Genomic DNA, 60,606 nt, shown 5'->3' on the forward strand with positions numbered 1-60,606 from the left:
AAACTTTGTGAAATGGACAAGGATGTATTAACTAGATTAATAAAAAACCTGGAAACTTCTCTGAAAGAAAGTCCACCTTAATGTTTTGGATTGATATTTATTTGTTCATTGCAATAATGAGACTAAATCAGTTTTTAATAAGATATATTTAAACATTGTTCAATAATAAATAATAATCTGATTCACAGGATAACATTCTCAGTTCATAGTTCTTTATCTGCCAACATTATGAATTTTGTATGAAAGTTCATTGAACAGCATACTTACCTCAATAAACAAAACTCAATATTCTGTTGGTCTCAGTATTTTTTTGTCTCAAAAGGATGATGGGCAAAAATGTNCTTAATATCCCAACCCAACTAATATTATAAATGCGAAAGTAACTCTGTCTGTCTGTCTGTCTGTTACGCTTTCCCGCTTAAACCTCGCAACCGATTTTGATGAAATTTGGCATAGAGATAGTTTGAGTCCCGGGAAAGAACATAGGATAGTTTTTATCCCGATTTGAAACAGGGACGCGCGCGATAAAGTTTTTCTGTGACAGACAAAATTCCACGCGGGCGAAGCCGCGGGCGGAAAGCTAGTATACTATAATAATAAATAATATTTGTATTTTTCACCATTTTTCTCTATCTGTTCAAGTCATGTGTATAATGTAAGTACTTATTAGGGGCCATCCATAAAGTACGTCACACGAATTTCATGATTTTTTGACCCCTCCCCCGTCCTTGTCACAGGTGGTCACATTTCTGAGACCCCCCCCCCTCCCTAGTGTGACGTCACATGTTTTGCAATTTCACATCGAAAAATTATTAAATTAACAAAAAATAGCAACAAATAGAAACAATAAAATCACGCGCGAGATACGGTTCATTTGGCGGCATTATAGGCCAGTAGAATTAGATTTTAAATCCCAACTAATATTATAAATGCGAAAGTAACTCTGTCTGTCTGTCTGTCTGTTACGCTTTCCCGCTTAAACCTCGCAACCGATTTTGATGAAATTTGGCATAGAGATAGTTTGAGTCCCGGGAAAGAACATAGGATAGTTTCTATCCCGGTTTTTGAAACAGGGACGCGCGCGATAAAGTTTTTCTGTGACAGACAAAATTCCACGCGGGCGAAGCCGCGGGCGGAAAGCTAGTNCGTTGTATGGAAGGAAGTTTCTTCACCCTGACAGGGATTTTGTTGTTTGACAGGCGAACTGTGTGTGTACAAGTACAACAAACTTATCAAGACGTGTTTTTTGTGTTATTTATTTATTCTTAGGGGCTGTTCTCCTCGGATAAAGTAGGATAGAGGACGAGATTTCTGCGTATTTTCTAAAAAAAAAATTATATCGCTATGGATTCAATCTTGAAATTGGACGATAATGATACTTTTGATTTGGTAAGACTACGCTGTTATTATTTTGCTAAACTCTTTATAATACTTAAATTTCATGATACTACTTACCTAAATTAACTGACCATTTCAGGTTCTAGAGGAGTTGTTGCGAAAAAACCATGCATCAAGACACTCAGTAAGTCCTGAGATAGCAAATGTAATAGAAGCTGCCAAAGAAGATTTACGAACATCCTTGATTAAAGCCAATTTTAATATTGATGAAGTATCTGACCGTATACTCGATGGTAATTACTGTCAAGATAGAGCTTCAAAGTTTGTTACGCTATTAAAAGAAACAAAGTCAGAGTTATTTCGTTCCATCATTACACATTACAATAGTTCCTACGGTGATGTTTGTATGGACTTTGATTGGTTTGTGAAGCTTGTACTAGGCACAAGTGAATCTAAGGTCATAAGATATCCTATAATACAATTGGTATTGTCAACTGTTAACTGTAATAGTCAGCGAAAGCAGAATCTTTGTGAAATGGACAAGGATGTGTTAACTAGATTAATAAAAAACCTGGAAACTTCTCTGAAAGAAAGTCCACCTTAATGTTTTGGATTGATATTTATATGTTCATTGCAATAATGAGACTAAATCAGTTTTTAATAAGATATATTTAAACATTGTTCAATAATAAATAATAATCTGATTAACATTCTCAGTCTCAGCTGCCAACATTATGAATTGTGTATGAAAGTTCATTGAACAGCATACCTCAATAAACAAAACTTAATATTCTGTTGGTTTCAGTATTTTTTTGTCTCAAAATTTTGAAAGTTTTCAGGTATTTTGAAAAAATGTATAATGTTAAGTCATAAGTAGGTACATATTTTTAATTTTGAGATTTAAGTTAATTAAAGTATTTAACCCTTATTCAAACGCGAGCTGGTATGCATTTTTTTTACAAAGTTGAAGTGGATTTTGGGTAATTGTGGGTCGCTTATTTCATATTTTTGATCAAAATTTATAAAAAAATAGGGGAAGGGGTAGTTTTTTGGGTGGTAAATAATTTACCATTATCCATTGATGACTACAAATTGTTAGATGTTGGTGGTAAAATAGTTACCATTGTCCGTTTTGGTTTATTTTTGGTTCTTGACTAGTGAATTCCTCTTGGTTCTGCCTATATTTTATTAAATATTTTGGGAATGAAATAAATTTATTGTTTTTATAAAAAAAAATTGATTAATATTAGTTAATATGCTTACAATTAGGATGCTTACCTTAAGTCTGAAACAAACAATTCACTAATTACGTAACGTCAAAACGTTACGTGAATAGTTATCAAAATAACTTAAAATTTCTCCAAATATTTATTTAGTTTTATTTGTGCACATACAAAAAACAACAGTTTTTTTTATATATCATCAGACTTTTGTCAAGACGATCGCGACCACAGATAGTGTTCCTCCACAGACTGCGGTCATAAGCTGTGTGGACCGCACGATGCAAACTCCCGCCCACCGTCTTCCTCACCGCGTCCGATCATCTCGTCGGTGCCCTGCCCCGAGCGCGTCCCCCTTCATACTGTATGATACTTAGGTTACACAAAAAGTATCTTTATCTTCGAACGCAACCAGATCTGAGGCTGGTGGCCATAGTAAATGTTGTTCGTCTTGGTAAGACCTTTCAAATGACACTACAAACATAACTATTGGAGCCGGGTACCATTCTGCAAAAAAGTATGTATATCTTCGTACACAACCAGATCTGAGGCTGGTGGTCATAGTAAAAGTTGTTCATCTTGGTAAGACCTTTCAAACGATACTAGACACATATCTATTGGAGCCGGGTACCATTTTGCCCATTGGCCTTTGAAGTTTTCAAGAATTTTGAAAAAATGTATAATGTTAAGTTACATAAGTGTACATAATATTAAATTTTTAGATTTAAGTTAATTAAAGTATTTATTAACAAAACTAATGTAAGTTTTTTTATAGTTGTCTAATTAGTCCAAGCAATAAAATTTCTTAGAAATTCCATAAAGAACAACTAAAACCAACTCAAATCCCTTAATCATTGGCATATCTAGGGTATTCTAGGGTGTTTTTTTAAGGGGGAGCCTGGCCCGAGCCCGAGATTGGTATGTTGTACCAGCTTATGAATGAGTACTATCATCTTCGGTACCCACTACCCATTCGGGGATCCTAGTGGACGACATGCAAAATGGGGGCACAAAAAAAAACGACCGAGCGAAGGGATTTAAATACTGTAATGGCGCAGTTACATTATTCGCGAAATTCAACGAATCAGTGGTAAACACGCAGTTCATTTCGGTTTCACCTTGCGTTGCCCATGGGTACTTCCGAAATCCGATCGCGTGTTCGCGGTTGATCGAAAGTTAGTGCGAATCACAAGATATCTATAAAGTGAGGCAGAGCATTCATTTTTCAGTTTTACTGCACAGTAGTTGGTAAGCTTTTGAGTACAAAAACAAATAAAATTCATACAAGTACTTTATTACGAAATTTACTCTGTTATTATATTTTTTAGGTATTCATAAATGATAAAATACTTAATCCTTAAGACCATGTCACGTGGTAAGAAATAAAAAAACATTAATATATAAGACTACATCCATAAAACTAAGTAAATGTGCAAGTCAAAATGTGAACAGAACAAAATTAACTACAATTGAACACTTCAAAATGCAGGCAAGACAATATCATTCATTAAGTATATTATTTATTTTACATGCGTGAAGTATTGATGTAGGAGGACGGCGCACGGTGGGCTGATATTAGAGCTTCATAGACTTAGCGTCGCTCAAAAATCAAGTGCCGAATTTTGAAAAAATAAATATGCCAATGTGTTCCTTTACCAAAAAGGAATATTTTATGTTATGTAACGTTTCTTGATAAAGTTATTATTTAATAAGTTATTGACAATTTACTTTTTTTTTGTATGGAGCTCAACATTTATTTTTATTTTATTCGTTATTCTTAAGTTTTCTTTGGGGGAGCGCTCCAGGCAATTTTTAGAACATTTCATAGGTGGTAGTACCTAAATAATATTTATTTAATTTCCTTCTTATTTTTAATATTTTTTTTACAATGTAAATTATAAAAAAACTAAATATACATTATAAAAAAAATTCTTAAAAATAGTTAATCCGCTGGTAGCGGAGCAGGGCCCAAGCTACCGGTGGTCAGGGTCACAGGCTGAGGAACCTCCGGACAATGCGTGCCGTGCTGAGGATCACCGCCTTTTGAATTTATTTTATTATTAAAATTGAATATTTTGATATTGATAAAATTGAATATATCTTTCGATTCAAATACCGAATATTTTTCAATCGATAATAATTATCGAGAATTGTTAATAATATTCAATTAAAAGTTGTTCAATCCCTAGTCATGCATAGACTAAGACGGTAACCATGGAGATAGTTAGTTTGGTAAGTCACGTGTTAAATGTCAAGAGTGGAAAGTAAACATAGGATTCATGTTATTTATTTACGTGCAAAATGTAAGTAAGTAAATCATAAAAGTGGAACGCCGAGCTATTTCCAAAACCCGTCCAATATTATAATACAATTTTTCTGCGACAACTACAATACAGAACATCTCCCAAATCGATGTGCATAAAATAATATAATACAATACTAGTAAGTAAGAGGTTATGATAACAATATTGCTATCAATAAGTTTATAGAATTGGTCCGCCAGGAATAATTGTTCTTACATAAAGATTTGTGTCATTTAGAACCTAGAAAGTATTATTTCGGCACTGTTGATCTAACGGCGAACAATGTATGGAGAACGAACATTGTCCTTTAATTTTTTTCACCAATGGACCAATCACGCTTACACCCAATGGACGTATGTACATTGTACATATCGATACCTCTGGGCTCAAAGGTCGTAAAGGACAAAATACCGAAAATGAGTTATTTATACAGTTTTACTCAGAATTTAATTCTCTATCGATCTGTATATTTAGTTTGTCGAAATTCTCAAAAAAAGTGCCTTTACGACCCATCATATTTGATAGGCTAAACAGAATTCATCCCGAAAATTGGGATGTAAATACCATTTGATTTTTTAGTACAGTTACCATGGTAGTAAAGAACAAGTAAACACAAATTTTTGGGCGTATAATGTACATGTAGTATATCTATTGTCCTATACAACCTTACATTTTCATACCCAAGTCTAAATAATTTGTCCTTTACGCCCTTAGATTATCTAAACAAATATTTTAAAAATCTACACAGTGAGGATATTAAAATAACTGTAAAGGTAAATTTTATAGACGTTTCTTATAGTATTTAAGTATGTGCATTTGGAACAAATTAAAGAACCTAAAAAATCATCCAAAAAAATATATAATAAAACTATTTAAGAATGTAACATTTATGTGATTTGTACATATAAAATGATGACATCTACCCACATCGGGTAAAGTAATGTTGCTTTTTATTATTTCTCATATTTGAAGAAACTAGGTATTTGTCAGGTTGCATTACATAATACAAAAGTCAATTTCTTAAGAAAGCTTAAGAATAACGAATAAAATAAAAATAAATGTTGAGCTCCATACAAAAAAAAAGGAAATTGTCAATAACTTATTAAATAATGACTTTATCAAGAAACGTTACATAAAATAAAATATTCCTTTTTGGTAAAGGAACACATTGGCATATTTATTTTTTCAAAATTCGGCACTTGATTTTTGAGCGACGCTAAGTCTATGAAGCTCTAATATCAGCCCACCGTGCGGCGGCACTATTCATTGTATAAAATAAAATTATTGCAGGCAGGTTGGCTTATTAAGATATGGTAAAGAAGTTCAATTAATAACTACACTTATATAGGCTTCAACATCGTATTAGCTACTTACAATTTAAAAAAAACAATTATCGGTCACTGAACAATCAACAACTATTTACTATAATAATTAACGAATTTTCAGTACCTATTAGCACGCCGCGCCAGAAGAAAATCCTGACGGGTTAACCTTCAGTACCTACTAGACTATGTATAATGCCTTGTAGTTTAGCGCTGATCTGTTTAAAGCTATATTCCTATTAGCACTGTACGAGATGACGTCTGAATATGTAGCCAGTGTCCATGGTAGCCAGTGCGGCAAAGTCAATAATATACCTTTATGCTTATCTTATTCTGGTCAAGTACAGTAAGCATAGCCTGGTTAAGATACATAAATGCTACATTCATTTTCTTTGCTGTTTCCTACGAGTTCAGTTTTCAATTTTAATGCGACTTGACTGTGGTGTTTAGTTAACTTGTCTTAAAAATCCATAATTAAACTACTAAGTACACATTATCATATTGTTATCTTAGTTCAATAGGCACAAAGAGTGATTTATAAGTACACAATTAAACAACTATATTCGAATTTTACTAATATTACTCACACTACAATTATTATGTACATACTCGTAATGTATTTACATTGAATGAGAAATGAAGAATAACCTTTTGAACAATGACAACAATAATAGGTTCTCTAACTATTCTGATATTCATTTGTTCAATTAAGTAATAACAAAAACGTAGTATACCGATGGGCCTACTGAACCATTGATAAAACATGGAAAATAAACGTGTTATTTCAATAAGTATTATTTCTATGACATTGAATAATAGCACCCAAGTGTGATTACAGTTTTAAATACAGTCAGCAAAAGAGCAGAATGACTTACCCAATGGATTTGAACTTATTTAGAGTCAATTGAATTTCGTTACATTGTGGTTGGATCATAAGCTGGCGACTGTATTGTCTATCTAGAAATCTTGTTAGCACGTACAGACGCCGGCACATCAAGCAAAACACTGTGCACCTTATTATATTATAGTAATAGGTGCCATATTGCATTAAAAATGTTTAGTCTGATGTGCTGTATTTTTTTATTTTAATGCAAATCTAATTCTTTTAAGTATCTTATCAAATTGTATTAAGTACCTTCCTACTTACCATTGATACTTTTGTGTTTGAAAAGAGCCAGATGAATAAATATTTAATTAGAATAGTTTATCACCAAAATGTTTTATTCAATAAACATATTGATAAAATATGAATCTAACAGTGACGTAACATCTATAAATTCAATAAATTGCAATTATTACTAATATAAAGTGTAAGTACATTTCATAATCTCAAATAAATCTGTTTATTACTTTATAAAGAAGTTTTAACAATAATCATAACGAATCGATATTCGGTAATGTAGGTTTTTGAATTGAATATTTAACTATTACTTCTAATGGAAAAATAATATTTAGGCACGCAATATTCATGCGGTAACTATGTACCTACGTATATGTACGCTGTTTAATAAATGCAGTGATAATTATACTTTAACAATCTTCCAGCTAATAAATTAGCATAATTCAGGGTTAAACGTAAATACGAGTAAATTTCGTAAAGAGCATGGCATTGAGTTAGCACAGTGGAAAGAATAAATATGCTTGAGGGTACGCGTTTTGTGAATGTTTTTCTCGAGATTTTGTACTAAAAGACCTTGAATAAGCACACCAAACCAAATTATTCAAATGTGGTAAATTATTTACCTTAACAACAGGAATGATGTCTGATCTGATAGGATTAACCCATGTACTTGCATTGCTATTTGCGTTTTATATAGACACGTCGATATAACGCATTCTGGCACTTATTATTCTTTCCACTATGTGGTTGGTAACTTGATTTCTAACATGGTAGTCGGTATACCGTGTAATAACAAAACACTATTCATTCAGATCTACCTACAACTTAAGTACGTTTCGAGTTATTTTTATGTGTGTATTATTTGTTTCTCAATTACCTAAAAAGTCCACAATATTAATATCACAAGTACATAGTTTAAAGTTATATAAGTATCTTTATTTTCGATAATTGAGATATAAATAACACATATTTCAATTGGCAGCTACAATAAGGTTGGTTTAGTTCGAAATACCGAAATAAATAATAGTAAATCAGTAAAATATTCAAAGATAAAACCTTCCGGTTTTTCAACTAACATTATCACTATCACTGGACTGGTCTCCACACCACAAGCAACAAAATGAGTACTACTACTTTGGAGTAGTAAATATACAAAATATTAGTGCAAAAACACCCGTGAGAAAAGTCACTATCACGCACACCACTCTTATATTTTACAAAACCGAAATAACATGTAAAATCGTTATTCCTTCCATTATTTTCAACAATATAAAACGATCCGATCATTTATAATAGTTAAATATTCCAAATTAATATTTGAGGTAGGTTTATTTATTACATTCGCCCATTGCAGGATCGAAGTTTGAAAATTTAAAATATTTGTGAGAATTGGAAAGTAAGTAATTCACTCTCATATTTTGAAAGAGTGGAAGCATCATTATGTCAATTTATTCAAACTATTTGGGCAATCAATTGACGACGTTGGCGGCACGGGCCGAACCATAAGGGACGCTGTTCTTGTCCTGTAGCGGGCGGCACCAATGCTGGCCCTGGAAATAAATAATAATTCAATAAATAAATATGGGTCCCTATTACGTAGCCAGCGCATAGACCCCTCCCATTCTTCCCAAGGCTCGTTTAGTCGTAATTGGTCCAATATGAAATTGATCCAACATAACTGTCGGAAAAATCCCTTAACGAAAATGCTATCGGATCAATCGCAAATTTTAATTTTTTTCACCAATGGACCAATCACGCTTACACCCAATGGACGTATGTACATTGTACATATATTCTATCACATCTGCACCACAGTAGATAAATCAAACAGTACGGAAGCTTCATACAAACGCTCGAAATCAGACTCACGCACACAGACGCACGCTTTACACGAGCTCTAAGCGAACCTCGCAGTCCATCCGTCGCGAGTGTCGCGCGCGTTGTGTTTTTAATAATAATTTTATTGCATGCACTGTAATTACGCTTTTAAACAATTTATATGTTCTATTTGATAAAGTAATTTGCTCCGCACGCTTTTGAACTAAGTGATGAACTGTATTTAAAATGAGGCAATAGGTATGTGAAAGTAACTTGTATCCGGTATTTTATTGATGAGAATAGATCATGGTGCTAATACCTCCATGGAAAAGATCTTCTACCGGCCTCTAATAGTACTTAATCAATTTATTCGATTATGTATTCGATCATTATAGAACCTAATTAACGTTTTATTTTTTTGTTAACTACTTAGTCAATTAATTTATTCCATTAGGTATTTGATAATTAAAAAACCTAAATAAACGTTTTAATAAATAAGTAAGTAAGAACCTTATTAATTTTATAAAGGTTAAGAGTGCCAACCCTAACACTCAGTTGAAGTGTAGGTATTTAAATCGCCGAAAGGGCTAAGTTTTCGTACTGCTTTAGCTCATATATATACTGTGTCTGCACAAACAAAAATGAATCGCCGAAACACATTTCCACCAGGACAGGTAAATATGGCGACATGAAGTTAGCCAAGTCGGCTAGTTTATAATATTATGTCTTGCAACGAAAGTTGAGGTAAATACATACTGGCACCGACAAAATATTTGAATACCGATGCAAATCTTTGCTAGTGTTGATCGCTTCAACTCTTGCTGCGCGACCTATAGTAGGATATTTCGTGCTCACCTATGATGATCCGCTCGCGCGCGGTCAGTTTGACGAGGCCGGCGGCCTCGGCTATGCCGTAGAACAGCGGTTCCCAAACTTATTTAGTCTACTGCCCACTTTGAGAATAAATTATTTTTTAGCGCCCCCCATTTTTGTATTCAAGAGTCGAGCTCAGTCGGTGTCTAAGAGTCCTCCTAGTAGATGATGCCTCCCAAGCCTCTACACAACGTCCCGATTTTTTTCTGGGTCTCTTACCGCCCCCCTTTAAGCCTGCAGCGCCCACAAGGGGGCGTTATCGCCCACTTTGGGAAAGACTGCCGTAGAAGATGCTGTTCTTGTCGTAGTGTAGCAATATAATTACGCGCGAGCGATAAGGATGGGTAACTTGGAGTCATTGGACGAAATTCTGTGCTCGGCGACCGGACTTTAGAAAAACTAGTAATAGGAATTTTGCGATTTCCTACCTGTAATTAATCGCTCAGCGGTCAGTTGACGAGGCCGGCGTCCTTGGCCATGCCGTAGAAGATGCTGTTCTTGTCTTGTAACAGCTGCTGCGGCGGCGCGTACTCCACGAGCTGGCCGCGGTCCAGCACCATGACCTTGGTGGAGTCCATGATGGTGTTCAGCCGGTGCGCGATGGTGAGCACCGTGCATGACGCGAACTCGGAGCGGATCGTTTTCTGAGGATAAAGAGCGGTTGTTAACTCTATTATAACAAACATATGCATAATATTTACTCGACCGAATTTTCATTGCAATAAATTGACATTGACGTATCTTTTGAGGGATTTTTTTCAAGGGGAGCACGGCCCCTGATATGCCATGTCATGGGGTCCGGTAATAATCATAGCTCATGAGTTAGTACTATCAACTATCATCAAATCAGTAGCCCAACAGCACCAGACTATTATGGCCGTGCCACTCCGCCCCCCCTGCTATATACGTGGATACGGGACTATTCCCACCTCTCTTTCTCACCACTGCAACTCCTGTGTAGCCAGGATCTACAGCTTGACCGCCAATGAAAACCAATCAGTGAAGGTCAAGTTTGTCCCGGGGGAAAGTTAAACTGTCATTGGACCCGCAACGAAATTAATCAGAACATAGGAGGAGTTCGAAGTTAAGGTTCGACTTCCCTTCGTTGCAAAGCGGATGACAGGTGACAAACAAAGGTTTAGTAACATTTATGAAAAAGATAGGCACGTGGTGCATAATTGTCCGTGGACAATAAACATTAATTAAGGGGGCCTATCTTATGAGCTATTAGCTACCTGCCAATAATATTTTTCACAAAATCGCTTAATTATACAGGGTGGAATTTTGTAATGCCACCTGGAGGGAAAGTACTCTTAATACTGCAGATAGAAAATTTTACTGAAAGAAAACATTCCTTTATTTTTGAAAAGAAAGAGAACTGCACTCATAGATTTTCGATTTTTTATCGAAAATTCACTACCATACTAGCTATACAATTTTCTGTCCATGATTAAAATAATTTAAGATTTTATGGATTTCCTTTCATTTGATTTATCAAGTTTGTTAAAGAGATTTCATCCTTATAATTGATCCTAACGATCGATGCAATAAAAATACAGGGTGTAATTTTTAACAGATTTTAGTTGGTTCAATTCCCGGGTGTGGCAAGCAAATTTTTGGAAATCTTTGAATGCAGCTCTATTTCTTATCAAAAATAAAGGAATGTTTTCTTTGAGAAAATTTTTCTATCTACAATATTAAGAGTACTTTCCTTCCAGGTGGCATTACAAAATTCCACCCTGTATACGTGGATGCAAAGTGTAACAATCCGAGTGCGCACCTGTATGAGCTCGTCGGTCTCGAGGTCGACGGCGGCGGTGGCCTCGTCGAGCACGAGCAGCGGCGTCTTGCGCAGCAGCGCGCGCGCCAGGCACACCAGCTGCCGCTGCCCGACGGACAGATTCTCGCCGCCCTCCGCGATCTCGTGCCGGAGACCCGCCGTCAGACCTGGCCGAAACAACACCGGTTTATTATTCGACAAACAATAATAGGTCACTTACTTAGGCTGGATTGCAGCATCTTACTGACAAAAGTCTGTCAAACTCCATACAAAAACACCGGCTATGGTTATAGCTACTGTTAAAGTAAGATGATGCAAGTCAGCATTTGGTTCTCTAGCAAGCTGATCTTAGCTGAGAAACTAAACAGAGCTGGTGGTGCTATAGTAAACAGTCAACAGATATACCCTACTGGCTATGTATACCAGTAATTTGGTATGCCTGGGAGTTTTTTTTCAGAACAGTAATATGACTGCCACTGTACTGTGTCGAACTGAATTTCACGCAGGTAAGGCTACGTCTAGATGAACTGTGTCAATGCCTGAGATATGGGAGCGGCACAGGAGAGCGATTTTTAAACATCAAACATCAGCGAGGTTTCAGATTTGTATGCTCTATCGTCACGTCATATATGTCACTTTCCTCCCACTCCCATATCTCAGGTACTGACTGATTTATGAGCTAGATCTAGTGTAACTATTATATTTTACAATTAAGATTACTAATCCCATGTATACTCGTAAAGTTGATATCAAAAAGGGGGAATAATTTTCTAGACTGCCTGCAACGCGTTACCTTTAACGAAGTTCTTCAAGTGAGCATGCTCAAGCGAGCGCCAGATATCGTCGTCGGAGTAGGCCTCGAAGGGGTCGAGGTTCATGCGCAGCGTGCCCGAGAACAGCACGGGGTCCTGCGGGATGATGGTGATGCGCGAGCGCAGCTGGTGCAGCCCGATGGACGCGATGTCGATGCCGTCTATCTCGATCTTGCCCTTCATCGCTTCCACTATCCTGTTGGTGAAATAGATTTATTGTAGGTTATGATTGGTAGAATTGTCGGTCGCAGGATTGGACAGTCATCTTGTAGTCAGTTTAACGATCTTCTTCTTCTTAGAAGAAGAAGTTTAACGATTATCGTGTGAGATTTGGAGCTAGATAAACTATTTACTAAGGGTTGTCCGGCGACGGGAGGTACCTGGATGCAAGCGGCGCAGGACCGGTCTTTGTGGAAATCCTTGGGGGAGGCCTTTGTCTTTCGGCTGAAACGAACAAACGAACGAAAGGGTTGTCGTGAGAGGCCACGGCGCATGTGATGTCTCGTAGAGCCGATTCGCCCACGCAGTAGTCCAGCGCAGTCGTTTCCGCAGAGCTACTCCTAAACACTGTTTTTGTAGTTTCGGGTCTTCGCTTATGCTGATATCTCGTTTTACATGAGAGAGATGGCAACATTCCAAACTTTGGATAACGATTATCGGAGTAGCCTCGCCGGCCACGAAACGGAAGTTTTCATTGTCTCTCACTAGAAGTAAGCATGTTGGGGGAAATGGAAATTCTCACTATCTTGCAAAAAGTGCTTTCTTCTTTTGGACTGACGTTGTTGATAGCCGCTCGCTTTCTCGGCTTTAATGGGCAACCCATTTTCCTCCAACAGGTAATAATGGAAATGCTCTTGATCTGGCAAAAAGGTGATTTTTTCCTTCACTAACCTGAACAGTCCGAGCGTGAGCGTGGACTTGCCGGCGCCGGTGCGGCCGACGATGCCACGGTAATACTATCTATACAGTATTCCAACTCGGCCATATTTTTGAAATAAATGTCAACAGTCGCGCGGTACGTCACAGTATGACAACATGCGATAGGGCTGCCCACCTACAGTACCCAGTTTAATTACATCTGCCCACTTAGAATTTCTATCTAGTTTTGTGATTGTATTTTTTTATTTAGTTAGACAAAGAAAATCGTTTGTGAATGGAATAGGTTAAAAATGTGTGTTGTTTTGTGATTTAGTAGATTTAATTTATTTAAAACTACTTAAATAATTTTGAAACTTTAATAATCATAATAATCTGTTACGTTAATTTCGGGCGAGCGAAGTCGTGGGCAAAAGCTGGTTTAATACAATATAATTTACATTTCAAATCAAACTGACTGAAAATGACAATTTGACTAGTTTTTGACCAATTTGACCGTAAATGACGGTCAGTCAAATTCAATCAGTTTTGTCATTTTTAACACTTGGCCACCGACGTCTATTCGGCACATTCGCGACACCCCCGACTTTTGCATACCGAGCGCATACCGAGATTTGAATTTCGAAAGAAAGTTCTTGTTTCGTCTGTTTATATGAAGTTAATACTGTATGATATTATTACCGTGACGATGCCGAGCTTGTCGCGCGATGTCGCGCAGCGCCGGCTCGCCTGCGCGGTAGCCGAGTGTCAGCTGCTGTAGCGTCAGCGCGCCCGTCTCAAGCCACGAAAGTTCCTATATTGCCCTTTTTTTCTTTGGGACTGACGTTGCTTATAGCTGTGATCAGCTTTCTCCGCTTCAATGGGCACACCATTTTCCCACCATTAGGGGGTAACCAATGTAATAATGTCCGGGGCGATGGAATTGCTCCCGATCTTGCAAAAAAAAAAAAGGTTTTTTCTTCGCGAACATTCGCCCAAACTCACCTGAACAGCCCGAGCGTGAGCGTGGACTTGCCGGCGCCGGTGCGGCCGACGATGCCGAGCTTGTCGCGCGGCGCCACGGCGCACGTGATGTCACGCAGCGCCGGCTCGCCCGCGCGGTAGCCGACTGTCAGCTGCTGCAGCGTCAGCGCGCCCGTCTCGGGCCACGTAGAACCCGGCCCGTTGGGGAGATTCCACGCCGCTTCCTTATGACACAGGTATTAAATGGCAATGCCAGATTTTGTATGGAAGGTGGCGTCTTTTTTTTTTCGCGCGGCCATCGACCAATCTTTGTTTTTTGATTACAAAATAGTGTAATAAACCAAACTTACTATGACATGTATACCTCTAAATTCAGTCTGAACTGAGTTACGAGCGTTAGAAGTTTGATGATTTACATACTAGATTTGCTTTTTGCGCGCAAGTTTTGTAAGAAATTGCAACAAAATATTGCGCTATTTTTTTACTGCGCTGATTCTACTCCACACTGATGTCTGGAGCCTTTAATGGATGGTATTGTTTGTTTATACGTACAATGTTACTATTTAGTTGCAATTTCTTACAAAACTTGCGCGCAAAAAGCAAATCTAGTATGTAAATCATCAAACTTCTAATGCTTGTAACTCAGTTCAGACTGAGTTTAGAGGTATAACATGCCATAGTAAGTTTGGTTTATTACACTATTTTGTAATCAAAAAATAAAGTTTGGTCGATGGCCGCGCGAAAAAACAAAGACGCCAATTTCCGGCATTGTCTTTTGCTTTTTGTACTAAAATTTTGGCACGTCACAAAAAAGTTCGTGATGGAGTTTTGGACCCCATTCTAATTTGTATGAAGAATCGACCGATAACAAATCGGTGTAATGTGCGCACTTGTAACAGCCCGACCCAACTATCGGTCAACTAAAAGTCGGTGGTCCACGCCAAGGCTTAAGATGAGTGTCATTTTTACAACACATCCAAAAGAAGAATATTTATATGGCAGTTAATTTTATCAAAACGTTAAGTTACAATCTTAGAGACTAGGCGCAGACCACCGATTTTTAGTTGGCCGATACTTAGTTGGGCCCGATTTTAATTTGTATGAAGAATCGGCCAAATTAGATCGGTGTAATGTACGCACTTCCAAACATGCCCATACTGATCAACTGCCCGACTGCGCCTAGACTTAATTCCAAATTCTTGACTTACTTGTTCAGTTTCAGCATACTCCTTTATTCTTTCAACGGCGACAATATTGGTCTCTACTTCAGACGTCATTCTCACCAGCCAGTTCAATGTTTGTGTTATCTACAACAAAAGCAAATAAATATGTTAACGTAACTATTCTACATATAAGAAACAAGTTTTAACAAAACTAGTTTTTTTGGAAAAAAATTTAACAAAACTTTTTTTAGCCTCGATAACGAAGTCAATTTATATTTCAAATCTGTGAATTACCTGCAGAGCGTAGCTGACTGAAAGGCCCACCATTCCAGGGTTGGTGTCGTCTCGGTTTAGAACGGCGAATATGGCAGAGAAGAAGATGATGAGGTTTCCTATCATCTCCAGCCGTACGGCCAGCCACCGGTTGGCTATGCAGCTTGGGTAGTAGCACGCCTGGTTGTGGTCAACTCCCCGCTCCGATTCTTCAATAAATCTGTCCAATGCCATAGAGAGAGTAAGTCTATTTTTTTTACTTCGAACTTAAGTCTTCTTTTGCGCTCCACGTTAACTACTTATAATCCGTGGATAACGGTATGAGTACACAATAAGTTGTACCACTTGTACTTTAGGCTATCACTTTCTTGAGCCGATTTTTTTATTGAAGTTCACATAGAATTACATGGTGGTTACTGTTAGTATAAACGTTTTGTCTGTTACTTGTTTTAATTTTAAAAGTTATTGTCTTATTAGGTAACGTAAGCAATAATAGCATTTTTAAAACTGTGCATATTTCTCTTGTTAAGAGAATAACCATGAATTAAAACATTACACCCTGCACACCGCTTACCTGTTCGTAACTCCATAAGCGCGGATGGTAGAAGCGCCGGTGATGCTTTCTCCGAAGTGCGAATAGATGGGTGACCGCGAGACCGACTCCAAGCGCTTGAGCTGCCGCGAGGTGGCCACGTAGAACCGCTGGATGATATAGTACACCACCCCGATCGGCAGGATCACCGCCAGGAAAATGGGCGTCGAGAAACTGATCACGAACAACGTCCCGAGGACCTATACGCAGTAAGTTCAAATCAGATGGCGTCTTGCTGTCACTTCAGGTTTAGTAAGTGTTTGGCTGAATTTATTTTGTTAAGATTATTTTTATATTATTAAGTGTACGGCATTCTTGTGTAACTAAAAATCTGTAATTCATCATCATTTTAAGATGCGATACGCTTTAGTAAATAGATTTTTTTAGAAAAAATATACACGTATCAACAAGAGCAATACCATATTAATTCAAATACATTTAAATGAGATTTTATAATAAAAGCATAGATACATATTTGTTATGCATACTCTAGCTTTGATATTTTGTATCAAATGTGTTAAAAAACCACTTACGCATTTATTATGCCGTTTTATGTAAAAAACATGGGCTGGAGACCTATGTTTGTATATTAGTCACACCAGTGCAGCAGTGGTGCAAAAACGACACATTTGATGAGTGTTAGCAACTGCTCATAGGTATTGCGTTTAATTTCACTTTTGTTATCCGATAAACCGTCCTGGGATCAGTTTACAATGTTATTTACACATGAGTAATATAGTAAATAGAAAATAAATAAATATTTAAATAGTTTTGTCACATATTTTAACATGTAGGCTCATTAATATAAATAAATTAACAGTAAAAGCATAAAATATTAAGACATAAAAACACAATCTTCAAATTACTAAAGAAGCCAAGAAAAAAACACACAATGAAAAGAAAGAACAGAGATCAAGCATTAACATGTAAAACCCCCAGTGAATTTGGAACACGTTTTCATAAAAAAATAAGACGAAATGTAACAAAAATTCCCATCAAAACATAACCCGTGAAATAAAATATTAATTAAATTTATTTTACGGGGAGATTACCTCGAACGCGCAAAATATCACGTCGGCAAAGTTAGAGGGAAGTGACGTATCCAAAACGTCCATGTCTTTAGAAAATCTAGAAAGTATCCTGCCCACGGGAGTCACTTCGAAGAATTGCAACGGCGCCTTTAATACATTGTTCAACAGGACCGCATGGATTATCTTCGCCGCACGCCACCCCGCCAAATATGGCATTAAATCAGCAAAAAACGACGCTATGGCTGTAACAACGTCCACGAAAACTAGTTTATTAATTGATTAGTAGGCATTAGTGGGAGTCCTACAGGGACTTAATAATGAATACATTATTTACGAGCCTAAACGGAACCCGGGATGAGTGAAAGCGGTGTCTATTTATCTACCGGAACTACATTGGTGCTGGGAGTTAAAGTGCAGGGACTGAGGGCAACTACATATTGAAATCACTATAGAAGACAGAAATCATGCATAGTCCTTACATAGTTTCTAAGCGCCGGGTATAAATTGGCTTCTAAGCACTATAAGTAAGCATTAGAATTAGATAGAACTAATTGCACTACATTTATGTATTTTTGGGATTATTGAACATAAACTGATCCCACGTCAGTAAATTCGTGTACCTGAACGAAATCGCACGTATTTGAAATCCTAATATTTTGTTAGTATGCAGTAAAACTTTGTCGATGCGGTTTTTTTTTATTATGCATTAGATACTTGCATACTTTACAATATGAAATACATAGTTTCAATTTCAAATGAAATTTAGATTGAATAATGTAGAATGGTACATGTGTATAGTCTGAAGTCTGAACTGAATAGGTACTTATTTTTTGTAATTAGTAGTAAGCCGTTTCACTGGCTGTAAAATATGCACAATGCACATGTTTCAAAACAAAGGTGTAAAATGGAGAAAATTGAAGGACACTGCTCATTGCGCTATACCAAGCCATGACAGTATAAATAATACAAAAGCGTTACGCCTTAGGCGTTGCTATCGTTATATTTTCGGTTCTAGAACGAGTACGCAGGCACAATCGAAAATATGGTAGGCGTTTTGAAGAGTACGTTGTCTGATGCAATCTAGTACGGTATGGTAGTGAGCATAGTACTTCAATCGAACCATTAAGCCACGTATTCACTAGTAGACGAACGACGGAGACGCGAAACATTCATCGGCCAATGAATACGAGGCTCTTTACACCCGTATTGGCGCAGTTACACTATGCGGGAAAATCGGACAGCGCGAGCACGCAACCGAAGTATGGGAGATCCATGACAAAATTAACTGAAGTGCGTGTTAACACTATTCCCCTTAATAAAAAAAAAATGACTAGTTGAACTCTAGTTTAAATTGACATTTCAGTTTGGAAATGTCGTTTTAAACCAGTGTTCGTCCCGGGTTTAACTTTTTGTAATTAGACCCTGTCTCAATCAATTTCCCGCACAGTGCAACCGCGCCACATCGAAACATCGGGCGGCGCGTTCGCATACCGCGAAGAAGCACGAGGTCCACCCCCTGAGCGTCATCGGGAGCACATTGTCGAGCACGTCGACATCCTTGCTGAAGCGGTTGAGCACGCGGCCGACGGGCGTGCAGTCGAAGAAGCCGATGGAGGGCGCGCGCAGCACGCCGCCCAGCAGCGCCGCGTGCAGCGCGCGCGCCGCTTCCAGCGTGCCCAGGTACAGCGCCAGCGACGACACCGACACCGACACCACTGCGCCCCAGCGGCCACGGTATAGTACACAGCCATGCCTTTAGCTAGGTGACGCAAGCTTTTGGAGGACGCGCGCGGTAGCTTGAGGAGCGTTCCAGTTTCACCGGGCAGAGTATCGCTGCTCTGCCTATAGAAGGTACTGTAGCCGTTAGCGATCGCCGGTATGCGTACCGGTTATAAAGTTAATATACCTAGCGGAATAGAGCAACAAACAACTGAGCGAGCGAGATGTCACTAGCAGCAACACTGTGTGATAAAAAGAGATGCGTGATGCTGTCGCCGTCACGTCAAACAGAACCTTTTTTTTTTTGCAACTATTTGACAGTTCAGAGGCACTTAGTGGCACGCTGATAATTTGAGATATTTTTAGTATTTGTTTATGAGAAATATTGCTTCAGAAACGTGGTGACTAGTTGAGTGACTGATATATTGTACAAAATTTAAATAATCCTGACACTGACACACAAATGATATCCAGTGTCATCCAAAATCGGTTTCGTTTGACAGCTCGTGGTTGTTGCTCTATTCCGAAGGAATATTAACTGTATGGTACCGGCTCGTCTGCGACCGCGATCAGGCCGTACGCGAGCTACTCAACGGAGACAACCACGCTTTTGACAGCGCGCCGCTTTAGAGTTCTGTTTCCAAGGCGTAAGACGACGTTGATTTGACAAGTAAAATAGGTTAGATGGTTAATGACTAGGTAACGGATACAAAAAAATACATCTCGAACCAAAAAAGTGACATCTAATGCTCGAGATATTTTCCTTTAAGGAATATCACTTCACAACAATCTCACAGAGTTCAATATGATACAATTTAACAATACAGGGGTACATTTTAAACGTTTTTTTAACAATCGTTCGTATTAAAACGAGGTAAAACAAAATATCGTCCGTGACAATTTAAACTTAAGATTAAATAAAATGAGGAAAAGGGAATACAAAAAAATATGCTTGCTTCATCTATTAAATGCATGTCTGTGGTGTAATAACAACATCGCTCACTCTGTGCCCTTGTCTAACTGTATTTATTAAATAAGAAGTTTAGCAATAATGCACACGAGGGTCGATGAAACGCACAATAACAATTACATAAAAACGAACCAATTGAATATGTATACAAAAAAACCCGTTTGCTATATTCACAACATGCATTAGTTATATTACATTATGATTTCTCTATACGGGAAATAATTAAAATCATAAGCGTAAGTAATGTATAAATGTCGTGAAATACCCATACCACCCAATTTTGTGACTTCGCGTATGATTTTGGTTTGCATTATTTCAAACCATATTCTTTTCTTAAGGCTCAAGTGAACTCCTCTCCCACATTAAGGACTACGGGTGGATCTGTAGATTTCAAGCTAAGACTCCACTCGGAGAAACAATTCAATTTGTATGCGTATGCGCCTCGGAATAAGTATTCGATGATTTTATTATTACCATACCAATTTAATTCTACTCGAATGAATTTTACGTAAGTTATAATCGATATTGTATCCCTCTGTGTGTTAGTGTAATTTAATTTATATCGATATTAAAATTCTGGCGGTTTATTTCACGACATTTATTTGTGTTATGAATAGGGCACAGTCATGAGGCAAAAGTATAGTTAAAAACAAGATAATATTATACATGCAGATTTAAAGAAATGTTAGAAGAAATTAATTCAAAGAAAACCATGCATATTAATCGCAACAAGAAAAATAATCGTAATACCTCAATACCATATTAATCATAATAATCAATCGATTGCAATTCAAAATGAATAAACAAGAAAATATAAATAATGTATTCATTATTTGATAATAAAAATATAATAAGCATTTTGAAAGGGTATATTATTATTGTAAAATAGTCTACAATAATAATACAAATCAAGAACTCAGGGGATAGATTCTAATTGTCTTGTAAGTTGCAATATATTATTATTATGTACTTTGTACAATTAGAATTATGCATAAAAAGTTTAACAGTCTTATAACACCCTTTTATCTGTTTTCACAACAGCGAAATCAATGTTTAACAAAAAGTAACACAGCATTCAATGGTAAACAAGGAACTACAGCACTGTTAAATTTTTTATGAGTAATTCAATGATGACCAAAAATATTGTAATCGAAACTTATTAGATTTCCTGTTTTTTTTAACTAATAAGTTTTTGTAATGAGTGTATCTAGTTTCTTTATTAATTAAATTAATGTTTTGTACATAATTACGAATACGTAGTCCCACTTATTTTAGAAATTTTAAAAATATATAAATACACGCAACATTCTTATATTTTACAGTTGTTATTGTTCTGCGGAAAATATTTACATATTTATCAACAATAATAACTTCATTAATGTCTGTTTAAATTCTATAGTTTCATTGACAGACTTTAGCGAAGTTAATATGATAAACCATTATCATGCGATCTCATCCCAAATTATACAAAGTAGTCAGTTGAACAACACCCACTTTTTCCCGAATACCACCCATTCTAAGATAAAGGCACGAATCCGTGTATGTATAACTTATGGATGATTACAAAATATGTACTGAACCATACGCATTTCTTCAATAAACTTTATAGAAAAGTATAGAACCAGCACAGTAAGAGGCAAAATTAGTGACTGGTTTTCCCGTAACACAAAGTTCATGCTAGATTGGTTGCAAGTGGCTTGTCTGCATTAAAATGCACGTTGTTTTAGTATATTATGTAAAAGACTTACCTTGTCCTATGCCGAGCCCTCCGTATACTCCGAGATAGAGATCTCGTTTCGATTTATCTACCACACCGTCGACCATCTGAGGAACAACGATTTAGAATTATATTAATAAGCATTTGTATACGTCATAATTATGACATCAAATTAAAACATGGCGCATGGTTGGAAAAGTGGTTATGAGTGACGAAAAGATTATCGCGCCTAATTGCAGGAAGTTTCATAAAATCCTTTACTTCTGGTCAAAGTTTTAAATCCCAACTTAATATTATAAATGCGAAAGTAACTCTGTCTGTCTGTCTGTTACGCTTTCCCGCTTAAACCTCGCAACCGATTTTGATGAAATTTGGCATAGAGATAGTTTGAGTCCCGGGAAAGAACATAGGATAGTTTTTATCCCGGTTTTTGAAACAGGGACGCGCGCGATAAAGTTTTTCTGTGACAGACAAAATTCCACGCGGGCGAAGCCGCGGGCGGAAAGCTAGTTGTAAATAACTTGAAAAATCGAACTGGCTAAGGCTTGATCGATACCACGAAATTTTAAGTTTGTATCACGACACACGTGGCATTGTCTGGTATTTTTATTCAGCCCACTAATCGTAAAGATAGAAAGGAAGTTTGTCTGTCTAAAAAAAACAAAAGTAGTTCGTGATACCAAAATGGACAATAAATGAAAACAACACAACGTTATTCTAAGTAACAAAGACTTTTCGGCAACTTTGGGTGTATCGAACTATATGACGCTGACCGTACACCATTAAAACTTTGTACAGGTGTGCTTACCATATCCTGGTCGTTGGACCACTCCGCGAGCCAGTAGTTGGAGCCGACCTGGAAGACCTGCAGGATGAGGTTCATCAGCACCGTAACGATCGACGCCACCATGCCCACGCTCGTCAGGTAATGTTTGTACACGCTCCATTTTACCTACAACAATGTAAGCATTTAGGACATAGTCCAGTCAATAAAGCATTATTGGCTCTGTGCACGATTACAGCGCCAACTAGCGTCCACAACTTTGTGGGCTCTGTCACATTGACATTTAGGTCGTATATTTGTGAAAAAATAACAAATATTTTCAACTAAAAAATTTTTGTGATACCACAATTTGAGTGGAAAAAAGGTTTTGAAATCATTTTGGTCATTCAAATCAAATGAGGTAAGTCCAAAAAGTGTGTTTAATTTTGATTGTGTCAGGGTTTGTTTACTTCATTTATAGTTGTAGTTTTACAGTAAAACAAAAAGAAAAAGCTACTTTAACGGTTTCATTATATAACAGTAAATATATTTAAATGTTCCTGTATCGCTAGTAATAAATTAAATAACGTTTTCAGATCGAAATAAGTATTGTTTTGAAGACCAGGTTTGTGAGTGTTACAGTATCAAATTCCAACCACAAACCGTATTTAAAGGAAAGTTGTTGGTATTGGCTGGACAAGTCTGAGATGTAGAAGAATTAAGAACAAAACAAGGGCAGAGTTCAATAATTCACGCTCTCATCATAATGCAAACATCTGTGCACAACAACTACTGTGACTAATTTTTGTACTACCACGTTGTATAGTCTAGTTATTTCCAAATTGTAAACGGCTATTAAAACAGCCCTATCGAAATACAGTCCACTCTTTTATTTAAGTTCCCAGTAGGACCCTTTTCATGCGATTAATTAATGATATTAAAATGTATTATGTAGAATCGCTTTGCCATTGACAGATACATCTGATGACAGAGCTTACATTATTTCTTCTTTTGACCACCATGAGCGCTGCGATAGATTATGTTACCCCCACCTAGTACTTCGCACCCAGCGAATAGACGGAAATCCGTGGAACACAATTTTTGACTTTGGGACTTTATTTAGACTAGTTAGGAGGTGAACATAGCAAAAGTCCCTGCCCTTAGCCTTTGAGCTGCCGGAGAGAGGGGGGTTTAAAGGTACCACTTTTCGGTTTTTCGCTTAATCCTCGGAAACTATGCGTCCTTTAGGGCACTAAAATTTATCTATCACCTGTGAAATATTAAAATTTACTGATTTTTTATTTGTTCCTTTGTATTACACAACTACCTATCTGGATGCCAAATTTGAACCTTCAAGGTCATCTGGAAGTGGTTAGAATTTGGTCTTATAGGTCAGCCATGTAGATTTTTGGACGTCAATACCTAAATAACCGTTTGAGGTATGTTTATGAAATTTGAAGCTGATGTTTATCTTGCAAGTCTCAACAAATGAGCCAAATTTGAAGTGTTAATGCACAGTACTTTTTGGGTGATGAGGAGTCAAAAGTGGCTCCAAGTGGTTCGTCTAAATATACGCACGGTGCAGTCCCCTCCCTGGAACTAGGCTTAACATGCTCCCGCATGTCTAGAATATTAGCTCAATGTTGATTTAGTCGATTTTCTAATGATGGGAACATGTAAGACAAAAATAAAATTTCCCATATTACAGATCTTCTAGANGAAAGCTTATGTGTTGGGGTCCATTACTTCACTTTTACCTAATCAAAGGATAACAGCGGAGGAATGGAAGGAGCTTGAGGACATTGTCCTCGCGGATTCGAGCTATTATACTTCTGACAGTGTAGATTTATTGTTGGGTTCAGAAGTATATAGCCGGATTATTCAAAACGGTGTCATGAAGGGACCGCTTGGTTCACCACTCGCTCAGTGTTCGTCATTGGGGTGGATTTTGTCTGGTATTGTTCACACGCCCATGAAGCCCTCTGAAACAATAAATGTGATGCATTGTGGCGTGGAGGATAATCAGCTTCTAAGAAAGTTTAAGGAGTTAGAAGATGACATTCCGTTGCCAAAGGAGAGAAAGTGTACAGAAAATAAAGAGACACGTGAAGGATACTTTACCAGAACTAGTCGTAGAGATGATACTGGTCGATACAATGAGCGTCTCCCGGTGAAGAATGAAGTTCCCGATGTGAAGAATTCCTGGCAAACACCTGAAAAAAGAATGTATTCATTAAAACGAAGACTGAAAAATGGCGATCTGAAACAGAAATACACAGAGGTTACTAATGAATATGTTGACATGAATTTGGATCATGATGAAGTTTCTCCAACGGCGGCTGAAAAGATATTGTCAGATTTTAATGTGGACGATCTCATGATGGGTTGTGAAATTGTCGATCAGGGGAGTCAACTTTACAGAGAAATGAATATGATGTTAGGTAAAGAAGGATGTGTGTTGCAAAGGTTGACTACTAACAATGAAGATTTGGTAAAGACACTGAAAGAAGATGGTAAAGTAAGTCAACGGAAAGGAAACGAAGAAGGGCTGAAAAGGAAAGCTGATAAAATAATAAAAAGTGGTGGTATTACCTGGAACCGAAGTCAAGATGTATACCGCTACAAGGTCGACGTGCAGACCTACGAAGAAACTGAAACAAAAAGAAAAGTTAAATATAAAAGGATACGCTTGAGAAACGCGACGGGTATTCAACAACAGTAGAGATACAGAAGGCTATGGGTTGTATTGCATGCCAATCTGAGTACTTTAGTGCTGATGTTGAAAGGTAAAACGAAAATTGATACTTACCCATCGTAGTTTTCTCCGGTTCTTGAAGCCTTTTCTTGCTAGGAACATTAAGTTGAGAGTTGGTTGGAGACTTGAAAACATACAGCTTCATGAACGTCGTAAGGTGAATAACATAAAGATGGACTTTGCAAATTTGTCAACCTAAAAGTTGGTGATTTAGTTGTCATAACGGTGGGCAACTAGCTACGGGTTTGGCTCAGTGGCAGGGTGATTGTGGTCCATCCCGGTAACGATGATGTTCTAGTTGTTAGTTTCAAGGGTAACAGAATGATTTGTCTCCTTCCTAAAGCTGAATAATTTTAGCTTATTTAGTTTTAAGCTTTTGAGTACCTTTGACAACCATTGTGAACCATTGACAACCTGTGTCAACCAATAAATTGTCACCTAAATATTGACGTCTTATTTATACCTAGATAAGAGTCCCTTAAGTGCGCCGAGAGTATCCGTGGTTTATTCATGGTCCTTCGAGCCGGATATCATCAGGAAGCTGATGTCCATTGGGCACTGGTAACGGTGCAGGTACCGGGATCACACTTTGTGCATTTTTGGAGGGGGGTGACGTCCTGGACAGTGGATCGCTGTCGCAAACAGGACAGGTGAAGAAGCTGGGTCAGCTAGGAGCTGCTGACACCAGTTTGACAGTACCAGCTGTGGTGCTGTCAGGGCAACCAACTGGTTGAGGAAGATCAGGAGATGATGATGGTGGTGCTGCGCTGAGGTGGCGCCATCTGGTGGAGACACGGTCGGAGCCCTAGGGAGTCGTGTTGGAGCCCTAAGGAGGACGTGTTGGAGCCCTAAGCGGTTCGTGTCGGAGCCCGAAAGGAGTTCGGGTTCGGAACCCGAAGAAGTTCGTGTTGGATGAAGAGTTCGCCGTCTGTTGTGATAGTGTGTGAGTGAAACGGATATAACTGTGAGTACTCTTTTGGCAGTTTATTGAGAAGAAAGTTGAAGGATTTTGGACAGACGACTCGACCTTCATTAGTCAATCATGAAATGAAAACTTAACCCCAACCACATGTCGTCTCCATTAATGATTGGAAATTAATTAATGGCACCTGAATTTATTATTTGTAGAAAAAAAATCCTTCAACGATTTATTATTGAACAAGAGAAAAATCTTAATCGATTTTTTGCCTTCAATGTCACTTCCCTACTCCTGCGCCGCGATGATCTTCCAACTCTTTCTTGCAAGTGAAAGCCGCCGTGCGATACGTCTTGCGTCTCACTCTCGCTACCGTGCCGTCCCATTGTTCGAGAACAATAGGACCTTTCGTTGTCCTTCAAAGATTAAACAGTGCGTTGGACACGTTTCTTTAATGCCTAAGGTTTTTTTTCAATAATCGTGATTTACGATGATAAAATTTAGATGATTACCTACAATGTCTCATTTTCCTTAATCAGTTATCAAGTTTAATGATTATTCAATTAATTTTAATAAGTAAGTTACAGGCAATGAAGTAAAATTAATTCTTGACCACTTTGTTTACTTTTACTTATCCAAATCGAATCAAATAAGGTAAGGGAGTATTTGACTTATGCTAAATCTTTTTAGATGGACTGATTTTCCTGAGGAACTGCTTAAGGTTTTTGCCTCTCAGAGAAAAATTTTTAGGCAGAAAATAATAATGAATTCTGTTATTTGTTTTATCTACGCAAGTTTGTCGTACTATTAATTTTCAGGGGTATCACGACTCAATCTGGCGACAATAACTGAATCAGCTGATTACTCAATAATGGTACCTTTCCCAGACTTTCTGACACCACTATAGTATTTATATGAGTATGTTAACATGGGCTGGTCTCGGCTCATATACCCATTTACCTAACACCCTGTAGATCGTTTCATCCACGAAGACCTACCAATTTTTGGTCGAGGGAAGCGCGGGGTGCGGGGATCTTGATCCGAGCGATCCGAGTGTCATTATTGTAGTGTGCGTGTGCTGTGCACTCGTGGATAATTTAGCGTGTACTGCTAATAGTCAAACTTTAGCAGAAGAATGGTGGGGCGCGTCTTCGTGGATGAAACGATCTATAATAATGGTACATAACAAACATAATTTAAAAATCTACTACTTCAGGTAGTGCACTTGAATCGATTTGGGGAGATTGGACTTTCGAAATACTCACACTGCCGGTCTCAGTTTTTTCTGTTTCAATAAGTTTCGACTTCTCTTTGAGTTCGTTAGGTGTAATACTTTCTGTTCGCCGCTTCTGGCTGCCGGAACGGTCGCCTAAAAAGGAATCACATTATTTATTTACAGTCTCAAAATACATAATATACCCAGTAGATTGAGCTTTAGTCAGCCTTCAAAAAGAGTCAGGTCAAAAACTTATGACTACAGATCTTGTTGGGATATCGCCAGACAGAGTATTTTACAATAATAAAGTATAAGTATATTGTGACCTACCTGCTGCGGTTTGGTCCGATTCTGAATTGCTTTCTGATAACGATCTCGCCCTTTGTAGTTTACTCTGGAACTCAGAGCCGAGTTTTGTTTCTAGATGTTGTTTTATTTCGTCCAATTCTGAAATGAAAAGTATAATAATTGGTAAAGTAGAATATTAAAAGAATGGATGGATGAAAATTTTTGGTACAGTTGACGGAACTTCAGACTAGACGTTGTTGTAAAATCCGAATAGTACCTATAAGAGCTACATAAGATTCTAGTGTTAATCACGTAACATAAACGGATCAGCATCGACTCAGCTACGGTTAGGCGACGCCGACCGCTGGTTTGATCAGTTTCCGAGTTTCTCTCGGCGTCGCTTAGGTGATGCAGCAGTAACTCGGTGAAGGCGCCTTTGACGGCGCATGTGACTAGGCATTTTTGTTGTAAAAGAGTACCTATTACAGCTGCATAAGATGCCACAGCCTTCAGCTTAACACGGAGGTTAGTACTTGGTACTTGCCTTCGGGCGAGGTCCTCTCGGCGTCACTTAGATGATGCAGGAGGAACTCAGCGAAGGCGCCTTTCTTCTCCAGCAGCTGTTGGTACGTGCCGGCTTCTGACACCTCGCCATCTCGTAGCACCAGTACCATGTCCGTCTGAGCCAGGTAGGACACGTTGTGCGTCACCCACACGCGGGTTTTGTTCTTGAGCAGTCCGTTGGGGCCGATCACCTGGATGATAAATGCGAGAGGAATAATTTCGTGGGGTACGATATTTTGAGTACATTTCTTGGCGTCAGGGTTGGAACGGCAAGAAATACACAGGCGGCACGGTAATAATATCATACAGTATTGTGACTTCATATAAACCGACGAAACGCGAGTTTTCCTTCGAATTTCAAANTAGCATAACACACTGAGTTCTGTCAGTCAGATAGTCCTTGAGTAGTTCCAGAAAGGCTCCTCTTATTCCCTTCTTTTCCAGTTTTCTTACAAGAATAGGGACAGAGACAGTATCGAAAGCTTTTTTTAGGTCTAGAAAAATGCATATAGGTTTCTTTTTACTGTCAAGATAATTAACTATATCACTAGTAAGTTCCGAGATGGCGTCCTCCGTGCACCTCGCTTTTCGGAAACCATACTGTGAGTTTGATAAAATATCATATCTATTTAGAAAGTCTGTGAGTCTGTTGTTGATGAGTTTCTCCAAAACCTTCGATAAAACAGGTAGAACAGAAATTGGTCTATAGTTGCTTACGTTGTCTCTGTCCCCACTCTTATATATAGGATGAATTACAGAACGTTTTAGAGCACGAGGAAATATGCCCTGGCTAAAGCAAAGTTTGCTTAGGTGTCCTATGACTGGTACTAACTCTTTCCGAGCCATTTTCAAGAAAGTTGTGGGAATCCGGTCCCAGCCTGGGGCCGATGAAGATTTCAATTGCATTATGATTGACTCTATTTCGTGTAAGTCAGGCTCAACTACAGCAATGCTATTAACCACAGTAGGAAGCGAGCCCAAATACTCAGTCAAAGACATGTCGCTCCTCCCGGGTGCGATATTTTCAGCCAAGGATTTGCCAACATTCAGAAAGTGTCTGTTCACAATATTAGCAGACTCCAATGGAGAATTTGCGATGCTTAGTAATTCGGTATTTTTTGTTTTTTCTTTATTTAGATTAGTCAGATTCCTTATAGTTTCCCATAATAATTTATTATTGTTTTTTGCTTTATTTAGTAGTTCNTCAGCCTGAAATTAAAGTAACAGGTCATTAAGTACTCATTATGATTAGTAGATTCAAAATTATTTTAGCATATTTTTTTTAATTAAATCTACTAATCACAAAACAACACGCATTTTTATCCTATTCCATTCACAAAGTATTTTGTTTGTCTAATAAAAAAAAATTACAATCACAAAACTAGATAGAAATTCTAAGTAGACAGATGTAATTTGAATGGGTACTATAGGTGAGCAGCCCTATCGCATGTTGTCATACCGTGACGTACCGCGGGGCTGTTGACATTTATTTAAAAAATATGGCTGAGTTGGAATACTGTATAGATAGTATTACCGTGCAGGCGGTGTTCAAACAGTTTAAGGCCGGTTTCCATCAAGGCGGAGAAGTGTTTTGAATAACGAATCAGATTTCAAATATGGAAAAATTTGAAAAAAAAGCCGCTGCGGTCAAATATGGAAAAAATTTACGGCCCGACACTTCACCGCTCTGTTCCGCTCCGCCTTGGTGGAAACTGAGCCGAAAGGTCGACATAGAGATGCTGCTGACGATCGCCGTATGTTCATCGTAAAACCTTTATAGAGCTGTAACAAATATCATACGATCGGATTGACCCCTATAAACCACAACAAATCATAACAAAATCCCAACCAATAGTTCATAGCCCTCATCAAATCAATAGTCCATCAACTCAAGGGGATCAACAAAACATAGCTTGTAAGCTACGTATTGTTGGATCTCTCTCTCTTTTCACGTTTGGTAGCAGACTGTATCCATTAGCAGACTGCAACTAAACGCCCTTGGAGCTCAGAACTTTCGAAGTTGAATAAAAACTGTGAGCACATTATTAGGTACTTTAACCAAAATCGCAAGCGCCGAAGACAAAAAAAAAACGATCGAAAACCATTGAAAATGTTCAACATTTGTCTTATAGAGAGTTACTATTATCAAGTTGGCATATTATGAGTACCTTATCGAATATGTGCTTGCCGACGTGCGAGTCGACGGCGCTGAGCGGGTCGTCCAGGAAGTAATTGTCCGCGTCGAAGTACACGGCCCGCGCCAGCGACACGCGCTGTTTCTGCCCGCCCGACAAATTGATACNTCAACGCAATAGAATTGATAATTTGTAAATAATAGGAGAGAACATGATCATTTAAATTATGAAAGAAGGAGTACGGAATACCATCTACACCTGGAGACGAATCAGTTACATTTTGGATGATTCCCTTGAGTTCAAACAGTGTAAATGGCTGTTCAATAACAGACACAGCGACTGGCGATGGAGTTATAATTAGTTTTTCAGGGACCCATGGAGGAGCCAGTTTATCAACAAATGGACAAGCAATTTCTAACGGGATAAATGGGTGGGAAGAATCTNTGCGCTGAGCGGGTCGTCCAGGAAGTAATTGTCCGCGTCGAAGTACACGGCCCGCGCCAGCGACACGCGCTGTTTCTGGCCGCCCGACAAATTGATACCTACAGACAAACATCACAGATTATACACTCAACGTCAAATAAATCGCACCTTGAGCGATGCGAACTTTAGAGATTTTCTTCTGACATAATCATGGTACCCATATTGGTGTTATTTGAAAGCCCAATAAATAAACTTAAAGAAAAACTCATTAAATTTTTTTATAAACAATTAACAGGTACCATAAATGTGACTTGAAAAAAGGCCTTACTCGGGGCTCACCTCTGGGACCAAGTAGACCAATATTTGTGGTTATAAAACCAAATAATGATCTTACTTGTCCTATTTAACAGATGGATAGCAATTAATCCCAATTTAATAGTTTTATAGCCATAAAAGTTGGCTCAAGCGTAACTACCTATTTTTTGAAGAAGTGACTGTGTCCTTCTAAAGACACATTTTTTTAATGAAATGAAGTTTAGAACTAGGCTTTCAAATGGTACCAATGTTGGTGGAAAGTGGGGATGCATACGTTTAATAAGTGCTTGTCGCGGGAGGTGCGATTTATTTGATGCCGAGTGTAGATCTTAGAACACTGTACAACTTAGAAAACTGAACCTTGGGAACGGAAGGAGTGCCAAATCGACAGTGCGTAAGTCAAAAATGTGCATTTTACAGGAGATTGGTCGGAAAAAAGCACGCGGTCTTTTTTCATCCAATGGCATCAAAATGTTAAAACCGTCAAAAATTACTTACGCATTGTTGGAACTTCACTGACGAAATAGCATCAAGCCTTTTATACCCTGTTCAATGTGCAAATAACTTTTAAATATAAAAAAAAAACTTGCACGGGCGCACGAAGCATGCAATAGGCATAGGCATGTTAATGCACATTGCACACCTTTGGCGTGCGCTGCTCATATTAATTTTTGATACTGAACAGTGTGCGCCAGCGCGTATTTTAGCGGAAGCCCTTAGGCCTCAGCCTCGAACTTAGCGGGCAGCGGCGCGTAAGCGAAAGTCATAATTTCACCGAAACAAAAATGGTTTTGGATAGCATTTTGAATGCTGATCAACATTTGTCATTATGCATTTTTCGATAAAACGACCCTTTCATGCTTAAAAAAAATATGACAAGAAAATTTGTATGGAGAAAAATATTTTTTATTTTTTTTCTGGCTACTGTTGCAAACTGTAGCGGTCAAACCTTATGTAGTCGTAAGTACCTATGGTCCCTAACATTACTACATAAATACTTTTTGCGGGCACGCGCGGCCAAGCGAGTAATGGACATGCAAAATTTTAAATATTTTTATTTATTCATTATTGATTTTAATGCACTTAAAGTAATTATTAATAGATAAATATACTTAGTCTAACTTACTACAGCCCCCTATTACCTCATTTCACGCTAAAACCTTTCAAACTAGAATCTAAGTTTGTAGGTACTAGGTAGCCTAAGTCGATTATTGTCATTATAATATTCACTACTGGTCTACTGGTTATCGTGTAAGATAGATTAGGTAGATATCACCCCTTTACCGAGGTATATACCTACTTCTTGGCACTTATAATACCGACATACGTGATTAAAAAGTCTTCAAGCAAGAACCCTTGACTTCAATGGTTATGAAAGATTTTTTAACTTTCTAGAGTAGTCCTGAATAGATCCTTGAATAATTTTGACTGTCATAATCGATTACAGTAGGTAGCGGGATAGTTTCAATTTTGATAGAACTGTAATTTCCAGTTCTTCTTAGTCTTATACTTTCGCAAAAATATTCTTTTTTTTTTGACTCCTTTAAAGAGGTGTATGTTTCTTTCCCTTCGTCTAAAAAGATAACGTATATAACAACCTTTATAAGTAGCCTCAAACATAAAGCATAAAGCATACCTTTACCCAATCATCGAACTGATAAAAATCTGAAATCCGACATTTATCACCTTCTTCCGTTCATGTCTTCAATTATTATCTTCGTTCGAAAAACAATCAAAAAAAGATATTTTAGCCTATTCACTTATCTTGATCAGAGTGTTCAAAATAATCAAAGTCACTCACATACTTACTTTTTCCGAAAGAATCCAATAGGCAGGTTTGCAGTACACCAAAATGTTATCACATTATCTGCACCATGTATCAGCAGTTTTTGTGTACGTTAGCTGGCATATAAAACTATAGGTAGAGGTGTACATAATGGATCTGCAATAATGTGTGGCAATACGGCTCGGAAACGTGGCCTCTCAATATAGGCCTTATAAATAAGCTCAAAATTGCACAATGTGCTATGGAGAGGACTATGCTCGGTGTTTCTTTACAAGATCGAATCAGAAATGAGGAGGAGATCCGTAAACGAACCAAAGTCGTTGACATAGTCCAACGGATTAGCAAGCTAAAGTAACAATGGGCAGGGCACATAGTACGCAGAACTAATGGCCGATGGGGCAGCAAGGTTCTGGAGTGGAGGCCATGTACCGGAAAGCGCAGCGTAGGACGTCCACCCACAAGGTGGACCGACGACCTCATAAAGGTAGCAGGAAGGCGGTGGATGCAGGGCACCACCAAGCGGCCATTGTAGAAATCATTGGGGGAGGCCTATGTTCAGCAGTGGACGTTCTATGGTTGAAATGATGATGGATGATGAATAATGTGTAGAAGAGGGTTACGGATATTTCCATTTATGATGGAATTATTTGACTAACTGAATGGAGAGCCATAAAAATGTATTGTTTACTATATGGGTTGAAACCCTTACTGAACCCACTACCTACTGTAATCGATTATGACAGTCAAAATGATTTAAGGATCTATTCAGGACTACTCTAGAAAGTTAAAAAATCTTTCATAACCATTGAAGTCAAGGGTTCTTGCTTGAAGACTTTTTTTAATCATGTATGTCGGTATTATAAGTGCCAAGAAGTAGGTATATACCTAGGTAAAGGGTTGATATCTACCTAATCTATCTTACACGATAACCAGTAGACCAGTAGTGAATATTATAATGACAATAAAAACAACTTAGACTACCTAGTACCTACAAACTTAGGTTCTAGTTTGAAAGGTTTTAGCGTGAAATGAGGTAATAGGGGGCTGTAGTAAGTTAGACTAAGTATATTTATCTATTAATAATTACTTTAAGTGCATTAAAATCAATAATGAATAAATAAAAATATTTAAAATTTTGCATGTCCATTACTCGCTTGGCCGCGCGTGCCCGCAAAAAGTATTTATGTAGTAATGTTAGGCACCATAGGTACTTACGACTACATAAGGTTTGACCGCTACAGTTTGCAACAGTAGCCAGAAAAAAAATAAAAAAGATTTTTCTCCATACAAATTTTCTTGTCATATTTTTTTTAAGCATGAAAGGCTCGTTTTATCGAAAAATGCATAATGACAAATGTTGATCAGCATTCAAAATGCTATCCAAAACCATTTTTGTTTCGGTGAAATTATGACTTTCGATCGTATGTCCACCTATTTTTAAAATCAAACTACTGTGCGGCGGGGCGGGAGCGGCAGGATCTTATGCGTAAAATCAAATAGACCGGTTCTCGAAAACAGCGGCACGGCAGCGGCGCCGGAGCGGGCAACGAGCGGGCAGCGGCGAGGGAGCGGGCAACGAGCGGGCAGCGCACTCCTTCTTTTGCCCACAATAAATCGAGCGTAAGGAATAAAATTGAATCGAAATAAAATTGTCGCCGTTGTTCAGACATAGCGTTCGCGAATAAAAACAAATATCTCGACAACACAACCCCGAACACAACACTTCGCCGCTAAAGCGCCGCGCGAGCTGCCCGCTGGTTTCGAGAACGGGTCTGCGTTGCCCGCCCCGCTCCCGCGCCGCCGCCGCCGCCGCCCTGCTGCCCGTTAAGTTCGAGGCTGAGGCCTTAACCTGCTTCAGTCAGTTTGGTGTGATGAAGTTGGCACTAATTAGTTAATCACAAGAAATATCGTACTCGACTCAAGGCTCCATTCCATGAGGTTAACTTTTCAGGATAAAAGTTTTTCTTAAACATTTTTTTACAAAAATATAAAATAAAAATTGTCTGACGTCTCGTAACTATTTTACTTTTAACTTACCCTTTTCACCAATTTCTGTCTGGTCACCTCCGGGTAACACGTCAAAGTCGGTCTTTAGAGCGCACACATTGATGACGTTGTTGTATTTGTGCTCGTCAAACGGTTTGCCGAAAAGGATGTTGTCTTGCAGAGTGGCGTTTTGTATCCACGCTTGTTGAGGAACGTAAGCGATTTCACCTAGAACATATTTTAGGTTAGTTATAATACGTATATTAAGAGTTGAGATTACATATTTCAGGTTGACTGTCTAATATTTTTTATAAAGGTAAATATTCTTAGTAAAATACAACATAATACAGAAGAATATGATAAATAGAGGCTCATAAAGCTATAGTGGCATGTGTTGCCAAGAAAGACGCAGCTGCTTCCCTGAAAACCAGCCCCTAAATACCTTAAATTATTTCGTCTCGAGGTGTCGCAGAGGATATCTGTATAAAAATCAGTATGTCCCTGGGCCAAACTGACCTGTATCAAAAGCTGTGTACACCCATGTACCCAACCGGGCTAGGTTGCGCACTGTGATAAAATCTTATCGATGATTTTAGACGACAAATGTATGGGCTTATCGCGCAAAATCGATAAAATGGCGTAAACGCTTATCGCGGCGCGCGTCCTAGGCCTACTGGACTGCTAGTGATGTGATAACAAATCAAGATGGGACCTCACCGGTAGTGTTAATTCGTCCGGAGACCTTGTTCATCTCGCCCAGGAGGGCGGAGAGCAACGAACTCTTGCCGGAGCCGACGGCGCCGACCACGGCCACGAGGGAGCCGCGGGGCACGTTCAGGTTGATCTTCTTGAGCACGGGCTCGGCGTCTTGCTCGCCCCACGAGAAGTGCCCGTTCTCAATCACCAGGGGGTTCGCTGGGAATCGAAAAGGTCTTTATTTTATTGGAACAAAATGAACGCAGATGTTTGTGGAATACATAGTAAGTCTCAGTACCATAACATAATAAACGTGGCAGAATAACATACTAAAAGATAGCTTGATGTGCTGTTGTTTTTACATAATTTTCATTGATAAGTAAATCTATCTGTACTATAAAAGCGAAAGGTCATTGACTGACTTACTCACTCATCACGAAATCTCAGAAACTAAAAAGTGCTAGGAGTCTCAAAATTTGCATGGGGGTTTCTTTTAAAATGTAGGTAATCACTAAGACGGGATTTTGCAAAATTCAACCTCTACGGAAGTAAAACGGGATTCAAGCGTACGAAGTCGCGGGCGACCGCTAGTCGAAATGTTGACATATTCGAAATGCCACAGTCTAGGAATAGCCTTGCACTAGAGTTATGGGATATCATGAACGCGCTGTATAGAACATTGTAGGCTTGTGTAGTACATGTACCTACTATGTACTAATAGGAAGCAATTCCTTTAAGTGAACGAGAACGAACTATTCCTTTTTGGTCGTTCAAATCGGTCTTTTAGTTCACATTAGGACAGCCGATCACGAATGAATAGGTGTGAACGAGACGTGAAATTGGTGACAAGCGCGCGCGAGCGTGATGGATTCGGCTCTGTGAGTGTGTTGCGAGTATTTTGCGACATTGTGATAGTAATAAAGACGTTTTTCGTCCGATCTGATTAAAAAATCGATGTACTAAAATGAACTAATAGTGCTAGAATGAGACGTGAGATTAGTGATGTGAGCGCGAGTGAGATGGGTACGGCTCTGTAACTCTGTTGCGAGTATGTTTCGATATTGGGCCATGAACACTCCTATGTGTTATAAATGTGTGTTATAAAGACTTTTTTCGTTCGATCTACATAACAGAATCAGTGTACTAAAATAAACTAATAGTACTAGAAGACCGAACTAGTTCATTTAACCGATTGTACTAGTTCGGAGCGATTCGTTCAGTGTCCGAGTAAGAATAAGCCTAGAACATTGGTTAATGTATGTTGAAATACTTACATTCATTAGGGTCGTGTTCTACCGCTCCGTCGTCTAATTCATCTCCGTTCATGAATTTGTTCAACCTTTTAATTCCCACTGCAGTCTGAAATGGCAAGAACCGATTATAGAACAAGCAAATATTTGTTTTGAGTATTCAAGATACCACACATAAAGAAACTGAATAACAAAACAAATATTTTGCAAAAGCGTAGAAGGTTAAACGTTTTATTGGCGTAGTAAAAGTTGGTAAATAAGCAAATATTAACTATTATTTTTTATTTAAACCTTTTTATTATTGGTAAATAAAATGCGTTATTTACGTTTAAGTTATAGCTAAGCAAATACCTGATTTTATTAGTGGATAATACAGACTTACCGTAGTATCAAAACACTTACCATCGCTACCACATTGTTATTAGATTCATTTACTGATAACGTGCAATTTAATCTATGTTAGTCACATAAAGTAGAACGTTACATGGGGTGAGATGGAATGGGATGTAGGGTTTTTGGTGAGATTTATCACATTTAGAATATTTAATGTAGCAAGAGAGAGCCATAAGTAAGATTTTATTTCTAGCCACAATTATTATAAAAAATCTCGCGAAATGCAACATTTGCATTTTACCTTAACCTCGCGCATGTTATACCAAATATCAATCAGGATTAACATGGGAAAACTTACGCTTCACTACATTACCCACAAAAAGCTACAAATCAAACATACAAAAAATTTTTTTGATTTCAAACTTACTTGTACGACATTCGATATAACATTAGGCAGCATGGAAAGTGGGAAACGTAGTATGTTGAAAAGAGACAACGCTACGAAAGCTGTCTTTGCGTCCAAGGCTCTTGTATCGTTTACCAAGACAAAACACCCGAACGACATCAGCGACACCTATGAGAGGAGTCCAGGAAACTAGTTATATTCTAATAAATAAAATATATCGGCATTAATTGTACGTTCGGTGTCAGTTTTATCAAGCTAATTTGGTTCTAGTAGAACGCGATTGACGCGCGTTTAACATTTTTGTAATAAGACGATGACTGTATTTCTAACATTATTTAATCAACATTTAGGAGTAACTTCTTAACATCTATCTTATTCTTATTCTTATGCGTTGATAAGACGGACACAAAACGGTCTTACAGTAGCGTAACCTAATGAATGTTGGTTAGTGTGTACGATTGCGAGAAAGAACCATAGCCTCTTTCTTAGAAATAGAGGTTATAAATAAACTTGGTTGCTACCTCCATCGTCAATACAATGATGATAGGAAGGAAACCTAATGGCATATGCATTGTGTTAAACAGGGACATCGACACGAATATACTTTCGGCTGTCAGGACATTGTTTGAATCGGACATCACATACGTGAAGAAAGTTAAAAATATCACCTAAAAAAAAAGGTTAATAACACAAAACTTGTAATAATAATACCATGTAAACAATGAGGGCTATCGTTTTTATACTTAACAGTTGGCACCCCTGACGATTGACAGGACCTTACTCTACAGAGGCGCCATCTTGATGAGTGCAAATGCGATAGTCCTCGTACCACTTTAGCGCTCACCAGTTGGTGCCACTGTCGCTACTAGCAAGTGACAGGACCTTACTCTACAGTGGCGCTAACTGGTGAGCGCTAAAACGATAGCCCTCATTGAATTATCTAAGAGTTAACAATCTCTTAACTTGTTAAATAACTTAATTACTATCTTACATTTTTATCTATTCCTTATCAATTCATTCATTAACATAAACAATATCAATTTTATCATGTCATTAAGGATTATTTCAATCAGAATAACATTATTAATGATGGCAATAAAAGATATCAAAAACTGATTTTTCGATGTAATTTGATAAGGTAATCTTTTTACAACTATAGCATATGATTGCGATTGCTTGCGTATGTTTTTCGTGTAACTCTAAGATTGTAAATAATCGCTTTGATTTATAAGGCAAATAAAATACATTTTTTCTTCATTACAAGTTACATTGATAAAATCAAAATTAATAAGATATATCTTATATTTAATACTTACCAAGAAAGGCGCGCATGACCATATAAATGAAGTCGCCGAATTAAGGTATGCTGCTTGCTTTAATACATACATTTCTTTATTTCTAATTTTAAGTATTTGCTCCTCAAAACTTGGTTCCCAAGCATACATCTTCAGTACCTGTAAACATACACAAATGACAATTATGTAAACATTTAAACATTACATATACTACTGAACCTGGAGAACTAATCTTGACATCATTTTGTCCGTCTGTACATGACTTGAATTCTAAGCATGCATCATCTTATTTGAATGCTTTATTTTTCACTTTTGTAGTGTACTCTTACTTATTACATGTCCTAGAACCAGGCATCTAGATTTAGAGGCATTTTTGAAGTTATAATGATATTTTTGACAGTAAAATTAAAACATTATTAAAAAACCTTTTGAAGTGAAACCCAGCTTTGTTGCTTTTCATCATAAATATTAACAGAAACTGTGGTGGAGTATTTTTTCAATTTGTTGTGTTAAAGGATAAGATTGTGTTGAATCCACGCGGGATAGTAAAAAGTATTAAAATCAAACCGGAGAGAATTATCATGGATTAGTTATCAATAGTCTTGTCATAAGGAGGAAAATAGATACATATATGTATACTGGTGATAATTTAATTTACAATACGAACTGATAAAATCGAGTGTATTCACCGAATCAGGTTTGATATGATATCAATACGTTCAAACAAGATAATATGTGCTATTTGATAAGAGAATGACCTCGAAATTCGTATCTTCGAACGGCTTAGGTGATACAAGGCGCCTATTCAATCTTTGAAATTATACGCGATTTGAAACTTAAATTAACTATGATGAAATCAAAGCATTATTGATTATCTCGATCTTTTTATAACTATTTCTGGTTTTGTTTGATTTATAACATACAAGTTATAAATAAAGATTAGACGCACGAAAGGTCAACAAATTCTTAGTTGTTTCAAATTTGTATTGTCTTCCTTATTGTTATTTATTAAGGTAATTGCAATAATATATCAATAAATTATGCTATTATTACTTCGCAACTGTCCGAAAAACCGGAAGTGGCGAGCGTATCTTATGCGTTACTGGTTATCTACAACTACACTGGTCATCACAAAAATCGACCCTCCCGCGACAAGCACTTTCAAACGTATGCATCCCCACTTCCCACTAATATTGGCACCATTTAAAAGCCTAGTTCTAAACTTCATTTCCTTATAGGAAAGGTTTTTACTCCGAAAATGTGTCTGTAGAAAAATCCAGAGTCACTTCTTCAAAAAGTAGGTAGTTACGCTTGAGCCAACTTTTATGGCTATAAAACTGTTAAGTTGGGATTAATCGCTATCAATTTGTTAAAGAGGACACGTGAGATCATTATTTGGTTTTATAACCATAAAAATTGGTCTAATTGATCCCAGAGGTGAGCCCAAAGTGAGGTCTTTTTTCAAGTCACATTAATCACATTTATTGTGTATGTTAATAGTTTATTAAGAAATTAAATGTGTTTTTCTTTAAGGATGTTTACTGGGCTTTCAAATAACACCAATATTGTTGGGGCACCATGATTGTGTCAGTAGAAACGAGTTTTCCTGTAAAACGTAGGTGGGCCGATTTTTGTGATGACCAGTATATTTAAGTAAACGTGATTGTAATAACTATAATTCAATATAATTGTATTCAGTTGTATGCGAAAAGCAGCCTGCGCACAATGCCAAATTGATACAATTGCACATTATGGTGAATACAAAAATTCAATCACTGTATTTGTACAATTTCCCAGGATAATATTGAGTTTTACTCGTACTAGGATCGATTCATATCAATGTCGTGATAATCACGATTGTTAACAAATGGGGTGTGTAATGTATGATATAACTACATATCATATAATACTTAGAGGATATAACATCAAATTATATAAAATCGTTTAATATAATAATTATTTACTATAATAAACGAATAATATAATTTTAAAACGAATAATTTTAAGACAAATAACTATTAACTGATATAAAATGGTTTGATATAATGAATATTTTCTATAAAACTTACAATGTATACTATTTAAAACAAATAACATTCAAATCATATAAAAATAAAATGTCGAACAATCAAATGAGATAAAATTCTTTTCCTATAAAACTTAAATCATATAACAATAATAATTTTATATAAAGTTCATTTGTTATAATAAGCATTGCATGCAGCAAGCAAGCAAGCGAGCAAGCAAGCNAGACTACGTGGAGTCGGTTTTACGGCGATTCGTTTTTGTCACTAAAGTCATTTATAAGTCAAGCTAAAGAAGAACATACTTAAAGTTATATCTATCAGAAATTATATCAATTAAAGAGTATAACAAATAATATTTATTACAAGTAATGGTTATGTGAAATAATATTTATATTAAACAAAATTACATCAAATGAGTCTTAGATTAAGTAAGGTTTATATCAAATGTCTTTATGCGTTGTGATTGGTATCTGAAATGATATTATTAGAAATGATTTATTATATGAAGTAAACATTATATGTTAAAAAATTATATCAAGTGTTATTATAACATACGTTTATTATACGATATGAACGTTATTGAAATGAATTTATATCATATAAACTTATATAAACTGTCACGCACCCTAACAAATGCTTATCAATAGACAATATATTTTACAGGTAAATAATTAAATAACTAGTAAGTTGCTAGTTGTCTAACTTTGTGATAAAGTATGTAATGTACTAAGGTTTTGCTATAATTTACGAGATTTTCTTTCATTGAAACTTTTATCCTGAATATCACCTGACTGATGATAACTATTGGTGACTTACTTTAATTCCATTGAGCACCTCGTTCATAAGTTTCACCCTCTCGTCTTTGTACTTCATTTGTTTGATCTGCAGCGTCTTGACGCGGTTCGCAATCAGCCCGTTGACCGGGATTAGGATGATCATGACCGCCAGACCCGCGAGCACGGAAGGCCCGAGGATTCCCCACAAGAAGTACAAGGCCAGCGCTATTTGAAGCGGGGCAGACCATATCATATTTAAATACGCCGTTAGTTCCACAAATCTGTAATGAAATACAAATTCGAGTTGTAAAATTACACTCGGAATAGATCTCAGAGTTCCCGAATCGGCATCAAAAACCAGTGGATTTTGTGGTATGCCGAAGTGCTTTTTTCACTATTATTCAATTCAAACTATTAATTTGTAAAGTATCTAGATCGTTTAATCCAATTTCTCTAGTATTGCACTCAACCAAGTTTATTTTCCTAAGCATGGTACTGAATCTCACATGCATTTCACAAAATAATTTTTTTTTTCGATCGCAATAGGCAATACAGGACTATGCAGAACAATTTTTGGGAGACACTGAACAAGTAAACTTTAAACCAATCAAAGGCATATACTGAAGTTTACTGTGTTGTTTTATAATAGGAGCTCATATTTTGGCATAAGTAGCATTTTCACCAACATGTATCAAGTATTCAAGAAATATGAGAGAGAACTAGCTAGAGAGTGCGTTAATTCAAATTGTGCAATACCTACACGTACTCAAATCCTGTTTGTTTGTCTTCACATGTAATCACTACTCGCTACTAGGATTAACAATTTCAATTTGATATGTACTTATTACTTTGAATTGTGCAATAGTTTCTTCATGGTAAGTAAATGACTTACTCTTTTTATATCACCATTACTCAGCAAATAGTTATCTTTTTTTTTATCGGAAAATACGTCTGATGAATAAATAAACCTTCGCGGTGAAATCAGTTTAACTCCTCCTTTATAATGTCTTTAATATTCTTTTTCAACAGTTTTTTTTTATTACTTAACACAAAAGTCGACTTAAAAGACGGAACCAGCCAATCTAAAATTAAATCTATGACGCATGATATTTGATATTTTTCCTTATTTAGTAAGTACTGTGTCAGTCGGCCACTCTGTTAGGGAAGTAATATTACCTTTGCGCATCCACGGACATGAGATTGACAATTTCACCGACGGTGGACTCTTTCCTTGCAGCGTTTGAGAGTCGGAGGGATTTTCTGTAGATGGCGCTTGTTAGAGCAGTCCTTATTCTCATACCAACAAGGTACATAGACGTAAAATAATGTGCCAAGAGCATTGTTTGGACTGTCGCGCAGGCCATAAGACCGACTGCGTAGAGATAACCTTTCCATAGCGGCTCGTCGCTCCCTACGAATCCAATCAAAAGTCTGAAAGAGAGAGCACAAATATATTTGAATGGTATGGTGCAACATTTCGATTTCAGCAAGCTTTATGAGGTCAAGTGCGTTAATCACTTTCATTTTCACCAGTTGACGTTTTTGACCTAGACTGCATTCTGAATAACGATATCATTTCTTTCGTTATAAATTTTAGAATTCACGATCTGACTAATATTGTTATTGTAAATTGTTTTAAAAAGTCCAATCGAGCATTCATGCATAACCGACAACTTTATATACTGATAGTTAATAAGATAAGAATTATATTCAGCAATAGTTGACTTTAGAACGTGTAATCATCGCTACATGAAACTAAGATAAAACTGCAGTTATCTACACTCAAGATAAACAAACCTATTTGAAATGAAAATGATCATAAATTGAATTTTCGTCTGAAAATTAATTTTACAATGTGTGTGACTTGCGACTCGAATAAAGCCAGTTATCATGCATGTAGCCCTACTTCCTCCAAGTAAATATTTACCTCAGAAGCTGTGGCGATAAGAACATTAGAGTGTCGTTGAACAACTTCAGCAGAGCGCCAAAGAAGAACTGGCCTCCAAAGGCCAGGCAAAGAGCTGGTAGAATGGAAGCAGGTTTCTTTTCGTGTTCAGGCTTGAAATTAACACTGGCAGAAGTTTTACTATACGTTGCTTTAGCGCCATTACTGGTACTGCTAAAATAAAAATACAAATAAATAGTAGTGTTATCACTGATGATACGTGTTATTTAAAAAAAATTACAACTTTGCTTACATTTCTCGTTTTTTGAGTGATCTGTGCCAGAACTTGTCGAATTTGGGAACAACTTCTTTAGATGAATCTTGAGGATTAAGTGACCACAAGTCACCTTCGGTCAAGCTCCTACGGAACCCTGTAAGGGCCAGCGGGTCGAACCAACTGAACGTAAGCCGACTTGGGAACCCGGACGCGCTTTCCGGACATTGGTTCTAATAAAAAAATACACATATTAGGGCCTATGCACATGGCGTTTTTAAACGCGATGGCTCGTTTTTTTTCTATAAATGTCTAAATTGGATCCGACTTTCGTGACTGGCTTCTGTATCGCTACAAACGCATGTCGACGACGGTGCGCTAAAAAACGCCGTGTGTATAAACCCTAACGGTTGCCTTTTGTAAACATAGGTACATTGGTACATCTTAATTATTGTACCACTAATATACTAATTATAATATGCCATCACGGCAGTGCCAGCTTCGCTTTAACTGCTTTCAATCTCTGGTATGCAAAGTGTTGTGTTTCGTAGTATTCCTTGCCGGAAATAGGACGAGGAATGTGACGCAAGAATTTTTAAATACTTTAATAACTCATTAGATACACAACACAACATAAAATACTCTTTAAATCCAACTTTAATAAGAATGAACTAAGAGTTCATCCTAAATAATAAATGGATGTTCTATTAAACGTATGACTCATGTGGGGATCGATTCAGTCAGCATTACACAGCATATTTTTGTTGGGTAGAAATAATAATGGTTGTTTTGATGACAATTTAAGACTTCAGGGTCTACAAAACATCATAATTGTAAGTAAAGACTTTTACTGAATGGGAAAACAACTACATACTATTATTATGGTTGTGTGTATTTCGAAATATTGTGTAATGTCATGATGATGATAACGCGGTACAATAACTGAGCGGTGACTCTGTGGCGGTGTCTGCCATTAACTTTGCTCTAGCGGCGTGGCAACAAACCCATCAACTCGATTGTTTAGCGAGTCAACAAGCGCTGCTGCAGGCAAAACATCGTGTGGTTTACAGCAAAAACCGCATAAAAGTGAACATGAGTAATGTTTCACAATAAAATATTTACTACTTCTCGTGCATTTGAGACCAAGATAGGTTTACAGTTTTCATTCAATGAACAATAAAATTGACTTGATAGGTGCGATGATTATACATTTGTTGTGCAATGATGATTATACATAATCGTTTTATCAAAGATACTGAGCACACAGCCTTGCAAATAAAAATCTCCACTACAATATTACAACATGTATTGTATGTTATCGTCAGACAGTACCTATCTATAGGTACACAAAATACCTTTAATTCAATTTCAATATTCATTCACATTGTGTAACATCGACCTTGATGTATCAGAATGCACAGTACTTTAATCTGAATGGTTAGAGATTCAATTACCTTTTCGTACGAGTAAGGCGTGTCCTTCGGAGGCAAGTCGGCGTAACAGTTCAGTATAAACATTAACACTATTAATGGATAGTACACCATGTAGCTAACGAAGTTATACTGAACGTTTTCATCGTCCTCTTTTTCGCTGTGCAATATGATTTCGGACCTTAGCTGGGGCAGCCCTGCGATGATCAGAAGCAACCAGAAGAAAAATAGAACTCCAGATGCTCTCATACCATATTTTCTGTTGTAGTATAATAATGTTGCTGATAAGGCCTGAAACATAAAAGATGATTAGAATTTGAAAATATACATAGAAGATCTAACTCTTCACGTGTCGACCGTAATCTAAATAATCTATTGATAGAGATACAATCGAATCTACTTCAATCATTGCTAATCATAGGACATCCCGGACATCGCGATAAGTCTTGTCTAGAACGCTGGGATTTTAGATTTATCTGAGTCTCTTTAGTATGAAATGTGACTACAGCTTAACACTAAGCTTAGATAGATAGTTAACCAAATGCTTATGAACTTATAAAAAAATATCTTAAAGTTAATGAATTTATGGTAGTGTTAAAACTTGTGGCGACTTTATAAGAAACAAGATGATTTCCAGTCACTCTGTCGAGTTGAAGGTCAATCTCGAAAAGATCCGTTTAGAATACCGTAATGAGCAAGAACCGACTATATTTTTTTGTCATAGTTGTATAATGATGTAATATTATTCAATTTTTTGCAGCAATCATAAGAATTACAATTTTCTATTCTGTGTGAACAAGTTTATCAAGGTCCTACACAACAACTTGTCTATTAAATTTAACCTTCGTCGCGTGCATTATTGGTCGTTTTACATTTTTGGTGTGATATTTTAAACAAATATTACAAAACAAGACAATATAAGGTAGTACGATGTAAAACACTAGAAGTTACAAGAATTTTTAATAAGTCTTTATATTACAGTCGGTAATTACCCTATCTAGTTTACTTATCCTACCTACTATTAAGCTGTGTTTGTGTTCTTCATCATAGTGTCGCTTCGCGTTTGTCTGTCGACTATTCATTTTTTTCGTTGCTTGACTAACATTTAAACCTCTATTTATAGGGATTGTAATCCGGGCTCCAAGACTGATTCACAATGTGTCAATTAATGGATCGTCCTATGTATTAATTTGTACTGCAGTAGTTATTCATGCCCTATTACGGGTCCGTACATAATACAAACATATGTAATGGTAACGCATCATTGAATAGTTAATTAGTGGCATTGAACTTAGAACTCTATGATCAACTAACCGGCTGCCTCACCGGTTACGTCGTCATGCATGCGGTTAAGAGGCAATTCTCGTAATTACTGTGGATTAGGGCGTCCTTGTTTAAAAAAATAATTATAAAAGCACCATGGAATAAAGGTTTAAAATCATAAGTATAATACATATTGGCATTAGGATCAAATAAACAATTCAATGAAATGTTGCGAAATCGAAAGGTAGTTAGACAACGTGACCACGACAAGAGCAAAACGACAAAGAAGTAGAAGCCCTAAGGCCATTATTGATTAATATCACCTATTACTGCTCGAAATAAGAATCCTGGTCCCATTAGACTTTTAAAACTACTATTTGACGGCGATTGCAGTCGTGTTGGAGTTACTTATTATTCTAGCACGACGCACACATGGGCTTGTTATCTTTGAATCACGTGGTCTCATGGCATACTCAAATAAATTAAAAATAATTAAACAACATGTTTATCATTCAGTGTTTATGTGTGCTTTTACATAATACACGCTTTTGCACTGAGGAGTGCGAGTATGAATACAGTAGGACTATTACCATCTTAGTCTTACTGATCTTTACTGTACTGTGTGTAAGCATCTCTAGAGATAACAATAGTGGCTTTTTTTAACGCGGAAGTATACTATTGCCAAGGCTCCAACAAACATTTAAAATTAAACACTTTAGGAGAGGATGTTTGATACAAACACCTTTTGCTGTTAATTTCTATGTGTTGGTGAATACAAAATGCAATTGTACATCGAAAAATTTATCAATACTTTTGATTATTGATTTAAGAATTATTTATTGTGTAAGTAGACAAACTTTATCTTAAAACAAAACAATGTATTGCTATTTATTGTAGGAACTGCTCTATAGTTTTCGTGGGAAAAATTTTTCCCGACACAACCGATTGTGTGTAGTGTATTCAATTCAAAACTTAAAAATTGACATTAATGACGTCAAAAAAAAATCACGAGGGCAGCAATTTAAAAATTATTTATAGTAGGTACTTTTCGATATTAAAAGTCATGAGTCATTTTACCTACTTCCAAAAATAATAGTTGTGTCAAATAATGTAACTATTAGGGCAGAACATTCTGTAGGTAGGTAGGTATTTAGGTGTTGCTCTAACACTTAACAGGAACCATTTTGTAAAAATTATCAGCAATTTTCTTTTAAATGCTAGCTAGTTGAAGTTTATCTAAATGCATGGTTTAGATAAATATCAGTTATTCTTTCGTCAGTTTCACTTTTAGATAATGTTAGAATTAGAGATGAAAGGACTCGAGTCTTTTAAGTCCTTTTAAGTTAGAATTAGACTCGACTTTCAAGACTCGACTCCAAAATACAGGGATTTAAGTTTTTAATTTTTAGTTTTCACCTCTTCCTTCAAAAACAAGTGAAAGCGTGGGTAGCTTAACATTAATAAGCAAATATTTTATATCATGCGATAGCCAATAAAATTATGTATTAGTAGAAGTAGAAAACAGACACAAGTTTCATACATTTTATGGGAGTAAGAATGGATTTAATTAGAAAAATACATGATTTTTTTCACTTCTTTTTCAGTTATTTTCCAAGACAAGAAAAACCAGGTCGTTAAAGTATGTTTTATTTGCATTGTATTCTTAGTGTTTGAGCTATTCTACAAAACGAATGTAAATTTATTAGTCTACATCTATCAGTTTCGACGCAATTGTTGAACAAAGATACCCCTTCCCAGCCGGTTCCATAGCGCTGCTAACATGCGAAAATGCACTGCCTGAAAGAATCACACAACCTATTCCGATGCGCTATGGAAGCGGCTGGGAAGGGGTATCTTTGTTAAACAATTACGTCGAAACTAATAGACGTAGACTAATAAATTTACATTCGTTTTGTAGAATAGCTCAAACACTAAGAATACAATGCAAATAAAACATACTTTAACGACCTGGTTTTTCTTGTGTTGGAAAATAACTGAAAAAGAAGTGAAAAAAATCATGTATTTTTCTAATTAAATCCATTCTTACTCCCATAAAATGTATGAAACTTGTGTCTGTTTTCTACTTCTACTAATACATAATTTTATTGGCTATCGCATGATATAAAATATTTGCTTATTAATGTTAAGCTACCCACGCTTTCACTTGTTTTTGAAGGAAGAGGTGAAAACTAAAAATTAAAAACTTAAATCCCTGTAATTTTGCGATAAATGGGTCAAGCCCCAAATTTGAACTACTTTTATCGATAAAATTATCCCTAGTTTTCCCCCTTAAAGTTTGATCACTACAAGCCCGGACACACTGTATAGAATTCTAACTCGGCCTTATTTTTGAAATAAATGTCAACAGCCGCGCGGAATGTCACGGTATGACAACATGCGATAGGGCTGCCCACCTACAAAATTGTATCTAGTTTTGTGAATGTATTTTGTGACTGTAATTTTTTTTATTTTGACCAACAAAATACTTTGTGAATGAAATAGGATAAAAATGCATATTGTTTTGTGATTAGTAGATTTAATTAAAAAAATATATTTGTGTTAAGATTTAGTAACAAATCTTATACATTTGCGACCGTAAAATGTATGCGCCTCGACTGAGGCGTACAAAATGCTTGATTATTATACAGGGTGTTAGGTAAATGGGTTTATTACACTAGCCCATGTTAACATGTGCATATAAATGGCATGGTGAAGTCAGAAAATTGATATCATCATTTTAATAATTTTAATTTTCATACAAATCTGATTTTATAAATTTTATTTTGTATGAAAATTTAAAAAAATAAAATGATGATATCACTGACTTCACCATACCATTTGATGTTAACATGGGCTAGTGTCGGCTTATAAATCATTTTACCTAACACCCTGTATAAATAGAAACATCTAATTATTTTTATTTAAAAAAAGAGAGACTTACTGATTAAAAAAAACACATCATCCGTTTATTACTGTTGGAACATTTGCGACACCCCCGACTTTTGCATGTCGAGCGCATACCGAGATTTGAATTTCGAAGGTAAGCTCGTGTTTCGTCCGTTTATATGAAGTTACAATACTGTATGATAGTATTACCGTGACTCGGGTTCTATATTAAAAGACTCACAATTTAAAGTAGGCGCACACCGTTGATTTTTAGTTGGCCGATAGTTGTGCCCAATTTCAAATTGTATGAAGAATCGGCCAAATCGAATCGGCGTAGTGTGCGCACCCATACATGCCCATACTGATCAACAGCCCGACTAAACTATCGGCCGAGGAAAAATCAACGGTGACTCTTAGTCGCGAGTCGTTTAATAAAGAACTCGAGTCGTTTAGCATACGACGACGACCTATTTAAAATTAAAATAATAAAACATATGTGATTTTTATAAAATACCCCCAATCAAATGGTTCTATCCTACTTTACATTATACGAAAATATATTATGGCACCACATAACTTTAGCTGTAGCAGTCTAAAACTGAACTGAAATATTAGAGACTCACGACTCCAAGGAATCGTTTTAAATTATTGAAGTCTTTTCGTCACGACTGAGTCGTTTAAAAATTTCGAGTCTTTTTAAATTGACGAAGTCTAAAAATAAAACTCAAGTCATAGTCGAAGACTCCTAAAAGGCTCAAGACTAAAAGGCTCAAGACTTAAAGACTCGATTGAGTTGTGAAGTCTCAGCGCTCCTACAAACGACGCCGCCACCGCGCTCATAAGTCGTCAAAACGAGTCGAGTTTCTTATAAAAGACTTAAAAGACTCGAGTTCTTTCATCACTAGTTAGAATAGTTACACATGTTGATTCTAGGTAAATTGTTACATGTATTTTTTTCTGTTTCCAGGCGATAACAAACTCAAATTGAAATCATATGTTATATAGGCTCCAGACATATTGCACACTCCCATGCATGGCCGTAATGTCCAATGGGGAGGCAGCAAAACTCACTGATAATTGTATAAGTATGTACTGATATCTTAGTAGCATTTGTGTTTAGCACAAAATATAAGTACTATCAAATACAACAGTTATTGTTAATACAGAAATAAGACAGTGATTTACCTAAAATATAAGTACATAAACATTTTCCCTAAACACTCATGTTACAAACCCTAAAACAAAATAATACAAGTATAAGGAAAAATATACTTACAAAGGTTAATATTTTTATGATGGGGCTGTAGTAATCAGCATTTGAGACTACATTTTCCTTTTGTGATGAATTATGGACTGTGACACCCAAATCAACAAATTTTATCACTATTAAAATGGATGTGATGATTAACTTTGTTATATTCAGTGGATTCCACGGGATGTTCTTCTCTTTGCTATTTAATATGTAGTAGATGTCTAGAAAAGCTGCCACCCAGAGGTATAAGCATGGTGTCCATACAAGAACTGTCTTGTGAAAACATGGTGTGAACTCTGGATTATCTGTGTGCCAAGTTCTGTTGCTGTCCTAAAATAAGAAACATTGATTAGTTAAATAATATTATATTATCATAGTAAAAGGTAGATACTAATAGTAGTATGGTGTAAAAATTCATTAACCATTTATTTTAAGGTTTGTCTTTAAAGTTTGAATAGACTGAAATCTTAAATTTGATTGATGCTTCTATGCTGGCTCTAAATTTTAGGCATTCAGTTCATCAGTGATACACAAATGTGTGTGTTAAAAATTGTATTGTTAGAATTGGAATTCATTAAGAAAGATAATATCCATCTCTGGTAACTAAATGCATGATTATACTACAGAATATAAACATTTAGGTTCCAAAAAGGCTATAAAATACATTTTTTATTTTATTTATTTACTTTCAAAACATCAAATTTTGGCATTATTATACATTGTTTATTGAAACATGTTAAAACTTTATTATTTTGACAGAAATACATATAGTATTTTTAATATTTTTCATTTATTGAATAATAAAAAATGAGTATGTACAGACAACAGCTTATAAGTATAAATATTGTGGCATCTTAAACTGATAACTGAAAATACCTCATAATAAAAATGTAGTCTGTCTGAATGTGCTGTTTACTGTGTATGCTAGAGAAACATTTTTTGTTATAAATAAAAGATCCCAACTGCCTGCATTCAACAACATCAAAAGATGATGAGATTAGGTAGATTTTTACATTTTTATAATACCTGGTGGGATAACAATAACAGGTTTTGTGTTGATGTAACATTCTAATAATATTTTAACTTAAAGGTCATGGTCATTATCATTTTTGTAACGAAATGATGAAGCAGTTAAATTTTTATTTTAGCTCACCAATATTTTTTGAAATGAACATTTTACTATAAAATGTATTTTGGTAAACTTGTGTAACTAAGCTTACATAGTTAGAGTTAGAAATATGAATTGCTAAACTTGATTAACAAGTTGTAAAGTAATTGAATTGGACTCGCAAGTTGTTAAAAACTCTAGCTACCTACTTGTTTCTGCCACTGGGGAACAAAAACTTTCTGACATATTTGGTAGGTACCTACAAAGTTCAAAGACCTACTTACCCAAAAAGTAGATCCGCAGAACTCGTCAAGCGAGGAATTGTAAGACATTGTTGTCACAACACGTCGACAAGGCACGAACAACGACTAATTTAAAGTAATGCTCTAGCTGCCATGAATTTTTAAGTTTTTTGTAAAATTTTGCAATAAGACTCGGTACGATTATAGGCGGTTATCCGACCAAGAAAGTCCCTTAAAAATTAAAAACTATTCATTAGATATTTTTAATTCCAACAAATATAAAATTTTAGAAAAAATCCATTTTACAAAAACCACATTACACCCGTACGACAGCTCTTCACCACACTACCACAGACCAGGGTTGCCAGATATCAGCTAACTCAAATCGCCTAATTTTTCCTACCGAGTAGCCTAAATCGCCTAATATATTTTTTTTCCTGAAGTAGCCTAATTCGCCTAACATTTTGAGGTAAGTATACAAAAATACATGTCAAATCGACACATTAATGACAAACAGCTGTTTATCTCTTTCTAACTTACCCATGGTGACGTATGAAAAAAGAGACAAGTAGATAATGTTTGGTCAGCCTACTCATTCTGGCAACATTTTTATGTGACGTCACTAACTACCTGACTCGTGCCGAGTACATACAAGATTTAAGAAATCAACATGGCCGCAATATAGGCAATCAGCTGACAACTACACATACACACACACACACACACACACACACACACACACACAAAATCTTTATTCCGCGATTCTGCAGCTTCTTCCGATAGTGCTCCTATTGGCATAATATCTAAGTGCAAAGCAAAACCAACTGACATGAATAATTTAACAAAATTAAAACTGATCTTTAAATATCGATATGTACAAGTATGGCCTATCTTCATTGCACGCATGGATACGGGCTATGGAGACTATATTACACACAGCTTATAGACTAGAATTTAAAATTTGGACAGCAAGAGGAAATAAAAAAGCAATTATGGAGAAACGAAAAGCTGAAATACAATAACGGTTTCGCGATGAAACTGGATTGCTAATAGATATTGTGCAGCAAGGGGCTGGAACAACAAACAACGGAAATACTGCGCGTAGATTTTTTGCAGATCCAGAAAAAACATCCAACATCACTGGAGTTAGTCAAGATCTGATCGCTAGGTTGTCTGTATTATTATGGGCTATGGCTTCCGGTGAGCAAATAAACCACCAAAACCTCACTCAATATGGATGGGAAACCGCTGAGTTGTTCGTCAGTTTATACGGTTGGTATTACATACCATCCAGCATGCATAAGCTTCTTATACATGGAGGTGACATCATAAAGCACTTAGATATTATGCCAATAGGAGCACTATCGGAAGAAGCTGCAGAATCGCAGAACAAAGATTTTTAGAAAGATCAGAGAGAATCATACGCGTAAATTTAACCGAAAACCAATCGTGATATTTTAAATAATAAACCTATTTCTTCGGATCATTTTTTGTCAGACCAAAAATGAGTGCGAGTCCAAAATCTCCTCTTCCTAATGAACTAGCTTCAAATCATGATGAAACTTTTGAATTTATACATGTTGATGATGATGTTGCATAATAAAAGATTAAGATTGGAATGATTGTTAGCTTTTTTTTATTTTAGAAAATCAATAAATTATCATTAAGTTGCCTTATATCCATATATTTTGTATACTTTTTCGTACCTTAGAAAATATCACTTATATCCTAAACGGGGACGCACTGGGACAAAGTTGTTACTGTATTAGCTTCTATTAGTATAACTCTTTAAAACCTATAAGTAGTCATCTTTAACAAATTTTAACATTTTGAATAAGAGCCTCGTGAAGGAAACGTTTCATACAAATAAAACACAAAACATGTAATATAGCAAAAACTACGCATTTCTCAGAAAAATAGAACTTAAACAAAACGTTTTTTATAACATTCTACACATGATTCCATCGAAAAAAGTGAATAAATCGCTAATTCCATTTTTATCGTTTCTTGAACCAGTGTGCGACGCTCTCTACGTCCAATGGCTCGTCACCCGCAATCTCCAAAGCCTTAAAAAGGGCCACCTTAACCAGCATATTCCTGTTAAGCCTCGCGAATTGGATTCGTCTATCCTTATTCATCCCAGCCGTTCCATTACTACGGTTGCTGCACCTCTTCCTTGCACTCTCTTAAACGACTCTGTGTTATCTACTGTGGCTGCCCCTCTTCCTTGCACCCTCCTGCATGACTGCGTTGCCAAGTCTTACAGCTGGTCCATGGTTCGACTCCAAAAATCAACAACAACAGGTTCATATTAAAACGCTGAAGAGTGAAGAGTTTGTTTGAACGCGCTAATCACAGAAACTACTGGTTTGATTTAAATAATTATTTTTATGTGGGATACCTCGTAAATTGAGGAAGGCTAAGTACTCTTAATACTGTAGATAGAAAATTTTACACAAAGAAAACATTCCTTTATTTTTGAAAAGAAATAGAACTGCATTCAAAGATTTCCAATTTGCTTGCTGAAATTACACCCTGTATTTTTATTGCATCGATCGTTAGGGTTAAGTATAAGGATGAAATCTCTTTAACAAACTTAACAAATTAAATTAAAGGAAAACCATGAAATCTTAAATTATTTTAATTATTTACAGAAAATTGTATGCGTGGTGAATTTCCAAAAACTGATCGGAAATCTTTAAATGCAGTTCTCTTTCATTTTAAAAATGAAGGAATGTTTTCTTTGAGTAAAATTTTCCATCTACAGTAGGTATTAAGAGTACTTTCCCTCCAGGTGGCATTACAAAACTCCACCCTGTAACGATCACGCTACGACTAATAGGGACAAAGCAGTAAAGAAAAATGTTGCAAGCACGGGAAATAGTATTCAAACTATTTTCACGCGTACGAAGTTGATTTTGTGGCAGTCCTGGATCTGTCCGCGGCCGTATAGGCCGCGGCCTAGGGGCGGCAGATTTCAGATGACGCTTACTCGATTTCAGAAGATAAAAGTTAAATAAAGATCCAACCCCACCCTAGCCTACGGGCGGCAAAACTGTAAATCCGCCACTGTTTTGTGGCGTCGAACCTTGGACCAGGCGTACGGCTAGGCAACGCAGTCGTGCAGTAGGGTACAAGGAAGAGGGGCAGCCATAATAGTAGATAACACAGAGTCGTTCATGAGAGTACAGATAAGAGGTGCAGCAACCGTAGTTAAGGATGAAGATTGAAGAAGGAGGAACAAGTATAGGTAAATCCAACTCGTGAGGCTTGACAGGGATACGCTGGTTAAGGCGGCCCTTTTCAAGGTTTGGGACCCTGCGGGTGACGAGCCATTGGACGTAGAGAGCGTCATTAATTAATTATACGTATATTTTCTACTTTGTCGAAGATAAGCACAAGAACGGTTTGTCCAAAACATATGAATTTGGTCTTATTCAATGCAGCATTGAATGTCCTTCAACCGTCATAAAGATCAGCTTTCGATGCAATAAGTCCTTTACGCGGTATAACAGTAAAACCGCAAAAATGGCGATTTCGGGGGGCCCCACCACTTAAGCATAACTCTGCCGTCGAAAACCAAGGATAGTATTAATGGGCAACAAATGAAGCCATTAAAACAATAAAATCTTTTGTAGGAATTATTTCCGATTTAAAATCTAATTCTACTGGCCTAAACGTTACGAAAATGAATTAGGTAAGTTCCACAATATCGAAATATAACGACTGAATGTGTAAACCAAAATAAGGCGAAGTTTGGAGGTGGTTTGAGATTTTTTGCATAAAAATAATCTTTAACATTATTATGTTTTTTTTTTTCATTTTTTAATCGGGACTGCTGGGCCCCTGGTCATAGTGGGCCCCTAGGCACTGGCCTAAAGTGCCTTATGGATAATACGGCACTGCTTAAATTAGACGGGTTGCACCCGCGATAATTCGGCGTTGCACCCGCGATTGATTAAAAAATTATTAAATAAATATTTACTTTAAATTTGATAAGAGTTTTTATCTTAAGTTCTTTGTTACTTTAATGCGTTTCAAAATATTAGGGCAAAACATATTAAATGCATCAGAATTAACAGAATTATGTGTTTTTTGTTTCTGATCTGGAAATGATGGGCCAAATCTGTTGCACCCGCGAAGGCACTTTGAACCTTTGTCCTGGCTTTAAAAAAATACTTTTAAATATTTTCTGAATTAATACAAAGAGAACATAATAAAATGTAGTCTTTCAAATACTAATTCTATTCAAAATGTTTTTTATTTAATGTGGATAAACTAAAACAGGCGTCTAAATGTTGCACCCGCGATAATGGAATGGCCCGTAGTGTATGGTATGGTAGTGAATTTTCGAAAAATTTTCGAAAATCTTTGAATGCAGTACCTCTAGTAGGAAAAACTTTCGAGTTCGTTTCGTTGCGTATTCAAAGTGTCATCGAAAAATTTTGTATGAAAAATTAAACAGCGCCCCCTAGGGCGGCTATAATATAGGGGGCGCTGTTTAATTTAATTCACTTTGAATACGCAACGAAACGAACTCGAAAGTTTTTCCTACTAGAGGTACAGTTCTCTTTCTTTCCAAAAATAAAGGAATGTTTTCTTTCAGTAAAAATGTATATCTACAGTATTAAGAGTAGGTACTTTTCCTCCAGCTGGCATTTCAAAATTCCACCCTGTATACTTACCTAGTTTAAAGAGTATAGCTTAGCATAGCTTTAAGTAAGCGATATAAATGCTAACTAAATAGTTCTGTGCTAGTTTCGTATTTCCCTCTACTTAGGTCGGATCTGAATAGCCAGACAAAAATTGATAACACGAGGCTTGGCTGGCATGCAATGTTTGATGTGTACTTTGATACCGTGCACATTATTGTTTATCGGCACCCATTGATAAGATAAGTGTAGGTAATTAATCTTACGCACATCGCAAAAGTGACGCATTTCACAAACTCAATTTTTGAAAGTTTAAGTAAGTTAACTAGTTTTTTTAATGAATGTAGGTACTTGTGCCGTACTTAGATGGCTAAAAAACTATCTACAAAATAAAACTAAACGTGTTGGTAAATATGTTCATCAAACTTTATGGTAGCGTTAACTTTNCGGCGAGTACGGTGTAACGAGCTAAAGTACGGTGTAACGAGCTAGCCGAATAACCGAATTTTCAAACGTAATTTGTATGGAGCTGATACTTCGAAAAAAATTGACGGATTTAGTAAGGAGTTTGGACTTTTTAGAGTAGTAAAGGGGGTAGGGGTCATTGTAAAAATCTAACTGAATTACAGAATACTAGGTAAGGGTTTATTTTTCCAAGGTAATCCTGAAGTAGCCTAAATAGCCCGATCTTATTTTCTAGGTAGCCTAAATGGCTACCGGTAGCCGTTTGCATTTTTTGGTCGCCATTTGACCCCCAGAGGTAGCCTAAATGGCGATAATTCGCCTAATCTGGCACCACTGCCACAGACAAATTAATTTTATACTTTATTTTTATAATTAGCACAGATTCTCAATCCACCAAAGACCATCGACTAAACCGGAACGCACGTCAACAGACAATCTAGTGTTGTGGCACTTTTTGATCGAAAATCGAATCCGTTGAGACTCTATGCAAAAAAGGCTTTTCGATCATCTTTCGAGAATCGAGATAAAAACTGTCACATTTGGCATTTTGTTCAGAGACGTTTTTTCTTAAATTCCCATTTTTAACTCGACACTGGTAAAAGGCATAGCGTAGCAATAAAAAAAGAGCCACGTGATAATATAAATTTTCAGTTTTGACTTTTGATAGTGTGTCTGACTGAGTATTTGTCAAAACAGCCTTAGGGTGGGTTGCACCATCTTAGTTTAACTTTGACAAACGTCTAAAATCTGTCAAACTCCATACAAAAAACACCGGTTAACGTCATAGTTACGGTCAAAGTTAGGTGGTGCAACTCACCCTATTAGTTTTCGATCGAATCGAAGCTTATCACCGGGGTTTTAGTAATCGCAATGAAAATAGCGGGTGTTGCGATTCGATTCAATTTTGATTGAGTCTTAAATATATTCTTAGATTATCGATAGGTGGGGCTTTGCGATTCGATTTTTTTCCGATTTGTTTGCGACTGGTTTGCGATGGGTTTGCGATTTTAAAGTGCGTTTTGACTAGACCCACTGAACAAGTTGTATGTCCAGGGGACTGTTTGATCAAATCGAAAATCGAATCCAAAAAAAATGCTTTTCGACCTTTTTTCGACTGGTTTGCGATTTTAATGTGCACTTTGTCCAGACCCACAGGCTAGACAAGTCAAGTGGCACTTTGTGATCGAATCAAAAATCGAATCCATTTACGGAGCGATGTAGAAAAAAAACTAAGGACTTTCGGATGGTTTTGGATGGGTTTTGGTTTCGATAAAAGTTGATTGCAATTTTTATCCTACTCCACTGTTCGGTTTGTGTTGTGTTCGTTCACTGGTTCACATTGACTTGATTTATAGATGACCCACGCTGAACTGTCCCACCAAACTCAATGACAGGGGGGCGCTACCATCGTTCAACTATATGGTTTCCAACATGGCAAAAATCTGAACCAGCGATCCGGTATTGACGGTGGCGCCCCACTGTCAATGTCATCGACAGGACAGTCCAGTATTTTGGAACTATAGCTAATTTCCGAATAATGTANATAATGTAAAAGCAGCAGATCGTTTGTCGATTCTTTTATAACCACCACTACTTGACTGTCACTTGTCACATCACTAGTGTTTGGTGGCGGTGTTTGGTGTTGGCTGAAATGGAGATTTTTACATAAAGTTATTTTAATGCCAATCGCTTGTTTATTTCACAAGAAATACGTGTTTTTGATTTAGTAATTAATTTAAAACACAGGTACCAACTGTGTGTGGAATTTCCATATTTTGCATTAATTTAGATTGTAGTTTTTAGGTTACTTCTATCTACATCGGTCAGAATGGCAGAGTATTTAGCGGCTATATTTGGTACCGAAAAAGACAAGTAAGTAATCTAGACAGGAAGATTCTGTTATCTTTATTTTATTGTATAATATCTCCATACTTGTATGTTAAAATTATTTCCAAAGTTAACTGAATGTAATTCATAACCTGAGCATTTGCCTAAAATAATTTCTTCTTTTCAGAGTAAATTGTTCTTTTTACTTCAAGATAGGAGCATGTCGTCACGGAGACCGTTGCTCTCGAATTCACAATAAGCCTACCTTTTCACAAACTGTCTTACTACAAAATTTGTATGTGAACCCCCAAAATTCTGCTAAATCTGCAGATGGAAGTCACTGTAAGTATTGTTTTTATCTATATTTCTTATTTTTAAACTAAACTTGACTTTTCTCACAGTCCCTTCCTGTTTTGAGTCTGTGTGGATAGTGATTACTGTACATTTTCCAGTATTTGTTATTTTTGTACAATGAGGATCATTTCGATTTTTAGCTGTGAATGCAGATTTATNACTGCGCTGAATATTGTGTGCGGATTGACTTGTCGTACAGGGGTACTACATGGTAAAATAAATCTCGGAGGCGAAAGCAGGATAATTATTACTTAATATCTTCGTAAGTAATGGTCCGATTTGGATAATTCAAAAAGATATGTCTTTCTTATATCTTAAAGATTAACGTAGATACTAGTTTTATTGAATTTTCTACAACAGTACTGATCCTCATTATGAAATAGAAGTGAGTAGCAAATACATTTCAGCCAAGCAAGTGGTCAAGTGGGAGAAAAATACATTGATTATGATTCACTTATTTACTCATAAAATTTTTGTTTGTTTCTAGTGGTGGTTGCCAATGTGTCTGATGAAGAGATGCAGGAGCATTACGACAATTTCTTTGAAGATGTTTTTGTCGAATGTGAAGACAAGTATGGAGAGATTGAAGAAATGAATGTGTGTGATAATCTCGGAGACCATTTAGTAGGCAATGTTTACATTAAAGTAAGTACCTAAGTAATATATTGCATGTTGTAGTAATCTTTTGAAGATATTTTAAAATATTTTTTATCGTCTACTCTCTTGATGGAGAAAAAGTTTAACTAAGTCCTAAAGGATTTACAATGATTCTGGATTTGGAAAGACACATGGTGTTAAAATGGGTTACCTGAACTTGAAATGTTTGCAGGCATTGTTCAAGTCCCTGTGATCACACACAGTGCATCTAAATTAATTAATCTATCTGTAGACATTTAGTTATAGTGCTTTAGAGCATACTTTATTGCAGTTGTCAGTTTGCAGAAAGAAAACTTATCCATATTAGGCACTATACAACCACTCACTCAATACTATCACCACTCACTTCTCCGAAGCCACAATATCCGAAAGGGTCTGACTGGCTGACTCGTGATCTGAGAAACATGAGTTTGAACTCTGCCATTGCTCGATTATTGTGGTGAATCCACTAGTAACAATAGTATGTTAGGGGTTAATGGGATTATTAGTAA

General features: G+C 36.7%; 3 protein-coding genes across 14 annotated transcripts in view; 2 read left to right on the forward strand and 1 right to left on the reverse strand.

Annotated features, from left to right (window-relative positions):
- Positions 1–1,168: 1,168 nt before the first annotated feature.
- On the forward strand, positions 1,169–2,080 carry LOC114363903 (uncharacterized). Its single transcript, XM_028319794.1, has 2 exons — positions 1,169–1,389; positions 1,478–2,080. Exons 1-2 carry the CDS (start codon positions 1,345–1,347, stop codon positions 1,940–1,942), a joined length of 510 nt encoding a protein of 169 aa, XP_028175595.1. The 5' UTR covers positions 1,169–1,344; the 3' UTR covers positions 1,943–2,080.
- Positions 2,081–6,412: 4,332 nt separating this feature from the next.
- On the reverse strand, positions 6,413–52,522 carry MRP (Multidrug-Resistance like Protein 1). Of its 11 annotated transcripts, none has more exons than XM_028319785.1 (28): positions 52,203–52,522; positions 50,835–51,140; positions 45,434–45,700; positions 44,019–44,212; positions 43,748–43,936; positions 42,997–43,251; positions 41,861–42,101; positions 39,039–39,176; positions 37,744–37,890; positions 37,008–37,092; positions 35,755–35,952; positions 35,089–35,265; positions 30,972–31,069; positions 30,561–30,596; positions 28,373–28,583; positions 27,871–27,987; positions 27,590–27,693; positions 22,699–22,842; positions 21,922–21,997; positions 18,976–19,199; positions 16,436–16,653; positions 15,883–16,081; positions 15,634–15,732; positions 14,447–14,649; positions 12,568–12,782; positions 11,775–11,941; positions 10,423–10,638; positions 6,413–8,853 (listed from the first exon to the last, which is right to left on the reverse strand). In XM_028319785.1, the coding sequence occupies exons 1-27, from the start codon at positions 52,248–52,250 to the stop codon at positions 10,444–10,446; spliced, it is 4,551 nt and encodes a 1,516-aa protein (XP_028175586.1). In that variant the 5' UTR covers positions 52,251–52,522; the 3' UTR covers positions 6,413–8,853; positions 10,423–10,443. The 11 variants fall into 11 exon arrangements, with proteins under 11 accessions (XP_028175586.1, XP_028175581.1, XP_028175578.1 ...); XM_028319780.1 differs by having other exon boundaries at positions 30,561–30,608; positions 30,984–31,069; positions 43,748–43,939; positions 52,203–52,514; XM_028319777.1 differs by having other exon boundaries at positions 43,748–43,939; positions 52,203–52,514.
- A 6,358-nt stretch (positions 52,523–58,880) lies between these two features.
- U2af38 (U2 small nuclear riboprotein auxiliary factor 38) overlaps positions 58,881–60,606 on the forward strand; it is a 5,183-nt gene continuing 3,457 nt past the window's right edge. For both annotated transcript variants that reach the window (XR_003656815.1, XM_028319793.1), the window contains exons 1-3: positions 58,881–59,149; positions 59,292–59,446; positions 59,946–60,103. Coding sequence is in view for 1 of the 2 variants with exons in the window: in XM_028319793.1 (XP_028175594.1) it covers positions 59,106–59,149; positions 59,292–59,446; positions 59,946–60,103 (357 nt within the window). In the remaining variant the exon portion in view is untranslated. The remainder of the gene's footprint in view (positions 59,150–59,291; positions 59,447–59,945; positions 60,104–60,606) is intronic.

Source organism: Ostrinia furnacalis, unplaced genomic scaffold, assembly GCF_004193835.3.
Source record: "Ostrinia furnacalis isolate ACB-3 unplaced genomic scaffold, ASM419383v2 OfSCF7332, whole genome shotgun sequence".
Taxonomy (NCBI): domain Eukaryota; kingdom Metazoa; phylum Arthropoda; class Insecta; order Lepidoptera; family Crambidae; genus Ostrinia; species Ostrinia furnacalis.

Coding starts and splice junctions, on each gene's coding strand:
- MRP (XM_028319779.1), bottom strand. CDS start 52,250: ATGTCTTACAATTCCTCGCTTGACGAGTTCTGCGGATCTACTTTTTGG. Junction 45,701..50,834: donor TCATAAAAATATTAACCTTT/GTAAGTATATTT, acceptor TTTATGTTTCAG/GCCTTATCAGCAACATTATT. Junction 14,650..15,633: donor AGTATGCTGAAACTGAACAA/GTAAGTCAAGAA, acceptor CTGTGTCATAAG/GAAGCGGCGTGGAATCTCCC.
- LOC114363903 (XM_028319794.1), top strand. CDS start 1,345: ATGGATTCAATCTTGAAATTGGACGATAATGATACTTTTGATTTG. Junction 1,390..1,477: donor ATAATGATACTTTTGATTTG/GTAAGACTACGC, acceptor TGACCATTTCAG/GTTCTAGAGGAGTTGTTGCG.